This window comes from Eretmochelys imbricata, chromosome 6, assembly GCF_965152235.1.
Source record: "Eretmochelys imbricata isolate rEreImb1 chromosome 6, rEreImb1.hap1, whole genome shotgun sequence".
NCBI classification, from domain to species: Eukaryota; Metazoa; Chordata; order Testudines; family Cheloniidae; genus Eretmochelys; species Eretmochelys imbricata.
Genome location: NC_135577.1, coordinates 4972171 through 5033118, shown reverse-complemented (window position 1 = coordinate 5033118; position 60948 = coordinate 4972171). Strand labels below are relative to the sequence as shown.

Below are 60948 nucleotides of genomic sequence, written 5' to 3'. Positions count from 1 at the left end.
AAACAGGCAAACTTCTTTTCCTCCCTCAATCTATGGATAAAAACTAGGTGTGAGGGGATGGATATACTAGTTCATAAATCTAGAAACACGTGAAAACCAGAACGTAGCATTTTAGTTCACTAACCACACTTCAAATTTCCTTTCTTTAAGAAATCAGTTTTAAATGCAAAACATTTTCATACAACTTTTTTCTTATGCTTCTCTTTCTAGCTCCAGCATGACCGTGGTTTGTGACCAAAGAGAGGTCACTTCTTTTCTCTTTCCCTCTCTATCATGGAGATGGAGAAAATTCTCTAAGTCCTAGCAGGCAAGAGATTTGAGCACGTCAGGCGTGTTAGAGCCCTTGTGCTCTAAAGGACAATGGGTGATTGTTGTTTGGGGCAAGAACCCCAACGGATTTGATACTTGTCCCCCATCCAAAGCCAATAACACATCTCTGTATTTTCAATCATGAGTTAGACATTCTCAGCACTCCTCTATCTCCCGCAGCCCTCAGGTGTTCCTTGGATTACGGAGGCTTGGTTGCAAAGAGGACTGGAATTTTTTTACTGGCTTCCTGTGTGTCCCTAGCCAATGAGGGTCTCAGTCTGGCCTCCGAGGCCCACACCCCCCAGACACTGAGGATCAGGATGCATTGATTTCACTTCACATTTTTTGTCTTTGTATTTTTGAATTATTTTCCTAATGAAAGATTGATTCTCATGAAATTCACAGAGCTGGCAGACGACAGAACAAGGAGCAATGATCTCAAGTTGCAGTGTGGAAGGCTTGGATATTAGGAAAAACTTTTTCACTGGGAGGGTGGGGATGCCTTTGAATCTGCTAGGATAGGGTCCCCCATCTTCTACTTAGAGCCTATATTTTTTCTTACCTTCTACACAGATGACGATTTCTTTCCACACAATCAATACAGTAATAAAAATAATCCCGAGAATCTCCTCCACACCACCCGTCTCTTGGTCCCCACTGAGAGACCGCGAGATGGAGGCTTGCTGCAGCAAGGCTACAGGGGTCTCCGAGGTTCCCCCTGCCCCGCACCCCTGTCCTGCCAGGCTGTTGTCAAGGGAGCTCTGTGGGGTCACACCCACCTCATCATCTTTGCCCAATAGGCTGAGTTCCTGCCAAAGGCCTTTGTGAAGTCACTGCCACACTCACCTTTCCCTTGCAGGCCTGATGTCTGCCCCTGGCCAGCCCGGCTGGATGTTTGAGCTGCACCCTGGATCACCCCACTTGCTCATTATTGATTCTGGGGAGCAAGCAGGCCACCCGGTAAAACAGCAGAGTCTATGCCTCACCCCACACTGAGTTTTTCATAGAGGCATCAGTTGTGAAACTATTTGATCTCCTAATCCGGCCTCTATTTCACTGGCTAGGACATTTCACACGCTTACCACCATATTAAGCCCAATTGCTTGTAATTCACAAAAAGGTGCCATGGCACCTTCCAGAATGATAACCAGTTGTGATGGGAGGATACCAGGAAACAGAGAATCCACCTCTTCCCCAGGCCCTATGCTACCAGCACTCCCAGCTATCTTCGAGACACCACCGACATCCTGGGGAAACTACCATCCATCGGTGATCTTCCAGAAAAGGCCATCCTGGCCACCATGGATGTAGAAGCCCTCTACACCAACATTCCACACAAAGATGGACTACAAGCCGTCAGGAACATTATCCCCAATAATGTCACGGCCAACCTGGTGGCTGAACTTTGTGACTTTGTCCTCACCTATAACTATTTCACATTTGGGACAATGTATACCTTCAAATCAGCGGCACTGCCATGGGTATCCGCATGGCCTGACAGTATGCCAACATTTTTATGGCTGACTTAGAACAATGCTTCCTCAGCTCTCGTCCCCTAATGCCCCTACTCTACTTGCGCTACATTGATGACATCTTCAACGTCTGGACCCATGGAAAAGAAGCCCTTGAGGAATTCCACCATGATTTCAACAATTTCCACCCCACCATCAACCTCAGCCTGGACCAGTCCGCACAATGGATCTACTTCCTGGACACTACGGTGCTAAGAAGGGATGGTCACAGAAACATCACCCTATACCGGAAACCTACTGACCGCCATGCTTACCTACATGCCTCCAGCTTTCATCCAGACCACACCACACAATCCATTGTCTACAGCCAAGCTCTACGATACAACTGCATTTGCTCCAACCCCTCAGACAGAGACAAACACCTACAAGATCTCTATCAAGCATTCTTACAACTACAATACCAACCTGCTGAAGTGAAGAAACAGATTGACAGAGCCAGAAGAGTACCCAGAAGTTACCTACTACAGGACAGGCCCAACAAAGAAAATAACAGAACGCCACTAGCCATCACCTTCAGCCCCCAACTAAAACCTCGCCAACGCATCATCAAGGATCTACAACCTATTTTTAAGAATGACCCACCACTCTCACAGATCTTGGGAGACAGGCCAGTCCTTGCTTACAGACAGGCCCCCAACCTGAAGCAAATACTCACCAGCAACTATACACCCCACCACAGAACCACTAACCCAGGAACCTATCCTTGCAACAAAGCCCGTTGCCAACTGTGTCCACATATCTATCCAGGGGACACCATCACAGGGCCTAATCACATCAGCCACACTATCAGAGGCTCGTTCACCTGCACATCTACTAACGTGATATATGCCATCATGTGCCAGCAATGCCCCTCTGCCATGTACATTGGCCAAACTGGACAGTCTCTATTTAAAAGAATAAATGGACACAAATCAGATGTCAAGAATTATAACATTCAAAAACTGGTTGAAGAACACTTCAATCTCTTTGGTCACTCGATTACAGACCTAACAGTGGCAAGTCTTCCACAAAATAACTTCAAAAACAGATTCCAGTGAGAGACTGCTGAATTGGAAGTAATTTGCAAACTGGATACAATTAATTTAGGCTTGAATATAGCCTGGGAGTGGATGGATCATTACACAAAGTAAAACTATTTCCCCATGTTTATCCCCCTGCCACCACCCGCTGTTCCTCAGACGGTCTTGTCAACTGCTGGAAATGGCCCACTTTGATTATCACTACAAAAGGTTTTTTATTTTTTGTTTTTTTCCCTCTCTCCTGCTGGTAATAGCTCACCTTACCTGATCACTCTCATTACAGTGTGTATGGTAACACCCATTGTTTCATGTTCTCTGTGTATATGAAATCTCCCCACTGCATTTTCCACTGAATGCATCTGATGAAGTGAGCTGTAGTTCACGAATGCTTATGCTCAAATAAATGTGTTAGTCTCTAAGGTGCCACAAGTCCTCCTTTTCTGTTTGTTCCAGTGGTTAGTATCCCTCACTGTCAAAAATGTGTGCCTTACTTCTCATCTGAATTTCTCTGGCTTCAACTGACAGCTGTTGGTTCTTGTTTTGCCTTTCTTGTCGAGATCGAATTAGCCCTGCCCCATGAAATCCGATCTCCCTGTCCTGCTGGGATCCCTCCAGCCAGGAGCACCCAGTAGGGGCCTCCTAGCTGTTTGTCTGCTGGGCTGGGGATATCAGATGCACCAGAGGCATGCAGAAGTGAGTGCACTGCATCAGCCCGGCATTGGGCTCAGGGGTTTGGCCTTGGCAACTTCTGCTCCAGCCACGTCTCTGGGTGTCTGGGCTAGGGGCTTCTGACCCCCGTGGCTGCAGCCAAGGCTGGGGTGCTGAGCTCAGGACTTTCATGCCCCTCCCCACTGCTCTCAGCACTCTGGGTGTCTGCCCGGCATCTGCAGCTGGGTCTCAGGGCATCCCTTGCAGTTCCTTCTGGGGCTCAGGGGTCCATTTTTAAGGATGCCCACAAATTGGTCCTTGCATTAATTTGCCAGGGGACTAGTAGGTAGGAGCCCACAGCTGAGGTGCTCTCAGCAGCAGGGACTCATCCGCACATCTTAGAACCTCCTCTCACTTCAGAAAGATTTTTGGCTGCTGCCCTCAGAGCCCAGGTCTGAAGGCAGCACAGAAGTGAGCGTGGCAATGCTGTAACCCCCCTACAGCAACCTCTGAACTCCCCCACGATCCCATTTTGGTTGGGACTCCCAGAAAACGAAATATCATTGAGATGGACATGTTCCAACGAGACAATTCAATTAAGAGTAGGATACCAGAGGAGGAAAAATCACTTTTGTCGTGGCAATGAGGGTGGCCCATTTCAAACAGTTGACCAGAAGGTGTCAGTAAGAGTAGGGGAAAATTAGTATGGGGGAAGTTAGGACTTTTGGCTGCAGAATTTTATTTCATTTTTTTATGAGATTGTGTCTTTTAGGTTTTCTGGCACACAAGCAGAGAAGTTAGAGAAAAACATAAATGATTCTTGCTGGAAGTTTGCAATGTCTCGCTAATTTGTTTCTTAAGACCAGAACAAAAACACATAAGAACCCCAAAGTCAGAAGCAGAGAATGTAAGCTTCTGCCTATAACAGAGAGGCACAATTCCCTGGGTACCTGCTGACTGACTGCTGCTACACCCCCACTGAGCTGCTTAGCATGCAAGTAGGTCCAGGAACCGTGCCCAAAATTTAAAGTCGCAGTATTCAATTTTAACACAACCACAAATACACCAGAGCATCCAAATTTTCTGTTTTACAAGGTCTCTCCTTGTTTTGGAACACTGGTTTCTAAACATGCCATCGGGACTTTGAATCAAATTTCAGCTACTAATTAGCATGTGTGTGGAACAATCACTAATGTGCATTCGGTGTTATGTTGTAGGTTTCTTTAGGAAATCTGGGGAATCAGGAGCACTGGGAAGGCCTATTCCCCCCTCCCCCCACACACACAGTGCACATTTGCTGCCCACTGGTGCTGCCTGAGCAGCAGCATTGTGACATCAGAGATAATCCACCACTCAGCACTCCCTGGCTCCAGCTCCTTGTCACACCTGGGGAGAATGACTAGCCCCTGGCTGCCATGGCAACAGCTACCTGTGACAACTGATTGCTCCCTTCTTACCAGAACATCATCCCAGAAAGGAAGTTTGTAATGAAACAGGACCAGATTTGGAGAAGCAGGACAGTCTCCTGCTGGGCTCATTTGGGTTTGTACTGTGGTACTGTACAGTGTTTCTTTTCAAAGAGCAATAGTTTGCTACTTTTCTTAGTAAAGGCTCAGTGAAAATAAGAGGCAAAATTCCTGCTCTTTTACTTGGATATTGTTTATCTGCTTCTTATAATTTGAGGATTAGAGCTTAGAACTTTCACTGATACTGAAGTTGCATAAAATGAGTTTTATTTTAATACAGTTTAATTTAATTACTTTCTATACTCTGATCAACACAGCACTGAGTGGTGAAAAGGGACCTTCACAAAGATAAGAATGGCAATAAAATATATACTGAAAACAACAGATGAGTAAGAGCTTCATTGTTTAAACAGCACATACATAATAGATGTTCTTTCTATTCAAAAATGAAGGAAATTAAGAAACCAAAACCCCTTCATTTAACGCTTCTTAGGTTAGCTTTCATCAATAAATTAAACCATCAAATAATTAGGAAATACAAAGTCAAAATTTTAAAAAGGATTAAAAGGTTAAGAAGTTTAGCATTCTCAGGTTAGCAAATGTCCAAATAAGTGTTGCCATGGCACCCTTAATTCAGTTCTCTTGTGCCTTTGACCGATGATGCAGACATTAATTACATGATCCCATGTTATTTTTTTCCCTCGCAACCCCTGCCTTATTCAGTGCACAGAATTCTCTGCTCTGTGGCTGTGTATTGAAGGAGTCTGTTGTCTGCAGGATCCCTGCCTCATTTATTGCAGAGTTAATGTTTCATGGGCAATACTCATTCTGGTATTTCCTAACTTGAGAGTACTTGACTTCGTAGCCTTGGTCCTAATTTTTATGGCTTACTTTACTGAGGAGACCAACCTTTATGACAAAGGTGGGTTTTGTTTTGTTTTTTGTTTGTTTTTTGGTGATGTATCCATTATTTATCTGTTCAGTATCAATCGTGTGTGCTTTACAAAACAGAAAGAGTAAGGACACTCCCTAAAACTGCTGCGAATTATACCTGGTAGGACACGCACAGTTCGAATCTAGGCTGAGGCACATAAACAAAGTCCACAACTGCAGAGTTCCCACAAAAGACCAAGTTTATTATGCTCGAGCGTGGTGACCCCCTGCTAGCCAGGAGGGGACCCCGAATACAGATTATACAAAGGTTATATACTTTTTAGCAAAGCATATTGCCCTCGTGCATCAGAAACCTTAGCCAATAAACAAACCCTTTTCTTATCTACCACCTATCCCTGCTTGGTGCATTCCTCGTGCTAAACCAGTATGTTAATTACACAGCATGGTCCGAAAGCCATGCATCAGGAACTTTTTTTATCAGGATGGGAGGCCTCACATCACAGGCCAGGAGATAGGGAGTTAGAGACTGACAAAAAACAGATACTGGGAGTCAAGGCAGGCTGGAGACAAGGAGGAGGATTTTCACAGGGATGCAGTGTCTAAGGAACACTCCTCCTGGTGCATGATGGGCTTGCTTTTAGACAATGGTGGGCCCCAAACCAAAATGGAGTCACATGTGCTAACTTTTCCTTAACAATACAAAGACCTTATGATCTAAGGAAGACGGACACATACAAAGAAAGCAGGATATGTAAGGACTACTAATTTCTTTCTTTCTTTCTTTCTTTCGATGAATAGTTGTCACAAATATAAAGGGAAGGGTAAACCCCTTTAAAATCTCTCCTGGCCAGAGGAATAATCCTCTCACCTGTAAAGGGTGAAGAAGCTAAAGGTAACCTCGCTGGCACCTGACCAAAATGACCAATGAGGAGACAAGATACTTTCAAAAGCTGGGAGGAGGGAGAAAAACAAAGGGTCTGGGTCTGTCTGTATGCTGCTATTGCCGGGGACAGAACAGGAATGGCGTCTTAGAACTTTTAGGAAGTAATCTAGCTAGGGATGTGTTAGATTATGATTTCTTGAAATGGCTGAGAAAAGAGCTGTGCTGAATAGAATGACTATTCCTGTCTGTGTGTCTTTTTTGTAACTTAAGTTTTTGCCTAGAGGGATTCTCTATGTTTTGAATCTAATTACCCTGCAAGATTTCTACCATCCTGAGTTTACAGAGGTGATTCCTTTACTTCTATTAAAAGTCTTCTTGTAAGGAAACTGAATGCTTTTTCATTCTTCTAAGATCCAAGGCTTTGGGTCTGTGGTCACCTATGCACATTGGTGAGGATTTTTACCAAACCTTCCCCAGGAAGTGGGGTGCAAGGGTTGGGAGGATTTTGGGGGGAAAAGACATGTCCAAACTACGTTTTCCCAGTAAACCCAGATAAAGTTTGGTGGTGGCAGTGGAAATCCAAGGGTAAAATAATTTTGAACCTTGGGAAAGTTTTAACCTAAGCTGGTAAAAGTAAGCTTAGGAGGTTTTCATGCAGGTCCCCACATCTTTACCCTAGAGTTCAGAGTGGGGAAGGAACCTTGACACCTCCCCAAATATGATATAAAATAGCATATAAATAAAATATTAAAAGGTATTTTTAAGATATAGTTAAAGGACTATCATCAATTAATAAACCTCCTTTCATAATACCCTTGTAATTGTTGCCTTACTCACTAGTGATTTCCAGGAGTGGCTTTTGAGTTTCCAAAAAAAAAAAAAAAAAAAGTTTGATTATATCCAAACCAAACTTTCCAGTTGGAACATTTCAGTCAAAAGTTTAGACCTGGTCTTTTGTAAAAGGTAGGAATGGGGTAAGTCTATCATTGCCTGTCATGATCTTCATCCAGTATAATTCTGAGCTATCAGTAATTGTATATAGGTTTGAGAAAGAAATGTGTCCATATTAGAAAGAAAAAGTTTTTGGCTGAAAGCTAAAGTACTTACTGCACTGTCTTGTCTTATATTTAGATTGTCAGCTGTTTGGGGCAGGGACTATCTTTCTGTTCTGCTTCCAACAATAGAGGTCTTAGATATTGTGTGTGGCGGGGAGAGGGAATCATGAGAATCTTTTATAGTGAGGCAATCTAAATATAGGGTTTGTTACTAGCTCCCTCTATAACTTGTCTCACAATTATCATCACTATGTGTACACACAGATTACATTAATGGAATATTAAGGTTACAATTTTTAATAAAGTCGAGAAATGCTCAAGTTAAGATTCTCATATTAACCTTAACTTCCACGGCACATTCTGGGTCCAGGTACTGGAGGGAGGGGTAGCCTTGACGGGGTCCAATTTTATCCCCTCACCTTAGTGCAGCAGTCCCTTAATTGGCTGTTTGTTCCAACCCTCCCTCCCAGTCTCTTCACCACAGTATCACGCCTGCCTCCTACCTGCCTCTCCCATACCCTGTGCCCTTTTCTTTACATTTAATTGATCCCCTCCTAAATACCCCCTCAAAAAATATAGCTTGGAACTAACATGTTTGCTGCCATTACATTGTTCACTCTGCTGACATGTCCGGGCTAGTTAAATTACAAGCTCTTCAGGGCAGGGACTGTCTGCTAGCACAATGGGGCTTCTTCCGGTTAGACGTTAGGCCAGGGATAGTCAATTATTTTTTTGTCATGGTCCAAATTTGTTGGTCAAGGTATAGTCAAGGTCCAGACTCCAGAGGAAATAATAATAAAACAAATATAAGAAGAAGAAAATAAAAAGATTTGGGGTTCCATTCAAAAGCATCTGGCAGGCTGGATTTGGCCTGCGGTCTGCCTATTGATTACCCCTGCCTTAGGCCCTTCTTACTGATGTAATAAACATGATTAATAATATTAAATAGTAACATTGATCATATGAGTTTAGATTCCGTGCTGCCCTTTATTTGCAGTCCATGAAGAGGAGGACAAGACGGCTTTAAACCACCTTTACAAACTTCTGATTGTGGGCTATTCTGGGGCCAATACATCTTCCAAGGCAGGGGCTTTCTAAGTAATAGCAGCCTGTCCCTGACTGCCTGTGAGCAGCAGGACTTCCCACAATCTCTGCAGAGCTACATTTTGTGGGTCCATCCCTGATATGTTTTGATTGCCTGCAGCTCCACCCCGGGTATGCCTCCTACCCTAGGGATTCAGACCGCACCCTTGGTCCTGCGGCTGTCATCAGTTCTTGTGTAGAGGGGATTCTATCCCAGCTGGAAATACTCCTCTGGACATTTTACCCACCACAAAGCCTGTGGTAAATGATAATCATCTCGTCTGAGGACATTTTGGTGTCAATCTCATTTAAAGTAATGGGAGACAGCAATCATTTCTAATATGGGAAATTTCAGGATTTTTAAGCCAGGAATAAGGAGATCCTATTGGACTTTTAAAAGACACCATGTAACTCTAAATTCACAATGTGAGTTGGCAACATGGTATACTGGCCAAGTTCACTTCCATCTCACTTATCATGCCTATTACAAGGGTCACCACTGAATACTCTTTTAATCTGTTCTTCTTTATTAGCTAAGGAGACACTAGAGCCCAAAGAAAAATGGAAAAGGAAGAAGAAAAAAGGATGCTTTCCATGTTCCCCATTCCATAGAAAAAGCAAAGGATCTATAGGTAAGCGGGACTCTTCCCATTTGGTTTGGGGCTCTACTCCTCACTCCCAGGAACTGTGATGGGTGCACTATCGGCAATGCTGGGAGCCTGAAGCAACTCATGGAAATCGGGACCATCACAGGCAGCTTGTGGGTAGAAGAGGATGAGGGTTTTTTGGGTGGGGTGGTAGAAAGGGGACGGATACCTGGGGCGCCTACACCATTCTGCCTCTGATTCCCATTACACTGCGTTCTGCCACATTCCATTAATATCCTCCAGCTGCCCCAGTCCCTGTTCTGCTTCTCACCCCATCTACAGTGGAATCAGGCTTTCATCCTCACTGCCAGGGTGCCAGCAGGGGGAGCTTTGAGACCACAGCAGACACTCACCCTGCTAGCAGTTCAATGCCCAATGCCACGGTGGCCACCAGCAACTGCAAGGAGCAATTGCAGGGAAAGTTTTTTTGTCAGCCTCAAGCCCTGGGCGAGAGCATGTGAGTTCTTTGCAGGCAGATCATTCTCAGTGCGGTTGGCACAGAGAATTTCAGGGATGGAGCGCATTCACTAAGGTTAACTTGGAGCTGTGTGGGGATGGATCATGCTCAGTGAGGATGGAATCTTAGATTTTGGCTGCCAGCTTCTAACAAGCCTCTACTGAGCATGTGCCAACAGTTATTTTCAGAGGCGTATAAATAGGGTAGTTCTGGAAGAATTTTCTGAAAGACAGCGAAAGGCCCCCTTGCTCCAAATGATAAGTCCCTGTTTTAAAGTATGGAGCTTTTAGACCTTCTCAAAGAAACAGTTGTAATTTTTTTTTTAACAGTGGCAAAGCATCACTTCCTGTATAGAGGGGATTCTCCCTCCGCTGGAACCCTTCCTCTGGCCCTTTTACCCAGCATAAAGCATCCAGAGCAGGAATGAAAATATCACCCAGTGCTTTTTTTTTCCTCAGGGAAAAAAGAAATAAAATAAACTCAAGCAAAAAACAAACAAAACTGTCTATCCTGATTTCACTATGTACTTGTACAGTTGCACAAAGTCAAAAGTGTATGAAGCTTGCAGAACGTCCCAGTAAAATAGCAACGTGTAACCTGTGTGACATTCAGTAGTCCTATAAATAGGAAAGCACCTCTGAATTTAGAAGACATTTCATTCTACCGTATGACAAAAACATTTTTTTTTCTTTTGGTTCTAACTGTTATTATTTAACACCTCTTTTTTCTAAATTAACCTGGGTATTGGGCCTCAGTGAGGAATAGAAAAGCCTCCTAAGAAATTTTCACCTGCAATCTTCAGCTGCTTTTAAAATTATTTGAGTGAAACCAAAACAATAATAAAACCCCCACAAACAAACCCAACACTTAATATATTTTTGCAGAAGTAAAGGTTGCATTTTTGCATCTTCATCTATTTCAGATATGGCCCAGGATTTCATAGTAAAATTCCCTACAAAGAGCTGAGGACTCCATCTTATACATTGCACTTCTCAGATTATTACAAGGAAATTAGCAGTGATCCTTCCACATTTTCAGTTTGTTTGTATTCACACAAATGGGGAAGAAAATACATGTGTTTGTGTCTAGTGAGAAAGTCAATTATTGATGAAGTAAGGATAATTTATTTTCTTTCATTTCACTATCAGATGGTTTAAATCAGGAGCAAGATTCAGCGACACAGAGAGCTCCAAAGTCAAGGCAGAAAGATGTCTTAAAGCTGGAGCAAGAAGGGTACATTGAGCCGGTCCTGGAGCTGGAGGAGACAGAAGGACTTAACGGTATTTCCTCTCATAATTTTTGCACTGTACCTAAATTCAGTGGGTGAAATTCTGGTGCCTTTGAAGTCAATAGAACATAGGACTTGAAGGAATCTCCTCGGTCATCGAATTCAGTCCCTGCTGTCATAGGCAACCCCATGACATGATTTCATTCATAAACTTTTCAAGCTCCATCTTCAAACTAGTTAGGTTGTTTCCCCCCACTTCTCCTATTGGGTGGCTGTTGAAGAACCTCTCTCCTCCAACAGGAATTTGTCACTGACTTCAGTGGAGCCAGAATTTCACCCAACATGCTTCACTTAAGTTTACAAAAATGATCCATTAGGACCTTCAAAAACCAAATACATATGAGATTGGCCTAAATATCAAAGAGTAAAACTATAATTATACTATACTTCACGGTTTGTAAATTTCTTGTCTTGTTTGTGAGCCTTTAGGGGAAAGCTGCCTCCTGATTTAGTCTGTGGAGAGCCTTAGGGTCAAATACAACACTAAACAAATATGCAAACTGCAGACTTCCCCCCATCTTCTTGAAGATGACTCCCCTTATCTACTCCTAACCCCTGCAAGGGTGGAGCTGCCATTTTGTGCCTCTTCATCTCTCTCCCTTACCCCTATCCTATCCCCTTCCCCTCCCTGCCCCACTAAGTCCCCTCCTCCACTCCACACTCCTCCTATTGCCCCCCAGAGGCTTCTGTCCCCAGTGCCAACTTGCATTCACTTGCCCCCACATTTTCCCACCCTCTCCCCTGCCCTTACAGTATCTTACCAATCACATTTTCCCTCGTTCACCCCCTATTTCCCTGAGATCTCCTCAGTCCTCCCCCCACCTCTCTGAATAGCCTCTTCTCCTCATGAGGATGTCTCCTGCTTCCCACGTTCCTCCAAGTTCCTCAGAGTTACTTGTCCAGCCATTAACCACAGAGTCCAGAAAGTGGCCATTGTCTCTGAGGACACCCTGGCTTCAGTGTAATGGAAAACTGTGGGAGATGGCAGCCATCTCTCTTTGGGGCAGCCTTACTTCCACATGCAAAGCCTGTAGTGAATGATAGTCGTCTCATCCCAGGGCAGTTTGGCATCAATCTCATTTCAAGTAATGGGAGACAGCGATTATTTCTACTATGGGAAATTTCAGGATTTTAAAGCCAGGAATAAGGAGATCCTATTGGACTTTACAAAGACACCATGTAACTCTAAATTCACAATAAGAGTTGGTACCATGGCATACTGGCTAAGTTCACTTACATCGCACTTATCATGGTTCTTACAAGGGCAACCACTGCGCCCCGTCACGCACACCTCTCTTTAAGAGGGAATCTGGTTGTGGTCTCTCTTCTGGGTTTTTACTGCCCACTCGGGAAAAGAAGTCTGCCATTTGCATGGGCCATACCGTGTCGGTGGCCAACTTGAAAATCGTAGGGCTGCACTGAAAGTTACCACCTCATGACCCGGGCATTGATGTCCTTCATAATGTTAAGCAATCGAAGTTGCATGTGGTCAGTGACCAACTGGAAGGGGTTCCCCTGTAGATGATACCTAAGTGCATTGATCGCCTACTTCACCACCAACACCTCCTTTTCTATCGTTGAATACTTCTGCTCTCAGGGAAACAACTTCCTGCTCAAATAAAGGACTGGATGCTCCTCTCCCTCAGCTTCTTGGGAAAACACTGCTCCTAATCCCATTTCTGACACGTCAGTCTGTAATATGAAGGCTCTGTCAAAGTCTGGGTGGAATAGGATGGGCTCCCTAGTTAGTCGATCCTTCAGTTCCAGGAAGGCTCTCTCACACTCTGCTGACTACTGTATCTTGTGAAGCTGGAAGCTCTTTTTTAGGTCGGGTAAGGGTGACATGAGCGTTGCAAGGTTTGGCACAAAGTAGCAATAGTATCCTGCTAGGCCCAAGACTTGGCTTAGCGGCCTTTTTGTCATAGGGGCCGGGCAGTCCCCTAAGGCTTGTACTTTATCCAACTGGGGGTGTAGGGTACCTCGGCCCACACTGTACCCCAACTATGTTACCCCTCGCTGCCCAAGATGGCACTTGACTAGGTTGATGGTGTGCCCGGCTTCCCTATAGCTTGCAAGATGGTTGTGAGGTGTTGGAGATGTTTTTCCCACATGAGGCTGTCTACAACTATATTGTCTATGTAGGCTGCTGCATATAGGTGGTGAGATTGCAGCAGCCTGTCTGTAAGTCACTGAAATGTGGCTGCGGCCGCACAGAAACCAAAAGGCATGGTGACTAACTGGTACAGTCCAAACGGGGTGTGACCAGCAGTGCGAGGGGAACCCCTCACTGGAAATGCCAATGTCAGAGCAGGCTGCAAAGGGGAGAGCAGATACTCCCCAGACTGGTGGGTAACACTGAAGTTAAACTCCCCAACCAGTCACAAACTGTGCTTCCAATCCCCCACACTTGTTATCAAGAAGCAAAAATGAAATCACACAGCCCCTTAATTGCATTCCAGTCTCTGGCTCCCAATCAACACCTACGTCCAGTACAGTGAGAAGTTATCTAAAAACTCTGCTCACATATACAAAATGTTCTTCTGACCCCAAAGGGTCAGTCATGTCACCAGGCCAGTATAGGTTTGGATACTACCCAAAATACCACCCTGACAGCCAGGTTTATTATAAAGAAAAAAGAAAGAACAAGAAGATAGATGTTAAATGGTAAAGCAGTTACATATATACAAAGATTTGAAAGTCAATATCTCAGGCTCCTATCAGTACTTGTGAGTTTGCTAGCTTGAATGTCCCTCTGGAACACAACCCCAGCTAGGATGGGTCATTCAGTCCTTTGTTCAGAGCTTCATTTTGTAGCAAAGTTCACCCAGAGATAAGAAGCAGGACTGAAGACAAAATGGAGAAGATGCAGCTGCATTTTATAGTCTTTTGCCATGCAGCCTGTGCTTCCTTTGTTCCAAACACAAGCTGCCCTACACATGGCTTGAAAGCCTTAGAGTTCTGTCCAGAGGCATGCCCCTGCCAGAAAATGACCACATGGTGACAGGGATGCTGGAAGATGGGGAGGCCAAGGGGCCATGACCCTCTGCCTTTTTGCCATGGGACCAGCCCCCTGCTCCTCTTACTCTGGGAGAAAGAGACTTCTTTTAGTCTTTTTTCTTCACCCTTCTTGGCCAATACCTTTGTAGGACCCTCTCGTAAAGTTTAGCCTTTTCAGAGTCTGATAAACTGGATCTTTGAAGAACGTCTTTTATCTCTGAATCCAGTTGGTGAGGAGGTGTGGTTCTGATATTTTCTTCATCACTAGAGGCATGTTTCATCACTAGAGGCGTGTTTGTTCTAGCTGATGGCTAGGAACGAGGTACAATTTTTCAACCATTTTATTTAAAATGCCTGACAGCAAAGCTCAACCAAGGTTTGATAAAACCCCTGATCTGTTTTACAATCATCTTTTATTCTTTTGAGGAACAGGTTTTTGTAATCCCTCAGTGTTTTACTAATCCCCCATTTTCTTTTTAGCATGCTTACTTGTTAGGGTTTCTGGGGGACTTTTCCTTTTACAGAGTTGAGTGCTATTTCTGAGCTGACCACTACCAGGTTGTCAGAGGCTGAGCACAGAATAACCTTCCTTTGATGCGGTCTGGCTTTGATGAGGAGTTTCAAAAGAGCTAGGTTTCTGTGTACATGGCTAGACATGCTTCTCAGGGGGATGCTCTTTTTTTAAAATGGCTAAGGATTGTTAAAACAATTACTACTTTTCTGTTTTTTTCAAGGTGTATACATAGGGCCAGTCTGGGGGAGAAATGCTTGTTCTTAACCTGTAGGCTTCGGGTGCTAAAACATTTAAATCCACCAGCAGAAACTTGTGGGCTTTTTGATAGCATCCTCAAAAGCCTCCCAAAAGAATTGTGTTTTCCCAGGGTACGTTTGCCATGCCTGGGTGGTAACTTGCCTTTTATCTCCATGGTTTTAAAGAGAACCATATACTTTGTATTTAAAATAATCATTTGTCTTTTTTCCCCTGACAAAACACATTTTGCACAATGTACAAAATACTCAGCTTCCTGTGGTGTATGTATTTTGTAAAGGCTTTCTCAATTTCACTGCTTTCAGAAGAAGACTTCTTCAGGTCATCTCTAATAAATATGCCTTGTGAAAAGGAAAAAATACTTTTTTTTCCTTCAAAAATGGTCAACAGTGCCAAATGTGTATGTGTCAACATATGAAACTGGAGGACAAGAGAGGGTGTGGAAACCTGTAAAAATATATATATTGATGAATCCTATCGAGCTGTATACTACTAATGTCTAGAGTGAAAATAAATAAAAAACCCACAACGGGTTTTCACCTCAGTCCCCGGAAAAATCATGGAGCAGGTCCTCAAAGAATCAATTCTGAAGCACTTACATGAGAGAAAAGTGATCAGGAACAGTCAGCATGGATTCACCAAGGGAAGGTCATGCCTGACTAATCTAATCGCCTTCTGTGATGAGATTACTGGTTCTGTGGATGAAGGGAAAGCAGTGGATGTGGTGTTTCTTGACTTTAGCAAAGCTTTTGACACGGTCTCCCACAGTATTCTTATCAGCAAGTTAAAGAAGTATGGGCTGGGTGAATGCACTATAAGGTGGGTAGAAAGTTGGCTAGATTGTCAGGCTCAACGGGTAGTGATCAATGGCTCCATGTCTAGTTGGCAGCCGGTGTCAAGTGGAGTGCTCCAGGGGTCGGTCCTGGGGCCGGTTTTATTCAATATCTTCATAAATGATCTGGAGGATGGTGTGGATTGCAGTCTCAGCAAATTTGCGGATGATACTAAACTGGGAGGAGTGGTAGATATGCTGGAGGGCAGGGATAGGATACAGAGGGACCTAGACAAATTGGAGGATTGGGCCAAAAGAAATCTGATGAGGTTCAATAAGGATAAGTGCAGGGTCCTGCACTTAGGACGGAAGAATGCAATGCACAGCTACAGACTAGGGACCGAATGGCTCGGCAGCAGTTCTGCGGAAAAGGACCTAGGGGTGACAGTGGACGAGAAGCTGGATATGAGTCAGCAGTGTGCCCTTGTTGCCAAGAAGGCCAGTGGCATTTTGGGATGTATAAGTAGGGGCATAGCGAGCAGATTGAGGGACGTGATCGTCCCCCTCTATTCGACATTGGTGAGGCCTCATCTGGAGTACTGTGTCCAGTTTTGGGCCCCGCACTACAAGAAGGATGTGGATAAATTGGAGAGAGTCCAGCGAAGGGCAACAAAAATGATTAGGAGTCTGGAACACATGACTTATGAGGAGAGGCTGAGGGAAGTGGGATTGTTTAGTCTGCAGAAGAGAAGAATGAGGGGGGATTTGATAGCTGCTTTCAACTACCTGAGAGGTGGTTCCAGAGAGGATGGTTCTAGACTATTCTCAGTGGTAGAAGAGGACAGGACAAGGAGTAATGGTCTCAAGTTGCAGTGGGGGAGGTTTAGGTTGGATATTAGGAACAACTTTTTCACTCGGAGGGTGGTGAAACACTGGAATGCGTTCCCTTTGGAGGTGGTAGAATCTCCTTCCTTAGAAGTTTTCACGGTCAGGCTTGACAAAGCCCTGGCTGGGATGATTTAATTGGGGATTGGTCCTGCTTTGAGCAGGGGGTTGGACTAGATGACCTCCTGAGGTCCCTTCCAACCCTGATATTCTATGATTCTATGATTCTATGAACATGTGATTGATGACACCATCCGAATCTGCACGTCCTCATTAGAGCTGCATGGCCCAGTCCCCCTCAGCTGAGTTTCTGGGTTGTCTCAGTAGTTTCTCTCCTCCCCAAGCTCATGTGACTCAAGAGGGGGGATGGAACTGCATGGACTTGAGGACTGAGGAAAGGTACCATAATCTGCCTAAATAAGTCAACTACCATCAGTTCGCAATTTCAGTAACTGATTTACTGCACACTGGAAAGGCCATGACCACATTATAGAGGAAGAATAATGTATGTAAAATAGGTTTCAGAGTAGCAGCCGTGTTAGTCTGTATTTTCAAAAAGAAAAGGAGGACTTGTGGCACCTTAGAGACTAACAAATTTATTTGAGCATATAAATAAATTTGTTAGTGTCTAAGGTGCCACAAGTATTTAAAATACTTAGTTTTAAAACAACGTTTAATTTTTAATGTTGAACTCCTCAATTTCATTTAAGGTCAGGTAGGATGGGTATCTGAGGTGGACACACATTGAGTATATATCCCAAACAATTCAGAAATGACAATTTTGGGAAAAAGCAATCCAAAATATTTCTGTGTCCAGTGAATCCATAAGCATTTTTTTAAAGAAATAATGTATTGAGGTTGAGCTGCTAAAAGCATGTTCTCTACCTGTTGATTTGAACCCATCACTTTCCTCTTTGAATCCCTCTGCTCACTCCTAATCTGATATTCAAGCAGATTTAAATTATTGGTCACTTTTTCAAGGAAACTCTGTCTCCTACCTAGATGAGCTTTACCTTGTAAAGAATTCCATTTCATTGTGGCAGACAAGACTAAATGTTGACCACAGTCTTTGTCCTGTAGCGTTAGTTGATTTTTTAGAAACACTAGGCCAAGGCCATTGAGCACCTTGAAGATAAAGACCAAGATTTTGAACTTGAATGCTACTGCATTTCAACCCTTGGAGTGTTCACTTGGTGCATGGGGAATGGGATTTTTTTGATCATGAGGCATTTGTGTTTCATCAAAAAAGAAAATCTTCTACAAAGGAACAGCTATTGTGAAATCAGGTTTTCTCCAAACGTTACTCCTGGAGGAATTCTGTACTACTGTAGGCATGCATAATTAATGAGCCATGCATATCTTTAATTTTTTGTGTAGAAAAAAAATGCTTCTGCCAAAATTTTGCTGCTTTTGCCCACCAGAGGGCACTGTGTCACAAGAACAGCAGCAGATACCCGCAGAAAATAATAATTACCACTGGGGCGGGGGGCACGGGAGAAAACCTTTTGTAGTGATAAGCAAGGTGGGCCATTTCCAGAAGTTATCAAGAATGGTTTTCTTCCTCCCACCGCCCCCCCCCACTCTCCTGCTGGTAATAGCTCATCTTAAGTGAGTGTGTATGATAACACCCATTTTTTCATGTTCTGTGTGTACATAAATCTCCTCACTGTATTTTCCACTGAATGCATCCAATGAAGTGAGCTGTAGCTCACGAAAGCTTGTGCTCAAATAAATTGGTTAGTCTCTAAGGTGCCAGAAGGACTCCTTTTCTTTTTGCGAATACAGACTAACACGGCTGCTACTCTGAAACCTGTCAATATTCCTAGAGATTATTCTCAGATTTCTGACAAGCATAGGGTTGTCTGCAGTGTAGTTGTAGCTGGGTAGATCCCAGGATATTGGAAAGCCAATGTGGGTGAGGTAATATCTTTTCTTAGACCAACTTCTGTTGGTGAGAGTGACAAGCTTTTGAGCCACAAAGAGCTCTTCTTCAGGTCTGGGAACATTACTCCCAATGTCAGAGCAAAATGCAAGATGGAACAGATTATTTAGCATAATTAGTTAGCACATATTGTAAGGGACCATTCAAAGTAGAATGGGCCATGAGCACCGCTGCAAACATAGGAAAAAAAGAAGGGGTTAGTGGATTACAGATTGTTTTAATAAACCATAAATCTAGTGTCTCTGTTCAATCCATGATGTCCATAATCCATGATTTGGTGTCCAGCAGAGTAATGAATGTAAGCTCCCTGGTTCTTCTTTTGAAAATGCTGTGCAAGTTGCCTTTGAGGATTGGGTTTGATAGGTCAGATATAGAGTGATTACTTTATGAAAAGTGTTCACCCACAGGTGATAGGGTGTTTTTGTCTTTTATCATTTTCCTGTGTATATTCATTTGAGTTTATAGTGCTTATCTGTTTCATCCATATAATCATTATTCAGGCATTTAGTGCACTGGATGAAGTGTGATACATGTGATAGGGATGTATAAGTTCCTGGGATCTTGAAAGGTGTTTTGTGTGGAATGTTGATCATTATAGTAATGGAGATATGTCTGCAAGTTTTGCATCTATAGTTCTGGCAGAGTCTGGTGCTGCTTTGAGTGGGTGTGTCCTGGTCTGTGGGGAGCTTCCTCTTGATGACGAGGGTTACCTGGGGTTTTGAGAACCCACAGCAGGGGCAACTTAACTATCTCACTCCATGTAGTGTCAGGAATCAATCAATAGGAACACAGCACTTCTGTCTGATCAAAGATTAAATGCAAGTAAGTATGCTCTTATCTAACACTGCAGTTTATTAGATTTAAGCATACAGAGACATAAGCAATAGGTTTAGAACATCCCAGATCTTTTTCCTAAGATCTGGAATGGTATTGAGTAATTAACAGCAGGTTTGCAGTGGCCAGTTGCTCACCCACCAGGGAGAAAGGGTGTCAGAAAAAAGTGTCTCAAGATGGCTTCAGAGGACTGCTCCACAATATACTCTATTAGCTAATCTTTTATAACTAACTTCTACAAAACACAGAGGTCATAATGACCCCAACTGGATCATCTCTTTTCTAACTTTCAGTCAACTTTTCATATTAGAGGTGCCTAGATTCAAAGTTTTCCAACCACCAAGGTTTTCAGTCTCAGTTGTTTACTTGACTGTCCCCTCCACCCATTCTGATTAGCAAAAACTATCAGCTAGATATGACCTCGCTTCTCAAAGCCTGTCTCCAAATTAACCCTTAACTATGTGGTGTTCTCTTTCATTAATTCCTATTGGCAGAATGCACATCATATGGTTGCAATTAGTTTGATCACATAATGGGGTATACAGATCCCTCAAAGCAGGGCAACAATGAGTTTGAAGAGATTGTTCGAAGACCAGAAGAGATGATTCTTGCAATATTTCTTTCATGATGGGGTACCCATTGAGTATGGGTTGTAGTTGTTTACACCCATTGGTGAATACACTAGCTTTACTGTATGGATTCCAGTGTGGGGTGGTAGGTGACAAATAGAGGTATGCAGTCAGAAGGGGGTTTATTTCTGTATTGAAGCAGATTCTCCTGGGGTATTTGGGTGGCCTGTTGCATGATGCAATCTACTTCTCTGATGAAGTGTCCTTGTTTGTTGAAGGTGGTTTTAAGTGACCATACTGGGTGGCCATACTGGGTCAGACCAAAGTCCATCTAGCTCAGTATTCTGTCTTCTGACAGAGGCCAATGCCAGGTGCTTCAGAAGGAATGAATCAAAAAGGTAATCATCAAGTGATCCATCCCCTGTCACCCTTTCCCAACTTCTGGCAAAGAGAGGCTAGGGACAACATCCCTGCCCATCCTGGCTAATAGTCACTGGTGGACCTATCTTCCATCAATTTACCTAGGTCTTTTTTGACCACTGTTATAGTTTTGGCCTTCACAATATTGACAACAAGTGTGTTAAGCCAGGGATAGTCAATAGGCGGACCATGGGCCAAATCCGGACTGCGAGATGCTTTTGAATGGACCCCACAATGTTTTTATTTGTTTATTATCATTATGGGTTTTTTAACATTTTTTTCTTGGAGTCTGGACCTTGACTGTACCTTGACCAAGAAATTTGGACCTTGACAAATATAGGCTATCCCTTCATTAAGGTATATATCACTTACTTTCTCCTCAGAGCACATTCTGTGGTATCTGAGTGCCTGGCTGTCAATAACATATTTCTTGGTATGGTTGGGGTGGTTACTAGATCTATGAAGGTAGGTGTGGTGATCCATATGTTTCTTGTATATGGTTGTCTGTAGGGTTCCATTGCTGAAGCTGATTGTGGTGTCCAGAAGTTGATGCTAGTGTGGGAAAGCTCCAGAGAGAGTTTCATGGATGGGTGGTGGTTGTTGAAGTTGTGGTGGAAGTCTGAGGGAGTTCAAGCTGTCTTCCCATAGGATGAAAATTTCTCAGGTATATCACTGGTTTCATGATGCACTTCTCCAGAAATTCTTCTTCAGGATCACCCATGAAGAGGTTAGCATATTGGGGAGCCATCCTAGTACCCCTGGCTGTTCTCATGCTTTGGACAAAATGTTTATTGTTGAAGGTAAATCTATGACAGGTGAGGATGAACTGGATGAGTTTGGCTATGTGTTTGGGATGGATAATTGATGGTTGTCCATTGTCCTTTAAATATTTGGGACAGGCAGCTATCCTGTCATTGTGAGGGATATTGGTGTATAGGAAAGTGACATCCATGGTGGCAAGGATGGTATTCTGAGGAAGGTTGTTAATACTGTGGAGTAGAGTAGGGCTCAAATGTACTTGAGCCATCCAGCTACTGTGAGAGTGGACTGTCTGGAAAGACTCTTGCCTAGGCTTACAGCACATGCACGTTTCAATCTCTTTGGCTCATGAGTGTTTGCATGCAGTGTTCTAGAAAGCCAAAGGTTTCCTTTAATAGATGTTTTCAGGATTGCTTCCTCAAACGGGCAGTGAGTGCCACACACTGGCTGAAATAAATGCTGAGTGACTGAGATCAAGTAGGGGATGTTGAGCTCTGTGGTGCACAATCCCCTCCATTATAAGACTGCTGATTTTGCAAAATGCTGTGTTTTTGAGGAGCTGTGCCTAGGGAACTCCTTGCTCAAATGACCTCAAAATTTGGGTCACTAACCCTATCCTGTTCCCCCAGGAGACAACAAATTTCAAGACAGTCCAAGTAAGCATACAGATCTTACAGCACTAAGAAGAAATAACATTTAAGTAGAAAGGGCTTCTCAACCTAAACTAAAGCAGAGCTGGTGCTTCATTACAGAATCATAGGACTGGAAGGGACCTCGAGAGGTCATCAAGCCCAGTCCCCTGCACTCATGGCAGGACCAAGCACCATCTAGAGCACCCCAGACAGGTGTTTGTCTAACCTGCTCTTAAAAATCTCCAATGATGGAGATTCCACAACGTCCCTAGGCAATTTATTCCAGTGCTTAACCATCCTGACAGTTCGGACATTAGGAAAAATTTCCTATCTAAACTTCCCTTGCTGCACATTTTCTGTTTTTCCTTTTTTGTCTTCATTGAGTAATGGGCCTACTCTGTCCTTTGTCTTCCTCTTGCTTCTAATGTATTTGTAGAATGTTTTCTTGTTACCCTTTATGTCTCTAGCTTGTTTGATTTCCTTTTGTGCCTTGGCCTTTCTAATTTTGCCCCTACATACTTGTGTTGTTTGTTTGTATTCATCCTTTGTAATCTGACCTAGTTTCCACTTTTTGTAGGATTCTTTTTTTTATTTTTAGATCGTGGAAGATCTCCTGGTTAAGCCAGGGTGGTCTTTTGCCATTCTTCCTATCTTTCCTGTGCAGTGGAATAGTTTGCTCTTGTGACCTTAATAATGTCTCTGTAACAGATAATAAATGGATTAATCGTTTATCAGGTCCAAATACCCTAACACTGCACTGGAGACATTACCGTACCAGGACTTGTCTGGAGGTGTCTTAGCATTAGCTCCCTATGTTGCAGTGTGGGTAAATTTGCTTTGTAAGCAATGACAGTACTCACAGCTCCCCAAAAGGACAGAGGAAGTAGCGTGAGTGAAGGGACTGATTTAGTCGTTTGGAGGTAAGCAAAGCCACAGTGCTGTTAGCTACACCTGTAAAAGACATGTCCCAGCAAAGAGATGGAGGAAGATATGAAGAAAATCAAAAATAAGTCTTCCCAGAAGGCGTAATCTGCACTGACTGCTGAAAGGGAAATAAAGGGTCAGATCCTCCGGATGAGCCATTGATGCCCAGCACAGCTCAGGGTGAGGGGTGAAGGCTACCATCACAGCCACCTGATCCTCAGACTGCCAGGCACCAGTCTGATCCTGAGCAGCAGCTTAGAGCAGCGAAGGGATCATTCCAGCTTCTGGGATCACCACAGAGACAGGGTCCTGAGTCTATGCCCCCTCCTCCAGTAGCTCGAGCTGCGATGTCATAGATCTGGTTATACAGGAAGATTTTCTAGGAAATTCTCAGTTGGCCACTTAAGCCATTTTAAAGTGGACTTTGCACTGCACTGAGGATAAGGATTGGGATCAAAAAATGCAAACCAACCTCGCATTAGCGGAGTTCAAAGTGGGCCAGAACTATGTTTTATTTGTATGGAAGTAATCCCATTGGCTTCATTTTTGTTTTATCAATATAAGTAAGAGAAGAATTGAACCCAGGATGTATAAGTCATTTGTTACTTACTGGGTACTGCTTTTCTTTAAATTACAAACATCAGGCTGTCTATGGAATGAGTAAACTGTATATAAAGTCACCATTTTCTACTCTGAAATTTTGGTTTGTTTTAACTTCCTTCTGCAGAAAGAAGTAAAGCATGTCAAGATGTTCTGTCCAGATTAAACCTGGAGAAGCACAGAAGCATCAAGATCAGGCTGAGGGATGTCCTGGAGATCTGCCCAGAAAGCATCAAGAACAAGATTCCAGAGGCATTAGGTGATTTACCTTGGCATTTCCTGAGGAAGGTCATGGCTCTGAATGGGACGGCCAGAAATACAAGCATTGGGCACAAGGCTCCTGCAGAAGAAAGGGGTGACTATGAGGAGAAGCTGCATTTTGATGGCACTTTCTGTTTTAGTGACACTGAGATGAAAATTTCTCTGCAACCTCTTGATGTTCTCTGTGCTGTTCTGCTTTGCTCCCAGTTTTCTACAGCAGGAGATCCTCTCCAAAATGTCCATTTGCCAGTTTGCCTTTCCTCTGCTGCTACTCACCCTTGACACCCCCAAGTGCACCCTACTACTGTGGGCCATGAGGGAAATTGTGCGGAAGTGGAGGCCCCACTCCCTGGCAGAGAGCAGAGGGTTCAGAGAGGAGAGCTTGATGCTCACGTCAATGCCAACCATTTCTTTTGTGTGGATGGGGAGCTGCAGCTTCTCCAAGACCCAACTCCTCAATGAGGTTCTCAGCCCCTCCCATCAGCACCATGATTTCTTTATCAGTGCGGGACATGGAGTCTGGGAACTTCCTTCGGAAAATTGCAGATGGGCTGGTTGAGATTTCCTGATATTTCCCTGGGGGGACGGAAAATTCTGATCTTTTCTCAGAACCCATTGCAGTTACAAATCTGCATGGAGACATTGAGTCCCACTGGCTACAGTTTAGCTTTTTAACAGAGGTCTCCTCCGCAGTGTTCATAGTTACCGAGAGCATTGGTGAGAGAGAATAGGCACTGATATCATCTCTGAAAGAATCCAGCTCTAAATATTACTTCATCCTCAACTGCAAGAATAAGAAACCCAAAGAAACTCTGGGATTCCTTAATAAGCTGTCCTCAGTGTTGAAGCTGAGCAAATCACAGCTACTGGTGAAAGATCGTACCATGAATAATGCAGGATTTGTGAAAAAGGTGCAGTCCACCATAGGAACCATAGTGAATTCATCTCCGAAGACAGTGAGTTTGGAAGCCATGGCTGTGACGGCACCTGACCGAGGAATCCTGGTGGATGAGGACTGTCAGGCATGTCAATGTGCGAGCAAATATACTGAAGAAATCACTGCAGAAATAAGAGATGGGGCAAAATACAAAAGGGAAATGCTGAGCCTGCAAGGAGACCTATGGAAAAACTTGGCTAAATTGGAAAAAGAGATGTGCCGAATGAAAAGGCAAGGGGTCATGGCCACTGAAAACTATAAATCTGCGCTGAAACAGAAATGGTTAGAGATACGCAGACAGCAGAATCAGTGTGACCGTACTAATGGTTTGACTAAGTTTGTCAATGGAATAGTACAGCTGAAGCCAGTGGAGAAACATTACTTTCTGAAATGGATGAAATTTAGCCTGGATAATATTGCGAGGGCGAATCTTTCTAAAATGCGGGCGGACTATAAAGAGAAATGTGAAACTCCAGGAGTGGACCAAAAACAGATGGAGGAATTAGATAAATTAATATCTGATAGTTCCTTGCGGGTGGAGCATTTCATGCGTGAGTTGGGGCAGTTCTATGAAGCTGAATGCTCAATGGTTAAAGAAGGGAAAATGGAAGAAAGCCAAAGACATTTCACCCGTCTCCCATGCATAGCAGCTGACCTGATGCTGGAAGGGTTTCCTGTGGAGCTGATCGATGGAGATGCCTCCAACATCCCCATGAACTGGGTAGTAGAGGTTCTAACTCATCTCCACATCAGACTAGGGGATAGATCCAGAATGGTGGTTATAACAGTGCTGAGAGTGCAGAGCACTGGGAAATCCACCCTTCTCAACACCATGTTCGGCCTGCAGTTTGCAGTGAGTAGCGGTCGAAGTGCGCGAGGAGCCTTCACGACGCTCATTAAATTACAGAAGCTGTTCAGGAGCTGCTTGGCTGTGGTTTCATCCTGGTGATAGACACTGAAGGTCTGAAGGCCCATGAACTAACAGCACTGGAAGACAGTTATCAACATGACAATGAGCTGGCCACCCTGGTGATTGGACTGAGTGACGTCACCATCGTTAACATGGCCATGGAGAATACCACAGAAATGAAGGATGTTCTGCAAATTGTGGTCCATGCATTTCTCAGAACAGAGAACAGCCAAACTGCCAGTTTGTGCACCAGAACGTCAGTGATGTGTCTGCTCATGTTCAAAATATGAGGGACAGGAAACACCTCCTGGAGCAGCTGAATGAAATGACCAAAGCTGCAGCAAGGATGGAAAAGCAAAGCAGGGAAATGACATTTTCTGATATTATGGAGTATGACCCAGAAAAACACAATTGGTACATGCCTGGCTTGTGGCATGAAGTCCCTCCCATGGCTCCCATAAACACTGGATACAGTGAGAGTGTGTGTCAGCTAAAGAAATACCTGTTTGAATTCATAGAGAACCGTTCACGGAAAAGAGCTGGAAAGGATATTCCTGATTTTATCGTATGGTTGAAGAGCTTGTGGAAGTCAATGAAACATGAGAACTTCATCTTTAGCTTTAGAAACAGCCTTGTAGCTGAAGCCTATAACCTGCTGTCTGTGAAGTATTCTGAATGGGAATGGGGTTTTCGCAAGGAGATGTATCTCTGGATATCTGAAAACGAAACTTTTATCCAGAATCAGCTGCCAGAGACACTAGAGGGTGATCTCTTTCACAGCTTAAAAATGGAAGCACAAGTAAACTACAGCAGGGAGAACAGAAGCTCTTGAATAACTTAGAACAGTATTTTAAAGGTGAAGCTCCAAATTTGAACCTGATAGAAAAGTACAGAGAAGATTTCAAAAGGAGCGCAAATAGCCTCAAAAGAGAACTTGAAAATTATTCAACCAGTAACTGTGAGGAAGCAATTCGAATACGAGGAGGACAGCACAAGATAGACACTATCCAGTCTGGGTACAAGCAGAAAATTGAAGGGGAAGTTGCCAGACTCTTGGCTGAATGCCGAAACAGAGAAGATAAACTAGACCATGAGAAACTGAAAAAAGAATTTGAAACGATGTGGCGAGAAACCTTGTCAGAGTTAACGCTCTGTACTTTACAGAAACGTCAAGTTGTTCAAGGTATGGATCTCCAGCTGAGAAAGGATCTGAAGCACAGAGGGGGTGCTGTCAGACAGATACTGCAACATGCAAAAAGCCTGCTGGATTATAGAATGAAGTCTTTCCCAATGAAGAAGGAATACTTAAACCTAAAATGGACCAGAGCAGTTGTAGAATACTTCTCACAGGAATGTTACTGTAAAACTGAAGAGCTCGCTCTATCTTTAATGACTGAATGCAAGAAATACATTGAAGAAAAAGTTAAATCCAAAACAGACTATGATGAAACCTATTGTGGAGAACTGCTGCATATGGTTAATGAGAGGTTAAAAGAGGAGGAGATTGAGAAACTTCACACTTCTCCTTTGTTTGAAGTTGACCTGAAGCTTCACGTTTGGGGAAAGCAGCTTGGGCATTTCAGAGATGCATGAAGATTTTATCAAAGAAAACGATCCTCAGCAACGTCTGGAGAAGCTGAAACCTCATTATTTCTCCATATCTACTGATCTCTATTTGGAAAAGAAAGAAAGCCAAACAAGGGCGAGGAATTTCTGTGATCAGTGTCTCAAACCTGCCCTGGTGGGTTATGTCAACAAAAGGCTCGGACTAGAAATAGTTGACAATTTTCTCAGCAGTGAACAGGCCCTTGAATACGCCAGCCGAAGCTTCTTTCAGTTCTTTTTGCTAAAGAAGCTGCTGGAAGAGATGAACTTTGACAACTATGTGAAATACATAAGTAACTATGAAGAGTTTGTCAAATCCTGGATACAGAGATGTCTGATAGACCACTATGGAGGGAAGGCAAGTTTGAGAGATTTGGAGAAAGGGATTCTATCCAGAATAATAAATAAAATCAAGGGAGTTCTGAAAAACTCCATAAATAAAAACAATAACAGAGTTTCTGCCTTTTTAGACAGCTTTTGCAAAGAGCTGCAGCAGGACTTGGCCATTTCCAGCAATAGCTTAGTTGGAGTACAGTTTAAAAACACAGCAAAAATTGAGCAGCTTTCTGGTAACATTGAAATCTTCCTTCTGGAGCTGGAACAACAAATCTTAACCCAGTTTAATCATTTGGAACTTGAGACCAAACTCTCCAGCCTGTCAGTGAAACCCCAGGATGAGATCTTCAAGCGAGTGTGTCATAAATATAAAGGGAAGGGTAAACCCCTTTGAAATCCCTCCTGGCCAGGGGAAAACTCCTCTCACCTGCAAAGGGTTAAGAAGCTAAAGGTAACCTCGCTGGCACCTGACCAAAATGACCAATGAGGAGACAAGATACTTTCAAAAGCTGGGAGGAGGGAGAGAAACAAAGGGTCTGTGGGTCTGTCTTTGCCGGTGATAGACCAGGAATGGAGTCTTAGAACTTCTAGTAAGTAATCTAGCTAGGTATGTGTTAGATTATGATTTCTTTAAATGGCTGAGAAAAGAATTGTGCTGAATAGAATAACTATTTCTGTCTGTGTATCTTTTTTGTAACTTAAGGTTTTGCCTAGAGGGGTTCTCTATGTTTTTGAATCTAATTACCCTGTAAGATATCTACCATCCTGATTTTACAGGGGGGATTTCTTCATTTCTATTTACTTCTACTTTTATTAAAAGTCTTCTTGTAAGGAACTGAATGCTTTTTCATTGTTCTCAGATCCAAGGGTTTGGGTCTGTGGTCACCTATGCAAATTGGTGAGGCTTTTTATCCAACATTTCCCAGGAAAGGGGGGGTGCAAGTGTTGGGAGGATTGTTCATTGTTCTTAAGATCCAAGGGTCTGGGTCTGTAGTCACCTAGGCAAATTGGTGAGGCTTTTTACCAAACCTTGTCCAGGAAGTGGGGTGCAGGGTTTTGGGAAGTATTTTGGGGGGAAAGACGCGTCCAAACAGCTCTTCCCCAGTAACCAGTATTAGTTTGGTGGTGGTAGCGGCCAGTCCAAGGACAACGGGTGGAATATTTTGTACCTTGGGGAAGTTTTGACCTTAGCTGGTAAAGATAAGCTTAGGAGGTTTTTCATGCAGGTCCCCACATCTGTACCCTAGAGTTCAGAGTGGGGGAGGAACTTTGACAGAGTGTTTGGCTGTGGGAAGCAGTGTCCGTTCTGTGAAGCCCCCTGTGAAGCAGGAGGCACTGACCATAAAGAGCATTTTGTATCAGTCCATCGACCCAAAGGGTTAGGGAACTTCAGGGATTGTGATTCACAAAAGCTTGAGCATTCCATATGCTCCTCTGATGTGGTTTCCAATCGTGAATTCCGAACTCCAGCCACAGATGGGAAATTTCGTCCCTTCAAAGATTACCGCCATTACTACCCAGACTGGCGCATTCAGCCTGGTCCCAGCATTGATGCTTCTGATTTCTGGAAATTTGTTTTCAAATCATTCAGTGACCAGTTAGCTAGAACGTATGGTGCTAAAGCAGCAGATCTTCCAGGAAACTGGAAAAATATAACGAAAGAGCAGGTGCTGAAGAGCCTAAAGGAAGCATTTTACATCAAATAATAGACATGCCAAGAGTCTCTTTAAATAGGATGCACTTCAACAAAACAAAACCCTTAATTTAAAAAAAATGGAATATGAACAAATCTGACAGCCTGTACCATTTTTTAAATTGAAAACTAAACAAAAAATCAATTGCAGGTCACTTCTTCCAGTTAGTGCAAGGCTGCTGCACAGGAACAGCCATACCAAAGCGAACTGATAGTCCGTGTATCCCTGTGTCCTTGCTGAACCAGAATAACAGCCCATCTAGCCTGGTATCCCCACCTCTCTGCAGTACTGGATCAGACCAATAACCCATATAGCCTAGTATCCCACATCCTTGTTGTATTGGATCAGACCTAAAGGCCATCTAGCTCTGTATCTCATCTCCCTGCTGTACTGGATCAAACCAGTGATCCATCCTGTCTCTGACAGTGGCCATTACAAAATGTCTCAGTGGGAGGTGCAAGAAACCATCTAATGGATATTGTATAGAAACATGTTTAGGGGAGACGCTTCTTCCTAACATAACTAGGTAAACAGGGTCCGAATGAGTTCTCCCATGACAGCTAGCTGTTAGCGGGAGAGACTTTAGGAGGAAATTGTATTTACATGAACTCACCTACTCTGCCTAGATATCCATCAGATATAGAGGTGTTGCTCAAAGAGATCAATATTGACTTGTGTTGGGTTACAAATCACTTTAGTACTGAATGAAGGGGTAGTGAAATGTTGTTGTCAGTGTTGTTGCATTTATTGTATAAGTAAAGGGGAGCAGAACTGTGCTTAACCTGTCTCAAATGAGGGGTCACCCTCAGCTGAAAGGACTCATTAAGCCAGGTGCTGGAATGCCTGACTCCTGTGAAAGTAAGAGGGATGAGGAGAGGTATCTCTGCCAGGAGGAGTGAACTCTCCCTAAGGGTCCCTGGTCTGGTTTAACCTGTTTCTCCCAACTGTTCAGAAGATAGGGACTTTTGTTATTTTAAGTGCTCAAAAGAGCTGATAATTACTTGTGGCAGGACAGCATTTCTGCTGAGCCTAATAGCTGAAAATCACTAAGGACTTGGCTACACTTGTGAGTTAGAGTGCATTAAAGCAGCCCCGGGCACCCTAACTCGCGACCCATCCACACTGGCAAGGCACGTAGAGCGCCTGGACTCTGCAGCGGCAGTGCCCCTGCTAATCCACCTCCACCAGAAGCATAACGCTTGGTGCGTCTCGGCTGAAACGCCCCGGCATCAGTGTGAACGAGGTGTTGCATTACTGCGCTCTGATCAGCCTCCGGAAAGGTCCCCTAATCCGCTTAAGTCAAGTGGCCACTCTTGTCATTGTTTGGAATCGGCTGTAGGAATGCGGATATGTCCTTTCAAAGCTCCGTTTCTGACAGCTGGCATGCTTATCTGCTCCGGGACAAATCAAACCATTACTGTGGAATGCTGCTTGAGAGGCAGGAGGAGGGGAGTCTGCTGCTGTCTGAACTTACAAGACAGCATGCTGACATGCTCTCAGCCCCCCCAAAACCCACTCTCTCTCCCCCCACATACACACAACACACTCCCTGTCACACTCCACCCAACACCACCCCATTTGAAAAACATGTTGCAGCCACTTGCATGCTGGGATAGCTACCACAATGCACTGCTCTCTGTGGCCGTTGCAAGAGCTGCCGTTGTGTTGGCATTGTGAACACACAGCAGCAATTTCCCTGCAGCGCTCTCTGAGGGGCACTGCAACTCCTGGCGCTGTACATCTGACAGTGTAGACATAGCCTAAGTTACGGCAGTGAAACTTTCTTTATTCAAGACAAGGGCAGATTCAGGACCTGAGTATTACATAGTAGGAAGTAATTACTTTAGAATAGGCTGTAAACACAGATAAATGATTGGCATGTATGTTGAGTGTTTAAACTGAGTCTCCCCCCCCCCAAATAAGAATCCGTTGAAGACAATTAAACTGCTATATTTAGAGCATGACTGTCATTTACTCTCCCTATTGTTCATTAAGAAATTAGTATTCTTGTTTTAATGTAATCATGCATAAGAAGCAACAGAAAACCATTTACAGTTAAACAAAATAAACTTGGGAACAGACTTTTTTGTGGTGGCTTATTTATTTTGAAATGTTGCCTTGAAACTTTTTGTTTTATTTAGCCCTGAGAGGAAGGATAGTGGGTGAGGTCAGCAAACATGTCAGGAGATGTGATGCTTCTAAAGTACAAACCCAAGATCCCAAGCGATACAGGACCCCTTAACATTTAAATGAGCCTTTCTGAGAGGCCTGATGCTGATAAGAATGACTGACCTCATGAAAAATGGGCTTTGTTTTCTCACTTAAACAGTGAGAAAATTTCATGGAGCCCTGAGTTCTCACTGGGGTGGAGACCCAATGTGGCACAAGTTAGTAACCGCTGTGGTGGGATAGGCAGGGCCAGATCTGGAGTCAACGGAGCAACCCCCAGGTGAAGCAGTTAAACCCCAACCCAAAGACTGTTTCCACAGTTACAAGGGAAATTAGATAACTGTACACACACACACACAAACAGACTGAAATATGTAGGGTTAGAAATCCCCAGTAACAACATTGATGGCCCAAACTCTCTGCAGTGACCCCAACCCGTGACACTCCCTCTCTGTGTCCCTTCTCAACAGTGGGGCTGTGAGTGTAGCTGGATTGGGCAGTGGCTCCATCTACTGTCCCACGGGGGAATCTCTTCTCTTCATTGCCACATGCCACGCAGTTGCCGTACACTATCTGTCAGCCCAGCTGCTCAGTGGATTTGCCCATGTCACCCGGTTTCAGTTGTTCCTTTCCACATAGAATCATCGGAATAGAAGGGATCTGGAGAGATCATCAAATCCAGGGGTTCTCAACCTTTTTCTTGCTGAGGCCCCTATAAAAACATCCTATAAAAACAACAGGGCCCGGTGGGGGGAAGCGTGGGCTCCAGACCAGGGGGACACACTTGGGCATAGGCATAGTTTTACTTCTATTTTTTTTTTGGGGTGGGGGGGAGGAAGGCCTGGCAGGCCTCATCCCAGCTCCACACAGCAGGGTCCAGGGAGGATGTGCCATCTCCACCCCTGACTGACTCAGGAGGGCACCCATCTTGTCTGTGCTCTGGGGCGATTCAACCAAAAATATAACTCAAAGGGGGGACTCAGTTCAAAAAGTTTGAAAACCACTCAGGGTGCGGGCAGGAGGTTAGTTAGGGGCTGTGTGAAATGAGGGGAGTAGCTCAGGGTGCAGGGAGGGGATAGCTAAGGGCTGTGTGTGGGCAGGGGGTAGCTCAGGGTGCAGGCAGGGGGTAGCTATGGGCTGTATGCAGGCATGGGGGCTTCCAGTGCAATGCCCAGCTTCAGGGGCAAGGCACTGGGACTCCCGGCTTCAGCCTCCCTGCTGCTCCTGGCTTGTGGGGGAGGGGAGGTTTGCCATCTCTAGCACCGCGTTGCTCCTGGCTTGGAGGGGATGTGGGGACCCTGCCGGCTTCAGCCCCACCTAGCTTCTGGCTGTGCCACTCCCGGCTTGGGGGGGATGGGGAGGGCACCGCGGGCTTAGGGGGAAGGGGGGGCAGGCTTCAGCACTGGGGCTCGAGGTTTCAGCCGTGGGGCTCCGCGGCCCCCCTGAAAGGGCTCACTGACCCCCAGCTGAGAACCACTGACCTAATCCAGTCCCCTGCACTCATGGCATGACTAAGCATCATCTAGATCATCCCTGACAGGTGTTTGTCTAACCTACTATTAAAAATCTCCACTGATGGAGATTCCAGAACCCCTCAGGCAATTTATTTAAGTGCTTAGCCACCCTTACAGGAAGTTAGCCATTGATAGCTACTCTTTGGGAATGGTTTTCCACCAGTTTTGCACGCATCTTATAGTAGCTCCATCTAAGTTGTCTTTCCCTAGTTTGTTTATGAGAAGGTCATGTGAGACTGCATCAAAAGCCTTACTACCATCAACATATACCACATCTACTGCTTCTCCCCATCCACAAGGCTCGTTACCCTGTCAAAGAAAGCTATCAGGTTGGTTTGACAAGATTCGTTCTTGACAAATCCATGCTGGCTATTACTTATCACCTTATTATCTTCCAGATGTTTGCAAATTTAGAGCTTAATTATTTGCTCCATTATCTTTCCAGGTACAGAAGTTAAGATGACTGGTCTGTATTTCCCCAGGTTGTCCTTATTTCCCTTTTTATAGATGCCCATTTCCAGTCTTCTGGAATCTCTTCCGTTTTCCATGACTTTTCAAAGATAATCACTAATGGCTCAGATATCTCCTCAGTCAGCTTCTTGAGTATTCTCGGATGCATTTCATCAGGCCCTGGTGACCTGAAGACATCTAATTGGTCTAAGTAATGTTTTACTTGTTCTTTTCCTATTTTATCCTCGGATCTCACCTCATTTTCACTGGCATTCAGTATGCTAGATGTCCAATTACCACTAACCCTCTTCTTGAACACTGAAACAAAGAAGTCATTAAGCACCTCTGCCACTTCCACATTTTCTGTTATTGATTTTTCCCTCTTCATTGAGTAAGGGGCCTACCCTGTCCTTGATCTTCCTCTTGCTTCTAACGTATTTGTAGAATGTTCTCTTGTCACCCTTTACGTCTCTAGCTATGATCTGTTTTGTTCCTTGGCCTTTCTAATTTTGTCCCTACAGACTTGTTATTTATGTTCATCCTTTGTCATAATTTGACCTAGTTTCCACTTTACGTACAACAATTTTTTGATTTTTAGATCATTGAAGATCTCCTGGTCTCTGGCTATAATTCCTATCTTTCCTATGCAGTGCAACTGCCCCACTCCAGTAAAAGCAGCCCTGGAGAGGGCTGTGGCTGGGCTAGGCTGATTCGGGAAGCAGCCACAGTTGTGGCCAGCTCAATCAGGGCCCAGCTGGCCCTTATAAGAGGGCTTGGGGCCAGAAGTGAGAGGAGTGTCACTCTAGTCCTGGAGGGAGAAGGGCTAGCTGCCTGGGAGCAAGGTACCTGAAGTGGAGCAGTGCTGGGAAAGGGCAAAGGGAGCTGGGGAGCAGCAGTCTGGTAAATCCCCAGGCGGAGGCCTTGTTGAAGGCCTAAGAAAGGTACTGGGGAGGCAGAGGGGCAGCCTGGGGATAGGCAAAGGCAGCAGGTCCTACCCCCTTGCCAATGATGAGTAGCCACTGCAGTCTGCCCCAGTGAGCAGGGGCTAGATGATGACTGGCAGTAGCCACTGAGGCAAGGTGGGTTTAGAGGGTTGGGGGTTCCCCTGGGAGGGGAGACTCAGAGTGTGGGGGTACAGCTAGGGGGCAGCACCCCAAGGTAAAAGGGCACCGAGGTCCAGGAGGGATATGGGAGCCCTAAGGCAGGCAAGACACCAGCCTGCAGAGGGGGCTCCCAGTGCTGAAGAGCAAACTTCCAAGATGACCAGCAGGAGGCGCTGTGCCGGTGACCCTTCGCCTTGCTACAGGCACATAATAATGTCTCTGAAAAACTGCCAACTCTTGAACTGTTTTTCCCTTTAGACTTGCTACCCAGGGATCTTACCTACCAACTCCCTGAATTTTCTTAAGTCAGCCTTCTTGAAAGGCAGCACCTTGCACAGACACATTGAATGTTGCCTGACATTATCAAGCTCTTTCTGAAATTCCTCACAATCCACCCAAACAAAAGAATTCAGTGGCCCGGGCAAGTTTTCCTATCTCATGTTTTTAGTCCATTATTCCCGGTCAATAATAAACACACAGAACACGACCAATCCTAGTGTTGCCACTCAGGGCCTCCCACTCTCCAGGTGATCATTAATTCCCACCTCTCCCCATCCAATTCTTACACCTCACATATGGGCTCTGTCTCTCCGATGCTCCCAGCACTGGGCTCTTCTCCCCTCCTGCTGCTGCACTGAGGCTCTCCGGCCTCCCTCCTTTGGGCGGCTCAGGTCTCCCTTCCCACAGCTCGGCCTGGGGGCGATGGGGCAACAGGTCTCCTGGGACAGGGACGCTGCAGGGGCTAGGGTGACCAGATGTCCCGATATTCAGGGCTTTTTCTTGTATAGGTGCCTATTACCCCCCACACACACACTTTGTCCCGATTTTTCAAACTTGCTATCTGGGCACCCTAGCAGGGGCTGGGGCTGCAGTGCAAGCAGCCCCATCCTGCGAGTTCCCCACCCCAGGGCAGAGGGGCCCAGCTGGGCTGATTTGGGGGGGGCAGGGGGAAGCAGCAGCAATTCCTGTAATCTGACCTTTCCCACACCCTCCCCCCACAAATCTCCCCATGGGTCTTCTACTAACCCCCTCAAATCCTCTCTGCTCCCCTGAATCTGCCTCTTGACACCCTGCCTTGCCCTGCACCTCCTGCCCTTCAGTCACCCCCAAAAAGTCTTTTCCCCCTCCTGCCCCTCACGCCCCCTGAACTGCCACCTGCCGCCTCCTGCTTCCATCTCCTTCGCTTGCCCTTTGAACGGCACCCGCCCCATTCTGCTCCCTGCCCTGAAGCAAACAACCCCCCGCCCTTTGGCTAGATAACACCCCTCCCCTGCTCCAACCTCTGTGCCCCCAGCCCCAAACTGCATGGGGCTGGAAGGAGGAGAAAGTCCTTCCTGGCTAATAAAGCCAGTTTGTGCCCCACAGCCCTGCCTTGGGGAGGGAGGGGGTCAGCCTGAACTTCTCCCCCCCCACCTCCCCCCAACACTGACCCCTGTAAACTGCCCCCGAACTTCCCCCTCCTCAACAATCCCCTCAACACTGCCCCCCAAATCTGCCCCATGCCTGGACTCTGCCCCTCCCCCATCCTGGCCCCCTCCTCAGTCTCCCTAATGAGCCCTGTATGAACCCCCAACCCCCTCTGCTCCCCTGAACCCATCTCCTGACCCCTGCAGCCCCTCCTGCACCTCAGCCCCGCTGAATTGTCCCCTCCTTTCCCTAGTGACCCCCAGCTCCACAGGGTGACTCTGCTGTGTCGGTTTAACTGTCACCCCAGGACATGCCAAGCTCCCCTCCCCCGTTACAGCCACCTGGGCCCTCATTAGCCTCGGGGGTGGGAGCTAATTTGCACAGAGGATAATGGAGCAGCCAATCAGGGGCTGGCCTGGGTGCCGGGGGGGCGGCTATAAAGGGCTCCTCAGGGCTTGCAGACCCCTGGGCATGGCTGTGGCTGTGCTGGGAGCCCGGGCTGCAGGGTCAGGGAGGGGTCTGGGCCCAGCCCCAGAGCTGGCAGGGGAAGCGGGAGGCTCTGGTGCTGCGCAGGGTGGGGCAAGAGCTGGGTACAAGAGGCCCCAGTCACTGCAGCTCCCCCTCTGTGGGGCTCCAGGGGAGAGGTCTGGAGCATTTGTCACACGCTTGGGATCCCCCCTTTAAGGGAGGACAAACTGGGCTTCATTCATACCCCAGTCTCAGTCATAATGCTGCGGTAACAGCGGGGGCCCCTTTCATAAATCACCTCATTATTTTTAGCTCTTTGTTTCATGGGTTGCAAGCCTCCCACATTCAGTGAAAGAGAGCCGTCCCCTCCTGCTGCCATTGACCCCCGTCCCTCTGACTGCTACCGACACGGCCTGGCCTGGGAATGTGAAGGAAGCTCTCCGAACTGAGAGGAGACACGCACAGAAACATACAGTCCTCTGTATTAGAGAGCGAGAGGCTGGAGAGACACAGACACACCCTCAGTTCACTGAGCTCTCATGTTAATAACAGTTTGAAGAACATCCATCCAGTCTAGAAGAAAGGTTTGCACTCTCAGAGCAGCTCAGCACAGGGGATGGGGGCGCTGGGGCAGTAAAAAGGCTCCAGAGAGCCCTGAACCTCGGTGGCTCCTGCTGGGGTGCCCAGGCACAACGGGGCACAGCTCGGTAACTGCTGGGATGGGAGAGGCTGTAACAGCACTGAGGGAAGCTGAATGCAGGGGGATTTCTAGTTAAAAGGGAAGTTAGAGTTATTACAGCAAATGTGTAGGGAGAAAGAAAAGGAGGACTTGTGGCACCTTAGAGACTAACCAATTTATTTGAGGATGAGCTTTCGTGAGCTACAGCTCACTTCAACGGATGCATACCGTGGAAACTGCAGCAGACATTATATACACACAGAGATCATGAAACAATACCTCCTCCCACCCCACTGTCCTGCTGGTAATAGCTTATCTAAAGTGATCATCAAGTTGGGCCATTTCCAGCACAAATCCAGGTTTTCTCACCCTCCGCCCCCCCCTCCCCCCCCACAAACTCACTCTCCTGCTGGTAATAGCCTATCCAAAGTGACAACTCTCTTCACAATGTGCATGATAATCAAGGTGGGCCATTTCCTGCACAAATCCAGGTTCTCTCATCCCCTCACCGCCCTCCAAAAACCACACACACAAACTCACTCTCCTGCTGGTAATAGCTCATCCAAAGTGACCACTCTCCCTACAATGTGCAGGGTAATCAAGGTGGGCCATGTCCAGCACAAATCCAGGCTTTCTCACCCCCCCGTTTTTTTTTTTCCCGGGGACACACACACACACACACACAAACTCACTCTCCTGCTGGCAATAGCTCATCCAAACTGACCACTCTCCAAGTTTAAATCCAAGTTTAACCAGAACGTCGGGGGGGTGGGTAGGAAAAAACAAGGGGAAATAGGCTACCTTGCATAATGACTGAGCCACTCCCAGTCTCTATTTATTCTTGTGACACTCCCCCACTCCCACAGGGCCACAGACCCCCCCAGTTGAGAACCACTGTGGTAGAATAGATCCCTGTCAGCCAAAAGAGCTGAGGCTTTGTCTTCACTGCAGAGTTAACTTGAGTTTTCTAAACTCAGTTACTGTGCTTGAGTCAGCCTCTCTCACATGAGAAGAGCCACACTGTGAATAAACAAAGGTCCTGCTGTGTCCAGACTGGCACTGCACTCACTCAGGTGGGGCACTGAGACTTTTAGGAGCTCATCCCAAGGCTCTTTGCACAGCAGTGAGCTGAGCCACTCTATGGATTCTTTCCCAGTGGATGGTGGGAGAACTTGTCTGTCCTTTCTTGGGACACAGGGGGAAGAGTGGGAAGGCATTGGAGAATTAGAAGCACTCAAGTGCAGCTAGCTTGCATCCATACTACAGAAAGATCATGTTAGCTGGTGAGTTGTGCTAACTTAGGCTTTAGCCTGTGCCCCGAGGTGCCAGCTCACTTGAGTTATTAGCAGCACATCTTAAGGGTTTTTCTGTGTGGACAGGAGTCGACTTAGGGCAATGCATAAGGTGTAGCTCGAGTTAACTCGGCATCTCCTTTTGAATCTGAGCAATATTATCTGCAGAATACAATGAAAATACTTCACTCTCACAAGCCCCATTCACACCTGGCAGTGCCAATCTCTTCTAACCATGTTCACTGCCACTACAGAACAAAGGGTGATAAGAGGACATTGTCTTGGGGAAGGTCTGTCTCCTCCGGCTCTCTGGTTTGTTGAAAGTCTAATTCCAACTCGGGATTTATGCCACCTTTCTCCCACAGCTTTGGGGCTCGCAGAGTCTGTGATTCCTGATTTAATACCTCCATCAAGATAAACAAAAGAGAAATAAGTTATTTAATGACTAATTCTCTTCAATCACATCCTCTTTTGTATGTGTTTGTTTTATTCAATACACTGCACCTGCCGCCAGGGCCGGCCCACAACATTTTGGCACCTCAGGCATTAGGGTGACCAGATGTCCCAACTTGATAGGGCCAGTGCCGACTTTTGGGTCTTTTTCTTATATGGGTTCCTATTACCCCCCACCCCCTCTCCTGATTTTTCACATTTGCTGTCTGGTCACCCTATCAGGCGGGGAGCTCAAATGACACCCCCATGCCCCCTTGCTTGGGCCAAAACTTGGAAAGGTCTCAGTTCTGCCTTCTTTCTGTTCTACTCCGCCCATGGTACTGCTCTGTTACCTACCCAATAAAGGAGAACTAACAACTTTAAATGCCTTGTTCAAAAATTGCCAGTACACTTTACTATGCAGACAAGAAAAGTTACATTTGCTGTTCAGGCATTTGAAAGTTAACACTGGCATTTTGATGTTTGAATAATCAAAGTGGTGCTTCCGTGCCTTCTTGGTTGCAGAGATTTGAACTGCTTCTGCTTCCTGAAGGTCCACAGTCTGGGCCAACTCATACTCTATTGAGATGGTTGCAAGGCCGACTAGCCTCTCCTGGGTCATTGTGGAGCGTAGATGTGTCTTTACTAATTTCAGCTTGGAGAAGCTGTGTTTTCCACTGGCAGCTGTTACAGGAAGTGTTAGAAGTATGCACAGAGCAACAAAATAATTTGGAAAGATGGTGGTCATCTTATTTGTGCACGTATATTCCAGAACAGCCTTTGGAGTTGATCCTGTTGAATTTATCTGAAAAGGGCTTTCAGTTCGTCACCTATATCACTTGCATCAATATCGCACATGTCGTCATGTGTCAACACGGTCTCTAGTGCCCTGCATTGCTGGTTTAGGTCTTCTTCAGGTACAGTGAGGAGTTTGGGAACATCCTACAACATCCCAAATATGCTGCTGTGATCCTTGAGCTGCATGAAACGTTCTGCAACTGATTGTATCGCACAGTCTAGCACCCGGTTAAAGAATTCAGCTTTGAATTGTTGTTTGGGGTCTCTTATGAGATTCTCCCGTGCCTCATATACAAAATGTCGTCTTCTTCGGTGACTCTTGTATTCTTGAATGGGTGGGGAAATAGCTTCAGTGGGAAGCTCCTCTACCCATTTCTGCGCACTCTTCAGAACGTTTTGAAATCCCTCATCTGGCCGGAAGGAGTGTAGGTGGCTGCAGCGGCAGAGGAGCCAGCCAACAGAGCTGGAGACAGGGGAGGTTGAGGGGGAGTTCTGCTGGAGGAGAAGGACTGAGGTGAGAAGGCAAAGAGGGACACAGAGGCAGCACTGGCGGTGACCCAAGCGGTGGGGGACACAATGAAAAACTCATGTTTTCTTCCATTGTTGCCCTCTTTAATGTTTTTAATGAAGTAAATACTCATGGGAACTGTGCGCTCATGGGAGACTTTAACTTCCCAGATATAGACGGAGGACAAGTGCTAGTAATAATAATAGGGCTCAGATTTTAAAAGATGCGATAGCTGATGAATTCCTTCATCAAGTAGTTGCTGAACCAACAACTGGGGATGTCATTTTAGATTTGGTTTTGGTAAGTTGTGAGAACCTCCTAGAAGAAATGGTTGTAGGGGACACCCTTGGTTCCAGTGATCATGAGCTAATTCACCTTAACCTGAAGGGAAGGATAACAAAAAATAGATCTGTGAGTAGGGTTTTTGATTTCAAAAGGGCTAACTTTAAAAAAATTAAGGACATTAGTTAGGGAAGTGGATTGGACTGAAGAACTTATGGATCTAAAGGAAGAGGAGGCCTGGGATTCCTGCAAGTCAAAGTTGCAGAAGGTGTCAGAAGCCTGCATCCCAAGAAAGGGGAAAAAATTCATAGGCAGGACTTGTAGACCAAGCTGCATGAGCAAGCATCTCAGAGAGGTGATTAAGACAAATCAGAAAGTATACAGGGAGTGGAAGATGGGAGGGATCAGCAAGGAAAGCTACCTTATTGAGGTTAGAACATGTCGGGATAAAGTGAGAAAGGCTACAAGCCATGTAGAGTTGGAGCTTGCAAAGGGAATTAAAACAAATAGTAAAAGGTTCTATAGCCATATAAATAAGAAGAAAACAAAGAAAGAAGAAGTGGGACAGTTAAACACTGAGGACTGAGTGGAAGTTAAGGATAATCATAGAATAATAGAATCATAGAATATCTAGGCATGGCCCAATGTCTAAACAAATACTTTGCCTTTGTCTTTAATGAGGCTAATGAGGATCTTAGGGTAATGGTAGCATGACAAATGGGAATGAGGCTATGGAGGTAGAGATTACCATATCCGAGGTAGAAGCCAAACTTGAACAGCTGAATGGGACTAAATGGGGGGCCCAGATAATCTTCATCCAAGAATATTAAAGGAATTGGCACATGAAATTGCAAGTCCATTAGCAAGAATTTTTAATGAATTTGTAAACGCAGGGGTTGTACCACCTGACTGGAGAATTGCTAACATAGTTCCTATTTTTAAGAAAGGAAAACAAGTGATCCGGGTAACTACAGGCCTGTTAGTTTGACATCTGTAGTATGGAAAAAAATTTGAAGGAGAAAGTAGTTAAGGACATTGAGGTCAATGGTAAATGGGACAAAATACAACATGGTTTTACAAAAGGTAGATCGTGCCAGACCAACCTGATCGCCTTCCTTGAGACAGTAACAGATTTTTTAGACAAAGGAAACACAGTGGATCTAATTTAGCTAGATTTCAGTAAGGCGTTTGTTATGGTGCCAGATGGGGAATCATTAGTTCAAGAATACTAATTATTACAGAGGGTCCTACTGAAAGGTGAACTGTCAGGCTGGAGGGAGGTTACCAGTGGAGTTCCTCAGGGATCGGTTTTGGGATCAATCTTATTTAGTCTTTTTATTACTGACCTCGGCACAAAAAGTGAGTGTAGACTAATAATGTTTGTGTATGACACAAAGCTGGGAGGTATTGCCAATTCAGAGAAGGACCGGGATATCATACAGGAGGACCTGAATGACCTTGTAAACTGGAGTAATAGTCACAAGATGAAAATTAATAGTGAGAAGTGTAAGGTCATGCATTTAGGGATTAATAACAAAAATTTTAGTTATAAGCTGGAGATGCATCAATTGGAAGTAACAGAGGAGGAGAAGGACCTTGGAGGATTGGTTGACGGCAGGATGACTATGGGCCACCAATGTGATATGGCCGTGAAGAAAGCTAATGCGGTTTTGGCATGCATCAGGCGAGGTATTTCCAGTAGAGATAAGGAGGTGTTAGTACCGTTCTACAAGGCACTGGTGAGACCTCATCTGGAAGGCTCTGTGTAGTTCTGATCTCCCATGTTTAAGAAGGATACAGGAACAGGTACAGAGAAGAGCTACTAGGATGATCTGAGAAATGGAAAACCTGTCTTATGAAAGGAGACTCAAGGAGCTTGGCTGCTTTAGCCTAACCAAAAGAAGGCTGAGGGAACATTTGATTGCTCTCTGTAAATACATCAGAGGGATAAATACCATGGAGGGAGAGGAATTCTTTAAGCTCAGTACCAATGTGGACACAAGAACAAATGGATACTGTGGAAGAAGACAAGTTCTTACTTTTAGTTTGCATGCAACAAGTTAGAGACAGTTTTATTTTTAGGCAATTGCAAGAAGGAAGACAGCCGTTTGGACAGGGTGTCTGTTTTTATGCAAATTTTTAAAGTATAAACAATGTAAAGCAAGTATTTATACCTTTTTATTACATAAAGCTCTGCTTTGTCTATACATTTTTTATATTTTATTTGTTTTTAACATGTTTTTGCTACAATTACATTTTATTGTTCTTTTAAGGCAAGGTTTTTGCTTTGCAACTTTTGTACGCTTACACCAGTTTTGACTTTAGAAGTTTTGAGTTCTTAGGGGTTAGAGTTAGCCTGACTTTTATTTTTAAACTTTTATTTTTATTAGACCTTGTATTTTTGATATTAGATTAAAAGGATCGGCCCCATAACTTTTGGTTGGATGTAACTATAATGCATAATTAGTATGAACATGAAAAGTAGTTTTGTTATTCTGTTTTTTATAACAACAATAACATTTTTAAATTAAACAAAAACAATACAAACATTAATGTGTTTAGTGTAATAATATGCTGGAGTTATTTTGTAGCCTTAGTTACATAGCACAATATATTATAATTAGTCCATAAGATAAATGCTTTATAGATGGTATGAAAGGCACGTTTTTTAATTTGATATATATTTTGAAGCACATAGATTTGGCCTTGTAATTTAGAGATTTTTTGAACCTTTGGTAGGAGTGAGTGTAGGTTTTGGAATTGGTCGGGTATTAAGGTGGTTTAATGAAAGGGTATTTGAAGCCTAAGATTTAATTATAGGATTTTATTTGCAGGCCAATAGATAAGGATTTTTTGCAGCAATGGTGAAATTAAAATGTATGTTTTGCAAATGGTGACCTTAACGTTTACACAGCTGTAACTAGCTTGGAAGAGCAGGTGTTTTGTTAGGGTCGGTTTTTGTTTTCTACTTTTTTAACAAACGCTGTTAGAAACAGTGACAATTTTTTTTTTGGCTTTAGCTTTTGTATGCACTGAGGCTGTGGGGGCTTTAAAGGCCAAAAATGTTTATTGGCTTTTTATTTTTATGTAAACATTGGATGTTATTTTAGGAGCACTGACAACAAATTGGCTAGGCATACCAGGGGAATTAATTTTTTTAATATTACCGTGAATTGTTTCATGTTCAATGCATTGTTTTTACGGACCTGCAGGATTTGGTAGGTGGGAGCCCACACCCCTTTCACCGGCCCGTAGGCTTGGCAGGAGCACTGCGAGTGCCTGCAACTTTACCCTGAAAACGTTTAAGTTTGTTTTTACGGCCACAGATGAGATGGCACTTTGGAAGCACTAGAAAGGCCAGTGGGCCAGGCCTGGTGCTTAAGGTCACTGTGAATGGCCGTTAGCTGGTTATTTAGGAAATTTGGAACATGCCAGATTTTACTGCAATTTTTTTTGCCTTAGTGATATTTAATACCATTTTTATTAACAGCTTTTGGGTTATTAACCTAAGGGTGGAGATAACATGTAATTTATCCATTTCAGCTTGCACTTGGGTTAACTGTGCTTCAGTCATAAGACGAGTGGCCTTTTTTAGCTGCCTGATTTTTTATTATGTTGTTGGCTTTTATAAATGTTTTCAATTGCTGCTGCACTATTGGCCCCACTTGACAAGTGTTTGACCAAATATTTTTTTAGAGGAGACACGGGCGCTTTGCTCTGCTAACCTAATGGCAGCTTTTTTGGAGCAGTTGGGATAGATATACGTGACCTGAAAGCTAAATAGGGGAAGAGTAAATTTTATAGTTTTTAATATAGCATTAATTACTATTACTTTAACACATTTCTTTTAGTAAAGTACCATATCACATTTGTTGTTTATATAATTTAAAATACTTTTAAGAAGCATTGACATGAATAGCATAGGAGGGGTATTTTGCAATATGGTACAGATTAGGTTATTAATTACTGGGACTATTTTAGTACAGGTAAATTTTTGGTGGCAGAACACACCCTTTTTTAAATATGAATTTGATTATTTACTAATTGGGCAACCAAAACCAATAAGGACCTTTTTTATGACATATTATAGACCCCTAAGATGGCTTTTATATTAACCCCGCTATAAAATCCACTAATTTTAATTTTAGATTTTTGAGGCTTATTTGTAGTGATATTGTATACTTTTCTTTTTATGGACTAGTTTGTTTTTTATTTAATTGTTTTCTTAGATAGGATATTTTGAACCTTAAACCTAATTTTTTAAACAATATTTAATTACATTATTAAAATGTGAAGGCCTTGGCCATTGGGTTTTATTAGAATATCTGGTGTTGTTTGTATTTGGATGTGTTACGGGGGTAGAAGTATCATGGAGGGAATGGCGGGGGCAGTGGCAACAAGGCACCTTTGGTATTTGTTATTTGAAAGCGAAGTAGGGAGGGCAATACATGCTGAAGGTACTTATTGAAAAACACAGGGCGCAGCCTTGGAATAAACCCCCAAACCCAATTAATACCACACTATTAAGCATGGATTTTACAAGGGTTTTTTTTGCCAGTGTATAACGCTACGCCTTGTTTACCAGGGCCAGTTTTTAATGTTCTTTGTAGTTAGGAATTTTTGGACTTTGGCGGTTTTAGCAGAGTGAGCAGCTTTGTTTGTTTGTTTGTTTTGGAGTAATTGTGGTTTAGTACTGTGGAAGAAAATATATTAGTTTGAATGCAACAAGCCAAAAAGAGTTTATTTTTAAGCAATTGCAAGGGAAGAAATACAATGGATGAAGAATACCTTTGCCTTAGTAGTTTTTTAAAGTATAAACAATATAAAGCAGTATTTATACCCTTTGATTATATAGACGGTGTCCTTGTTTATACTTTTTTGATATTTTATTTGTTTTTAAAATTTTTTGCTAACAATTACATTTTATTTTTATTTTAAGGCAAGGTTAAACAGCTTTGCTTGCAGTTTTTTATACGCTTTACCAGGTCTGCCTTTACAAATTTTGCGTTATTATGGTTCTGCATTAGCCTGACTGTTGCTTTGTTTTTAAATCAACTGAGAGGCCGACATTTAATGTTTTTTAATTTTGTTTTTACACTCCCCCCCCCACCCCACTTTTGGGCATTTTTTAGCACAGCTACCATTTTAAATTTTTTATTTTTATTAGATTTTGTATTTTTGATTTTAGATTAAATGGTTAGCCTTATCAACTGTGACTGGATATAACAACAAAGCATACTGTTTGAACATGAAAGGTATTTTTCTTATTACATTTTTTACAACAACATATTTTTAAACTGCAGAAAAACAATATAAACATTACTGTTTTTATTGTAACAATCTGCTGGGGTTGATTTATAGCCTTAGTTACATAACACATTACATTATGATAGACACTTTATAAACTGTGGAATGCATGGTTTTTAATTGAATATATAATTTGAAGTATAATATAATATACTTTGAAGTACATAAATATATATGTACATCAATGAAGTACATAAATACAATATAACTTGAAGTACATAAATTTGACCTTGTAATTTAGAGATTTTTTGAACCTTTGGTAGGAGTGAGTGTAGGTTTTGGAATTGGTTTGGTATGAAGGTAGTTTAATTCAAAGGTATTTGAAACCTAAGATTTAATTGTAGGACTTTATTTGTAGGCCAATAATGGAATTGTTGGCAGCAGTGATGAGATTAAAATGTATATTTTACAAAGTGGTGGCCTCAACATTGACACGGCTGTTACTAACTTTGAAATTAGGTGTTTTGTTCGGGTCGTTTTCTGTTTGCTACCTTTTTAACAACCATTGTTATAAACAGTGACGACTTTTTTTGGCTTTAGCTTTTGTACGCACTGAAGCTGTGGGGGCTTTAAAGGCCAAAGTGTTTATTAATTTTTTATTTTTATTTAAACATTAGGTGTTATTTTCGGAGCACTGACAACAAATTGGCTAGGCATACAAGGTGGTTTAATTTTCTAAATATTACAGTGAATTATTTAACTTTACCTGCATTTTTTTTATGGACCTGGCATGATTTGGTATGTGGGAGCCCACACCCCTTTAACCGGCCCGTAGGCTTGGAAGGAGCACTGAGAGTGCCTGAAACTTTACCCTGAAAACATTTAAGTTTGTTTTTACGGGCACAGATCAGATGGCACTTTTGAAGCACTAGTAAGGGCAGTGGACCAAGCCTGATGCTTAAGGTTACTTTGAATGGCCGTTAGCTGGTTATCTGGGAAATGCTGCATGTTTGAACATGCCAGATTTTACTGCATTTTTTTTTTTTTTTGGCCTTTGTGATATTTAATACCTATTTTGTTAACCGCTTTTGGGTCCTTGAACTAAGGGTGGAGATAACATGTAATTTACCAACTTTAGCCTGTACCTGGGTTAACTGTCCTTTAGTAATAAGACCAGTGGCCTTTTTTAGCTGTTTTAATTTTTTATTATGCTGTTGGCCTTGAAATGTTTTAAATTGCTGCTGCACTCCTGGCACCATTTTATAGGTGTTTTACCAGATTTCCTTTTTCTAGAGGAGACCCAGGGCCTTTGTTGTGCCAACAGAACAGCAGCCCCCTTGGAGCAGTTTGGATATATAAAATTGACGTGAAACGAGATAGGGCCAAGCAAATTTTACAATTTTTAATGTAACATTAATTATTGTTAATTAGTATTTTAAAACTTTTTTTTTAATAAATACGGTACCACATTTGTTTAAAATTTTTTATGTACCTTTAAGAAGCATTGACATGAATAGCATAGGAAGGGGTATATTGCAATACGGTACAGAGTAGGTTATTAATTACTGGGACTGTTTTAGTACAGGTAATTTTTTGGTGGCAGAACACACCTTTTTTAAATATGAATTTGATTATTTATTAATTGGGTCACCAAAAACAATAAGGACCCATTTTTTATATATATATACTACAGACCCCCTGGAATGGCCATTATATTAACCCCATTATAAAACCCACTAATTTACATTTTAGATTTTTTAGGCTTATTTGTAGTCATGTGATATACCTTTACTTTTTCTGACTGGTTTGTATTACTTCATTGTTTGCTTATATGGGATATTTTGAACGTTAAAAATATTTTAAAACAATATTTAAATAAATTACTAAAGTGGGAAGGCCTTGGCTATTGGGTGTTATTAGACTATATTGTATTGTCTGTACTTGGATGTGTTACGGGGGGAAAGTATAGTGGAGAAAATGGCGGGGGCAGTGGCAACAAGGCGTTTCTGGTATTTGTTATTTAACAGCCAATCAGAAAGGACAATACATGCTGAAGATACTTATTTAAAAAACATAGGGCGCAGCCTGTGGAATAAAGCCCCACATTTAATTAATATCACTTTGTTAAGGATGGGTTTTACAAGGCTTTTTTGGCCAGTGTATAATTTTTTGTTTTTTTACCAGGGTTAGTTTTTAATATTTTTTGTGGTTAGGAATTTTTGGACGTTGGTAGTTTTAGCAGAGAGAGCGGGTTTTTTTTGTTTGAAGCAGTTGTGGTTTAGTACCATGTAGGGGAGAAGTGACCAGCACGTTACCCTGCACTGGTTCGGGTTTTTTTAGCAGATGCTGGCTGTGTGGTAATTTCATTACTGGACAAGTGAGTGGTTACTAGCACTTCAGTTTGTTTGTTTGTTTGTTTGTTTTGCTGTCCAGAAGGAGGAAAAGCAATACCAGAAGGAGGGATCGGCTGATTAGTAGTTGAAGTGGAGTTATTTTGAGGCCGAGGGGCTTTTTTTGCAGAAAGAAGCATGGGTTCAGGCAGTGAGCTCTTGGCACTTTACAGCAGTGTTGGTAGTTAGCAGGACTTGCTAAGGGCCTTTTTAGCGTGGGGCCAGAGCAGTTTTGTGTTGATGGACCTGTACGTAGACCCAGTTACCTGTTTTTTAACCAATGGCAGGTTGGTTGAGGTTTCTTGGAGCGGGACTTTTTCTGACCTGTGAATACAGAGACCTAACACATTTTATTAATGCCTGGCAGTGTTCTGCAAATTTTACGGCTGCTTGGACCCGTTTTAAGCCCCTGTTTTTTTCTTGGGGCAGTTAGGTTTTAATAAAACCCGTTATGTATTTTTAGCTCATTTGACTAAAATGTTTATGGCCAAATGATTTTAATTAAATCATTTTTTTGCCTGGATTTATTTGCAGACCTTTTTTTGGAAAAGGGCCACCCCTTTTTTTTTTTTTTCGACTGGCTGCAAAGAAACCAAGAATTTCTTTTTTTTCCCAGCATTTTGTAAAATATAACTACTTAATTTTTTCAGCAATTATAGAGTTAACTTTAGTTTTTTAAAATTACTCATTTTTTAAAATGACACTTAAAATAGTAAAATCTAAGTTAATTAATTGTTTTAGGGATTTAAATTTTTGATGCTTTTAATTAGCTATGCTTTTAAAGTTTTTAACTTTTAAAAAAAAATGTTGTGTTGCTTGCTTGGGCCCGATTTTGCTTTTTTTGCGGAACCGTTCCTTTTTATGGGTACAAGCCTTGTTTTATTACCACTTTAGCAAGGAGGGTGGGGTTTTTAACTAGCCCCCACCCCTTTGGGTTATTTGTTTGGAAACATTTTTATTTCCAAGGGCTACCCGGGTGGTGGCGTGTGAGGCTGGCCACCTGGGCAGAATGCATGGCCAATTGGCATTCTCACTGTTTCATGTTTTTTATGGCAGACACACGGCCATTGTGGTATATGCTGAGCACACATGGTTACATTTTCACATGTTCCTGAAGGGCTGGTACTAGCTTAGCCAGGGCTTCAGGCGTGTGCGTTCCGCTTTTTTTGACTGGAAGTTTTGTTTTAAGGCTTGCAACTTGTTTTGGGCAGAGGTTTGAGTTGCTGCTTGGATAGTGATTTATGCTTTTAGTTGCTTCATTTTTTTGAGCTGTTGGGTATACATATTTTTTTAATTTTTTTTTTATTGCTTAGTTTTGCTATGACTTGGGGTAGACCCACCTGCACCCTTTGTTTGCAGCCCGGGGTGGAGAGCGGAATGCTAAACCGTTTTTTTTTTTTTTTTTTTTTGGGTTTTTAGGCATACTATAATGGAGAGTGGGGCTTATTTTTAATTATGCAATTTTTAACCTATAATACCAACAGCGCCAAACAAAGCAAACGTAAAATAACAAGGATAAAACAGATAGATGGTGTGCACTGTTCAGGGCTTTTTCCCTTTGCAATTTTTTCTTAAACTGTCTCAGATTTTTGTTACCAATTTGCCTGTGCCTTAGTTAATTAGGCTAAGACCACAGGATCGCAGGGGCGGAGATGAAGAGCACACACCATGTGACTGAATTTTAAATCTTTATTAATAAACTAACGCAGTGGTGAGTGTAGAACTGCTTTTACGTTACTTAAAGGAAGAAAAAATGTTAATACTTAAACCTTGACCCACTTTTATACATGTACACACGCTGCCCGGGCTAGCCAGCCCTGGGGGTAGGAGAGACAGATAGAGAGAGAGAGGTGGATGGTAGGTTGTTTTGTGTATAGATTGTTTAGAGGTACGCTGCAAAATTTTGTAACTTGCTTTTCCTTTTGGGAGGGATTTTTATGCCCTGGGTTTTTTGGGGCGTTCCTTTTAGGGATCTTTGCTTGGTATTTTAGTTTAGGCCGGCTGTTTGTGGCCTTTTTAGCGTTTTCAAACCATTCTGGCTTTAGGGTTGCAAAGGCAGACGGTTGGGTTTTACCGGGCAGCCAATCTTTGCAAATGTAATTTTAGTTTTGCAACTTATTTGCTTTTTGTTTTATGTGTGTTTATATTTTTTTTACAGCCAGCTGGGTGTGAAAGCAGTTTTATTTTCTACTTGGCTTGGTCTCTGTTTTTTGATTTTTGAATGCAGGGCAGCTTTTTTTATTTTTAGGCCAAACTGACTTTTAAATTAACCCTCCCCCCCCTTTATTTTTTTTTTCATTTAGCTTTAACTAATTGGGGATATGAAAGAGCTGAGAGGGTTAACAATATAGTTTGGGTAGGGAGGCATTTGGTTGCATTACATTTAGTTTTTAAATTTTGTACTTGAGTTTTTAATTTGGGGAGGGAGTTTTTTTGGCTTTTGAACATGAGACTTATGGAGGTTTTTGTAGCTTTTTTTTTGACGTGTATGATTTTATTTAAATTGAAGGTACCTTTTAGTGGGAATTGTTTAGAGGGATTATTATGTAAAAATTTTAATTACACAAGGGAGTATTGTGTTCACTTAGCGGCTTATAAAATAGTTTCCCCAGTTTATTTTGTTTGCTGTGTTAGCTGCTTAAAAGCTAAAAAGATTTTTACATACTTTAGGGAAAGGGTTTGCGGGGTAGCAGCTTATAAGTAGAAAAGGCTTTTACTTTTTTGCACTGTTTGCTGGGTCATGAGGTTTGGCTGACCCCTCCCCCCCTTATGTTTAGAACTTTTTTACTTAGAGAGTGAGGGCCCTGGTGTGCCTGAAGTTAGCTTAAGTCCCAGACCTCGATAACGGCACTTACTTTTTACACATTTATTAGTTACTTTTATTTTATTTACTTTTATCTTTAGATGCATTTTTTTAATCTATAACCTTAATGTTTTATGTTTGGACGTAATACACCGTTATTGAGGCAGCAAAAATTTTTAGCTTGGATTAGGTTTGACCTCAACCTCATATTGGGGGAGTGGAAAAAAGTTTTTCAGCACCACTTTGCATTTGGCCTTCCTGCATAATAAATAAGTTTGCATGGCGTGAGCCCAAAGGGACAGACAGTCCCATGGTTAGGATTTTTTTTTTTTTGATACCCCAGTATCGATTTTTATAGGTTTTTTTTTACCTTTTGTTTGGTGCTTTGGGCTTTGAAGGGGAAAGGTTTGTAGTAGTTGCTGCTGTTTTAGCCGGGCATCATTATCCGAGTCACGGCACCAAATTGTGGAAGAAAACAAGTTCTTACTTTTAGTTTGGATGCAACAAGTTAGAGACAGTTTTATTTTTAGGCAATTGCAAGAAGGAAGACGTCCGTTTGGACAGAGTGTCCTTACGCAAATTTTTAAAGTCTAAAAAATGTAAAGCAAGTATTTATAGCTTTTTATTATTTATGTAATAATAAAGCTTTGTTTTGTTTATACTTTTTTATATTTGATTTGTAGCAAAAAATGTTAAACAATTACATTTTTTTGTTATTGTAAGGCAAGGTTAAAACCAGCTTTGCTTTGCAATTTTTATACGCTTACCAGTTTTGCCTTTACAAGTTTTGCATTAGAGTTAGCCTGACTTTTGCTTTCTTTTCAACAGAACTAAGATGCCTGCACTTAAATCCCTTTTTATTACTTCCACAGGAAGTTTAGACTTGAAATTAGATAAAGGTTTCTAACCATCAGAGGAGTGAAGTTCTGGAACAGCCTTCCAAGGGAAGCAGTGGGAGCAAAAGACCTAGCTGGTTTCAAGATTAAGCTTGATAAATTTGTGGAGGAGATAGTATGATGGGTTAACACGATTTTGGCAATTAATTGATCATTGACTATTTGTGGTAGATGGGGCCTAGTGGCCTGGGATGGGAAGTTGGATGGAATGGGATCTGAGTTACCCAGAAAAGAATTCTCTGTAGTATCTGGCTGGTGAATCTTGCCCACATGCTCAGGGTTCAGCTGATTGCCATATTTGGGGTCAGGAAGGAATTTTCTCCCAGGGCAGACTGGCAGAAGCCCTGGGGTTCTTTTGCCTTCCTCTGCAGCATAGGGCACGGGTCACTTGCTGGAGGATTCTCTGCACCTTGAAGTCTTTAAACCATGATTTGAGGACTTCAATAGTTCAGACGCAGGTGAGAGGGTTATTGCAGGAGTGGGTGGGTGAGATTCTGTGGCCTGCACACAACACTCGCCATTAAAGGCATGTATTCCGTATGGCTGATGTCAGGTGTGCAGTCCAGAATAACAGGGTAATATCTTGCTGACTTAAGATCTCCCACAATCATCAATTTGACTTTTGTTGCCAGTAACTGAATGATCTCATTTTGAATGGTTTTCCAAGGTTGTAGTGTGTGTAATTTGTTGGATGGGAACTACTATTTTCATTGTCTTTGGGGAACATGAAGTTTTTCACTTGCTGTGGCCCATGCAGTACAAGGAAGTCCCTCAGGCTACTGCTCAAGTGGGTCCACAGTCCTGGATCATCTAGACTCAAGGAATTCAACTCAGCAGCAGCAGTTTCTTGCGCCTCCACCACACTCTTCTCTGATCGACACTTTTCTTCAGGAACGTGCAGGGTTACATCCATTGGAGATGCAGATAGGGACGCTGCAGTAGCTGCCAGGTCACCTGCACTCTGACTAACTGGAAGATCAGGCATCTCCTCACCACTCACATCCTCACTGGGGCCGGAAGGCTCACCCTGAACATTTGTGTCTACGTATCTCAGGAGAGCTCCTTCCTGCTTAGATAAAGAAAGCAAAAGAAGCATTTCTCTTTTTCTGAATGCTGCCTCAGAGGGACGTTTTCTTCTTTCACTCATGACTGCTGTTCTGTGCCAGCTATAGTGGCTCTCAACACTCAGTTGAAGGGGACAAATAAGCAGGTTGGTAGCAGGGCCTGAGTGAAGGAAGATATCAGCGTCTGAAGGGCCTAACTGGCTCCTACTACCTTAGCTGACTTCCTGTTCTCCTCAGGTGGGTTCAGGGAAGCAGCAGGAAACAGGAAGCTCCCTGAGAAGCTGGGGTTAATCAGTCCAGGCTCCTGGGGATGCTAGAGAGGTACATAAGAGGCTCCTCCTCCTCTCTCTCCCTGCAGCTCCTGCTGCTTTCTGTCATTCTCTCTCACCTTTTCTCCTGCCTGCCTGTTATGTCTCTTGTGCCCTCCTTCCTCCAGCACAGCACTCCACCCTCTCTGTGCATCTCGAGCAGAGAGAATCCACATGCACCAGCAGCAGACACAGTTTTCTACACTCTGGGTCCTAGTGGCGCCCCCACAGTCTGGCACCTGAGGCGGCCACCTCAGTTCACCTCCTAGTAAGTCCACCTCCTGTGGGCACAGAGCACCTAACTCCCACTGAGGTCAGCCTGGGAGGCTGGATGTGCACATTACAGGCAGTAGACTGTCAGGGCAGCATAATCTAGTGAAAAACAGTGTATTGTTCATTGCAACCCAAGCTCTCACTGTGTGGCTTTTTGTCCTGCCTCTGTTGTGTAGAGCATGAGCAGAGGTTTATGAGATGGCGGCTGCTGCTGTGGCCAGCCATCTCCGTACCTTTCCCATTGTCTCTCTTCTGGCTGTGGATGCTGGACTGCAGCAGCTCTGCGGAGGTCCCAGCCTCGCTCTTTAATGTCCATTCTCCACTTGCTTTGATGGCGCTTCATGGGCCATTGAGTAGCCTCCTGAAAACATCCCAGTTGTGGACACAGGCACCAGCAACCAGTTCCCCAAGCCAAACTCCCCTTTGCAATCCAGAGAAACAGCCTGGTTTGGCCCATGCTGACTGTAGACACCACAGCTGCTGCACGGTGACTCCTGTGACCCCTCTAGCCCATCAGCACTCGACTCTCCTGAATTCTGCTGAGCGGCTGAGATCTGGGGGAACAGAAACCCTTTGTTAGAGATGGAAAATCTCTTCACAGGGTCACTCTGTTAATGGCTGCCAGATGCCTTCCCTGTGAAACCCCAAATGTGCAGCCCCTCTGATTCCCACAGGGGAGATCTCTGCTCATTCACTGGCCACCCATGGCTGCAGTCTCTGACGGGGGGAATGTAGAGGGGTCTGTGCAGATGGTCCCTTCTACAGCACCCATAATGGGAGGAGGTTTGGCCTTGTGATGTGAGGCATGGATCTGAGACTTAAGGCTCCTGGATTCTGTTACTCTGGAAGGGGGGGCAAGGTCTAGTGGGTAGAGCTGGATTGGTTGACAATGAGTGAGCAGAGCTTGTGCTGAAGGACCCTGGTTCAATCCCCCCCAATTCCTGTGGTGTCTACATGTGGCCAGTGATGAGCTGCCAAAATCTTAACAACCGGTTCCCTATAAAAAGTTCTGATTGAAGGGATGTGCCCCAGTATGTATTTTTTGTACCAGCAGGGTTACCAAATGACTGTTTTTTTCCGGGACTAATTTTTAAAATTTAAAAATTCCTCCTAGACGGCGATTTAAGAACCCAAAAGCCTGACCTGTCTGGGAAAATACGAATGTATATTAACCCTGCGTAAAGTTCTTTTTTAAAAAGATGGGCCTGTACTACAAATGAGCTCTGTTTCACATGTGTGGGTCCCCGCCACTCCCTGGGGGTGTGCTAGGGTGACCAGATGTCCTGATTTTATAGGGACAGTCCCGATTTTGGGGTCTTTTTCTTATATAGGCTCCTATTACCCCCCGGCTCCTATTACCCCCCACCCCGTGTCCTGATTTTTCACACTTGCTGTCTGGTCACCCTAGGGTGTGCACATGTGTGGGTCCCAGCTGCTCCCTGCCCCCCTCATTGAAGCAGGTGTGCAGGGTTACTGCCCTGGGAACAGCAGGGCACCAGTGGATGTGGGGTGGGATCAGCAGGGGGTGGCTGGAGACAGGGGTTGGCTGCGGGCAGGGGGTGAGGCAGGGTGTGGCTGCAGGCAGGGGGTGCGGCAGGGCATGGCTGCAGGCAGGGCCTGGCTGCGGGCAGGGTGGTGGGTGCTCACGGGGAGAGCAGCGGGACGCAGCCCAGGCCCAGCAGAGCAGCCAGAGGCCCAGCAGGCAGTAGTGGGAGCCCCAGGGCCAGGGGAGCAGCAGGAGCCCCAGGGCTCGTGCCCAGGGCCAGGCGGCAGCCCACGTGGCTCCCACAGCGCAGCGCCCCCGGCGGCTGGAGGAGGAATTACATCACTTCCGGGCCGGAGCCCTTCAAAGCCTCAGCGCCCCCTGCGGGGAAGCGGGTTAACAACTGGTTCTAAAATGGCTTCAAAATGTAACAACCTGTTCGTGCGAACAGGCTCCAGCTCACCACTGCATGTGGCCATGACTTTACTTACCTGTCAGTGTAGGTTGTTCCGACTATTCCTGGACACATGGTACATCTGCTGCTGCCCATCCCTGAGATGTAGGTCCTTCATCCACACAAGGACATGGCATATCAAGGTCAATCCAGCAGCTCCCATCTGGTCTTCACCTCTGCAATGGACGGCTAGTCCGACCCTGACCAGAGAAAGACACGGTGGTGTTCTTCAGGGGAATCTGCTGGAGCTCCCGTATCCCCCACTCCACCTCACTCCCCCGCACGCGAAGGAATTTCCCAAGATAGCACTAATCGTGGATAAACAAAGCAGCCAAGATGAGGTCAGTGTGGCTTGACTTACTGAGCAGACTGGTTCTAAGGGAAGAACAGATTTCTCCCCTGCTCTAGGGAGATTCCCATCGGAAAAGTATCTGATGGCGGGGGAGGGGGGGGCAATGAAATCCCCCAGCCCCTTGAATGGCAGGAAATCAGGACTCGGGGAGTTAAGGGGTGTCTCTGTCCTGCTGCAGGGAGCAGGCCTGGAGAGCAGAAAGGGCACTAGTGGCGTTGTAGGAAAGAAAGTGACTTCTACCAGTAAAGGTGGCTGAAGCTTCTTGCAGACATTAGAGTCGAAGATCCTCACACCTCCTTTGGGGATCCTTTTCCCTCAGAATAAAATAAGGAGAATGACGTGTGAAGCCCAGGTCTGGGATCCAGGGAAAAGGCAGGATCTCAGCCAGATTACACACCAGGAACCTGATCTTTATCCCAAGAACCATAATTATCCGGATGAGATTTTCTCCCCCATTTGCTTCCAGGTTATTTACTCACAGGATTCATTCATTTGCTTTCCTGCGTTTCCACTCTCTTCATCTGTTCATTGGTTTAAGTAACATCCTTTCAGTTTTTGCTTCTGTTTCCTCTTATTACAGGGTAGCATCTGCTTAGCACCTTCAAAAAATAAATTAAAAACAAAATCCTGATTCTACATTGAAGAGGAAAGTTTCTGAGAATTTGGCTGCAGAACTTTAGTGTCTGCATATGTCATTCACTAGTATTTATTGTGGTGCAGGTCTGATGCAATCTGCCCACCCAAGAATACCTCCATGAAGCATGGGGTGCCCTTAGAATACCAGTTAAAAGAGAGGAAGAGAGTGGATTAATAGCGGGGCGGGGGGAATCCAAAAAAATCCAGTGCATCAGCACTTCTCTTCATCCTGGATTGGAACAGCCAGTGGGAATCCTGTGAGGTACAGAGCAGAGAGAGGTTGGGGCCACAACGTTCACCTCAGAGGCTGAGCTTCTGCAGACTTTTGGGATGTTCCCATCTGAGGAGGATGATTTTGGCCAGCCCTAGTTCAGAGCTTTCAGTCACCTCAACCGGTGAGTCTCTGGCACAATTGTTCTAATGTATCTGAACTGTTCAGGCCTTGCCCCCACCTCTGACACCCCTTGTACCTGACCATTGCCCTCTAACAGCCCCTGTCCCTTCTCTTGATCCCTGCCATGCCCAAATACAGAGAGTAGCTCATGCTCCTTCTCTCTTAGACCTTCTTCTTACACGATCCTTCCCTACCTTTTGATAAACTGATCACTGTGCCCTTCCCCAGCTCCTGGAGGAATTGTGGCTCCTCAGGACAACCTGGGGATGGGTGGCTCCTACCTCCGGGTGGGGTGTGTGGTTTTCCATCTAAGCATCACTGAGAGCCAGTACTTCTCGATTTCACAGGATGAGGTCATGGCTCCCCAAGCCGGGCCAGCTGCAGGCTGCATTGCTGTTGGCGACATGGACAGATCCCAGAGCCTGGAAGACAGAGCGGGGAGAAAACCCTTGCTCATTTCCCTTTCAGAGCCCCCTTCGAAGATGGGCCAAGAGGAAAGGAGAGGACGAAGGGCAGAAAGTGAAGTCGCTCCTGTGGGGAGAGCACTCCTGTAGAGCCCAGTCAGTTCCCAGCTCTCCCCCACATTGCTCGGTGTGACCTTGGAGAGGTCACTTCCTCACCTTCATTCCCTGTCTGTAAAATGGGGGTACAAGTCCCCCCCCACACACACACAGGGAGAAGAAGGGAGGAGAGACCCATTTTCGGTGAGGGACTCAGACATTCTGGGCACAGATTGTGCCAGAGTGAGGGAAGGGACCCAGAGTTTGCTCCCTAGACCCAGGGGAGGAAGATGTTATCAGAAGGTCAGCAAAGGGGATGGGCCAGGAACTGCTGCCATGGACAGAGCTTAGGGATTTGGTCAGTGCCAGGGACTTTGTACCTCCCTTCAGCAAATGGCTTCCTTCTTGTCATCAGCAGTCCATACAGTATCTGAACTCCTTCCAAGTGCCTGAAGGGGCTCCCTTCATTCTTCTTGCAGGTGATGGATTTATTGACCCAGGTCGATAGCTGGGAATTTCGGAGAGGTCATTTGTAGCATGACATGAAATCAGTGGGAAATCTACATTTAGCAAAATAAAGGTTTCATTGTCCTTTGCAAATTTGGAACTGATCTGTCCTATCAATCGACGGTACATGTTCAGAAGAGGATGAAGCACGCCATCGTGGTCAGGTGATCTATGAGAGTCAGTTCCATCATGTGGCCATTTGATTCGGTAAAATTCCTGGCAATGGCTGCCCATGGCCAGGGCAGGGTCTCCAGAGGCCTGAAATGCCAAGGAGTTTGGTGCGTGGTGCCTTGGTGAAGGCGCAGAAGTCACATCAGTCAAGCTAAGTCTGAATTTCAGCCCACATCTGGCACCAGCAAATGAAGCAGGCCCTGGTGGTCATAGTAGATGTGTCTCCTTCCAGGATGAGCACTGAGCCTCCGAATAGGTGCAGTAGTGAAGGCAGTTGTGAGCTGTTTGTGGGCTTTTTGGAACTTGGGTGACCAAACAAACATGGCCATTATGTGGAGGAGAGCTCTCGTGGGGGTTATTGGCTCTGAGAACCCTGGGCCGAAGCAGCAGTAAAGCGGGTGAAGTCTAGGAAGCGCTGGTCTTCTTGAGGACTTCAAACTTTGTCCCACCTATGAAAGGCTTCCACCTTATTTGGATCAATCGTAACATTTTCCGGGGAGAGGAGGTACCCCAAAAACTCTGTGGAGAGTTGGCCGGAGGTACGCTTTTCCAATTCTGTGCTGAGACCATGCTGCCGAAACCTCTCCAGGTTCAGGTGTGGTGGGCATGCTGCTCTTGGTTCTCCAAAAAAAAGAAGTCTGTCACCTGAATAGATGACACTGTGCAGATCCACAATGGCTCCAAATACATCACTGATGAAGTGTTGCAAGGGCAGGGGACCGTTAGTTAGCTCAAATGGCATGTCTGGCAGTTAAAATGTCCATAGTGTGCTTTGAAATCTGCCTTCCATTTGTCCCCTGCCCAAATGAGTGTTAGATTGGAAATCCTCACAGATGAAGTTTGATGAACAACTTTGCAGATTTCCTGCGAGCCAACAATTGTGGGATTCCCAACAGGGGGTTATGGTTCCAAACGATCCTTTTTTTCAGGGGCTGATTGTCTAAAGAGAGACATAGTAGAGTTCCACACTTCTTCTTCCCCAAAAGGGCCTGGGCACCCGTGGGAAACGCTAATTTGCTCATAAACTCTTAGGACCGGTTTTCAAGCCTGTACGCAGGGAGAGCCACTAATTCTGGTTCCACCAATGTGTAAATACTGGTGAAGGCAACTTTCAACCAAGGTTGCAGGTCAAGAGGGCAGTCATAGTCCTGGTGCAGAGGCAACGAGTCCCCATTTCTTTCAAAGGTATCCATGTAATCCAGGTATTGATCAGGAATGCCGGGTGTCCGAGTCAAGAAGGTGGAGTAGGTCCAGAGGCAGAGGCTGGTTCAAGGAACCCCGACATTTTCAGTCATTTCCATGGTGCGGCTCCAGCAGGGACATCATTGGGCCAGGCTCATGTAGTGAGGCCCTGGTTCACACCTGGTGTGGTGTGTCCCTGTTGCATACAGGCCACTGACTTGCGGAGATCCTGCTTTTCTCCAAAAAGTTGCACCACCTAGTGTCACGTACTGCATCTGATAATGATGCCCAGGGGTGGGAGCACAGGTCGCAGCAAGGTGCAGGATTGTGCCGAGGCTAAGAGTGGTACTAGAATCAAGGTCCAGGGACACAGCAGGGTCAAAACCGAGATCAGAGTCCATCGACAAAGCAGAAGCAGAACCAGGGCCAGAGTCTAAATCCATGCCAAAGGTCATAGCCCGGTAGTCAGAGAGCAAAGATCAGCCAAGTCAGTGTCAAGCCAGAGTCCAGATCCAGGCCGAGGGTCAAAGCCGGGTAGTCAACGTCCGAGTGGTTGCGGAAGATCAGGAGGAGAAGGCAATGCTGGAGCGGGTCAGTGGAGGGCCTGGAGCGGGGCTAAAGAAGGGCAAGGAGATATGGAATCATGGTGGGCAGGCAACATCTGGAGCCAAGAAGGGTCACGCCAAAGTCATAATCAGAGACCGGAGCCAAGGGTCAAACCAGAGTCAACAGTGAAGAACTGGAGGGCAGGGCAGGACAGGGTGGTGCATGCAGGTGGGAACCAGGATGACTTATAGGTTCTCCTAGGCACTGCCCAGCTGGATCCCTAGAGACCCCTAATCGGGGGACTCCCTTCCTAGGAATAAAAGAAGGAGAGCAAGATGACAAAGATGTCTGTGACCCTGGGGTCCAAGCCAAGGGGAGCTCCCACCCAAGCATTGTGCCAGGACCCCATCACCCTCCTGGTTCATTTCACACTCAAAGAGCCGCCCCCCCAGCAGGAGGGGAGAATAAAGGGCAGAAAGTGAAGTTGCCTCTTGGGGAAAGGGACTAGCCTGGGATCCACTCCAGTTCCCAGATCTACCCCCAGGAGTGTGTGACCAGGATCGCAGCCCTTCTTCTGTGTCTCAGTCCCCACCTGCCAGATGGGGAGGATCCTTCCTTGCCCCTAGGTGTTAGGGGGGAGCTGCATTCCTGTCTGGGAAGGGTTCAGATACCATGTGTGTGGCTTGGGACCCAGGTGGGGGATGGTCAGATATTCACTGCGATGGGGTAACATGGGCAATGGGGAGGTCTGAGCAGTGACGACAGGGGAGGGCTCCACATCGGGCCACCCCTCCCAGACTGCAATGGTTACTGAGGATAAACCCTGGCTCTCGATGCTCCCATTTCTGGGCCAGTCCCATGGCCCTGAAAGCCTGATGCTTCTGCAACTGGCCTCTGGGCATGGGGGCAGGGACCGTATGTGGCCTGGCCCCAGCTCCAGGGGTCAGGGTGGGGCAGGGTGGTGAGAGCGAGGTGCTCGGCCTGGGTTTCTCTCAGTGCTGTGGGGTTTATGGCCCCTCCCCCAGCCCTTCTCCCCCAGGCACAGCAAGAAAGAGCATTACCTGCGGCAGGGAGTGGGAGCTTCTGGGCATGGGAAGGGGGGGCCCTTCAAGGCTGTCCCACGGAGCACAGCCCCTGCAGCGCTTTGGGCACCTGGCGCAAGCACCGGATGTAGAACAGGTGCGCCATGATCGCCGCTGTCACGTCCTCCTGCTGCAAGGGAACAAGGATCGGTCAGAGCCTCCGACACCCATGGCAATGAAGGGCATGAACAGCACTGGGAGCCAGCAAAATTTCCACCCCAACCCTCCCCACATCCAAGGGACAGATTCCCGCACCCAACCCTCCGAGACGAAATCTTGTCTCCTCTCGAGTGACCTCCAACCCCACTCCCACCACTGTGGAATGAACTCCTGTCCCCTTCCTCTCAATCCCCCTGTGAGAACTATTCTACCTCCCAACCCAGACGGGGATTAAGCTCCACTCCCCAGAATCCCCTCAGCCACCCTCTCCC

The 60948-nt window shown here is 44.7% G+C and overlaps 1 pseudogene; it reads left to right on the top strand.

The window, feature by feature from the left end:
• Positions 1 to 21253: 21253 nt before the first annotated feature.
• Positions 21254 to 29139, top strand: LOC144265967 (up-regulator of cell proliferation pseudogene; annotated as a pseudogene).
• The last annotated feature ends 31809 nt before the right edge of the window (positions 29140 to 60948 follow it).